The 72,089-nt window shown below is 42.8% G+C and overlaps 1 protein-coding gene across 1 annotated transcript; it reads left to right on the top strand.

Annotated features, from left to right (window-relative positions):
- Positions 1-24,957: 24,957 nt before the first annotated feature.
- On the top strand, positions 24,958-68,334 carry TMEM192 (transmembrane protein 192). The gene is made up of 6 exons (XM_075258069.1): positions 24,958-25,130; positions 38,577-38,720; positions 39,426-39,684; positions 52,040-52,171; positions 65,975-66,077; positions 67,982-68,334. Exons 1-6 carry the CDS (start codon positions 25,101-25,103, stop codon positions 68,097-68,099), a joined length of 786 nt encoding a protein of 261 aa, XP_075114170.1. The 5' UTR covers positions 24,958-25,100; the 3' UTR covers positions 68,100-68,334.
- The last annotated feature ends 3,755 nt before the right edge of the window (positions 68,335-72,089 follow it).

Genomic DNA, 72,089 nt, shown 5'->3' with positions numbered 1-72,089 from the left:
CATTTGGAATCCAAGCACTGGAATCAGTGGCAGGCAGCAACGGCAGGACAAAGGCCGCCTGCCGTTCACGCCACTGCCACTGCCTCTGCCACTGCCTCTGCCTCTGCCACTGCCACTGCTGACTGTGCTGGCGATGCACTCCAGAGGACGAGCCAGGACACCACTTCATCTGCCTCCGCCACTTTGTTGACTTCTACCTCATCCTCCCCTGGTCCTGTCTTATCTCCTTCTCCTGCACCATCAAAGGCACCATCAGGCGTTTCTTTACAACAACCCACCATCTCTCAGACATTGGAGCGGCGGCAGAAATACACTGCTAACCACCCACACGCGCAAGCCTTGAACGCCAACATCGCTAAACTGCTGGCCCAGGAGATGTTGGCGTTCCGGCTTGTTGAAACTCCCGCCTTCCTGGACCTGATGGCAACTGCGGCACCTCGCTATGCCGTCCCTAGCCGTCACTACTTCTCCCGGTGTGCCGTCCCCGCCTTGCACCAGCACGTGTCACTCAACATCAGGCGGGCCCTTAGTTCCGCGCTTTGCACAAAGGTCCACTTGACCACCGACGCGTGGACAAGTGCATGCGGACAGGGACGCTACATTTCACTGACGGCACACTGGGTGAATGTAGTTGAGGCTGGGACTGCTTCCCAAACTGGCCCGGTGTACCTCGTCTCCCCGCCTAACATTCCTGGCAGGGACACGAGAAGAACACCCCCCTCCTCCTCCTCCTCTACCGCCTCCTCCTCCGCCACCGCCTCCTCCTCCGCTGTTAGATTGACCCCAGCTACGAGTTGGAAACGTTGCAGCACTGGCGTTGGTAGACGTCAGCAGGCTGTGCTGAAGCTGATCAGCTTGGGGGACAGACAGCACACTGCCTCCGAGGTGAGGGATGCCCTCCTCGATGAGACGGCAATATGGTTTGAGCCGCTGCACCTGGGCCCAGGCATGGTCGTTTGTGATAACGGCCGGAACCTGGTAGCAGCTCTGGAGCTTGCCGGACTCCAACATGTTCCATGCCTGGCCCACGTCTTCAACCTAGTGGTGCAACGTTTCCTAAAGAGCTACCCCAATGTTCCAGAGCTACTGGTGAAAGTGCGGCGCATGTGCGCCCACTTTCGCAAGTCGACAGTAGCCGCTGCTAGCTTAAAATCTCTCCAGCAACGCCTGCATGTGCCACAACACCGGCTTTTGTGCGACGTCCCCACACGCTGGAACTCAACGTTTCAGATGTTGAATAGAGTGGTTGAGCAGCAGAGACCTTTGATGGAATACCAGCTACAAAACCCTAGGGTGCCACAAAGTCAGCTGCCTCAGTTTCACATCCATGAGTGGCCATGGATGAGAGACCTTTGTGACATCCTACGGGTCTTTGAGGAGTCCACAAGGAGGGTGAGCTCTGAGGATGCGATGGTGAGCCTTACAATCCCGCTCTTGTGTGTTCTGAGAGAATCCCTGATTGACATCAGGGATAACTCAGATCACACAGAGGAGTTAGGGATAGCATCCGATCCGTCACAGCTGGAGAGTAGGTCCACACATCTGTCCGCTTCACTGCGTTTAATGGAGGAGGAGGAGGAGGAGGAGGAAGAAGAGTTGTCCGATGATGTGATGGTGATACAGGAGGCTTCCGGGCAACTTCGAATCGTCCCATTGTTGCAGCGCGGATGGGTAGACATGGAGGATGAGGAGGAAATGGAGATTGAACTTTCCGGTGGGGCCAGAGGAGTCATGCCAACTAACACTGTGGCAGACATGGCTGAGTTCATGTTGGGGTGCTTTACAACCGACAAGCGTATTGTCAAAATCATGGAGGACAACCAGTACTGGATCTTTGCTATCCTTGACCCCCGGTATAAAAACAACATCTCGTCTTTTATTCCGGTAGAGGGGAGGGCCAATCGCATCAATGCTTGCCACAGGCAATTGGTGCAGAATATGATGGAGATGTTTCCAGCATGTGACGTTGGCGGCAGGGAGGGCAGTTCCTCCAGTAGGCAACCAAGTTCTCACCGGTCCACACAAACGAGGGGCACACTGTCTAAGGTCTGGGACACCTTGATGGCACCCCCTCGCCAAAGTGCCGCCACGGAGGGTCCTAGTGTCACCAGGCGTGAGAAGTATAGGCGCATGTTGCGGGAATACCTTTCCGACCACAGCCCTGTCCTCTCCGACCCCTCTGCGCCCTACACGTATTGGGTGTCGAAGTTGGACCTGTGGCTTGAACTTGCCCTATATGCCTTGGAGGTGCTGTCCTGTCCTGCCGCCAGCGTCCTATCTGAGAGGGTGTTCAGTGCAGCCGGTGGCATCATCACTGACAAGCGCACCCGTCTGTCAGCTGAGAGTGCCGACCGGCTCACTTTGATAAAAATGAACCACCACTGGGTAGAGCCGTCATTTTTGTGCCCACCTGTGTAAAGCACCCCAACATGAAACTCCATGTCTGTACTCAACCTCTCCAATTCCTCCGCATCCTCATACTCATCCACCATAAGCGTTGCACAATTCTGCTAATACTAGGCTCCCTCCACCCTGATTTCCCCCAACTCTGCTGGTTAGAGGCTCCCTCCACCCTGATTTCCACCAACTCTGCTGGTTAGAGGCTCCCTCCACCATGAATTGGTCCAAACTGGGTTTTTTAGAGGCTCCCTCCACCATGAATTGGTCCAAACTGGGGTTTTTAGAGGCTCCCTCCACCATGAATTGGTCCAAACTGGGCTGTTTAGCGGCTCCCTCCACCATTAATTGGTCCAAACTGGGCTGGTTAGAGGCTCCCTCCACCATGAATTTGCCCAAACTGGGCTGTTTAGAGGCTCCCTCCACCATGAATTTGCCCAAACTGGGCTGGTTAGAGGCTCCCTCCACCATGAATTGGTCCAAACTGGGGTTTTTAGAGGCTCCCTCCACCATGAATTGGTCCAAACTTGGCTGTTTAGAGGCTCCCTCCACCATTAATTGGTCCAAACTGGGCTGGTTAGAGGATCCCTCCACCATGAATCGGTCCAAACTGGGTTTTTTAGAGGCTCCCTCCACCATGAATTGGTCCAAACTGGGGTTTTTAGAGGCTCCCTCCACCATGAATTGGTCCAAACTGGGCTGTTTAGCGGCTCCCTCCACCATTAATTGGTCCAAACTGGGCTGGTTAGAGGCTCCCTCCACCATGAATGTGCCCAAACTGGGCTGGTTAGAGGCTCCCTCCAGCATGAATTGGTCCAAACTGGGGTTTTTAGAGGCTCCCTCCACCATGAATTGGTCCAAACTTGGCTGTTTAGAGGCTCCCTCCACCATTAATTGGTCCAAACTGGGCTGGTTAGAGGCTCCCTCCACCATGAATTGGTCCAAACTGGGTTTTTTAGAGGCTCCCTCCACCATGAATTGGTCCAAACTGGGGTTTTTAGAGGCTCCCTCCACCATGAATTGGTCCAAACTGGGCTGTTTAGCGGCTCCCTCCACCATTAATTGGTCCAAACTGGGCTGGTTAGAGGCTCCCTCCACCATGAATTTGCCTAAACTGGGCTGTTTAGAGGCTCCCTCCACCATGAATTTGCCCAAACTGGGCTGGTTAGAGGCTCCCTCCACCATGAATTGGTCCAAACTGGGGTTTTTAGAGGCTCCCTCCACCATGAATTGGTCCAAACTGGGGTTTTTAGAGGCTCCCTCCACCATGAATTGGTCCAAACTGGGCTGTTTAGCGGCTCCCTCCACCATTAATTGGTCCAAACTGGGCTGGTTAGAGGCTCCCTCCACCATGAATTTGCCCAAACTGGGCTGTTTAGAGGCTCCCTCCACCATGAATTTGCCCAAACTGGGCTGGTTAGAGGCTCCCTCCACCATGAATTGGTCCAAACTGGGGTTTTTAGAGGCTCCCTCCACCATGAATTGGTCCAAACTTGGCTGTTTAGAGGCTCCCTCCACCATTAATTGGTCCAAACTGGGCTGGTTAGAGGCTCCCTCCACCATGAATTGGTCCAAACTGGGTTTTTTAGAGGCTCCCTCCACCATGAATTTGCCCAAACTGGGCTGTTTAGCGGCTCCCTCCACCATTAATTGGTCCAAACTGGGCTGGTTAGAGGCTCCCTCCACCATGAATTTGCCCAAACTGGGCTGTTTAGAGGCTCCCTCCACCATGAATTTGCCCAAACTGGGCTGGTTAGAGGCTCCCTCCACCATGAATTTGCCCAAACTGGGCTGTTTAGAGGCTCCCTCCACCATGAATTGGTCCAAACTGGGTTTTTTAGAGGCTCCCTCCACCATGAATTGGTCCAAACTGGGCTGTTTAGAGGCTCCCTCCACCATGAATTTGCCCAAACTGGGCTGGTTAGAGGCTCCCTCCACCATGAATTGGTCCAAACTGGGCTGGTTAGAGGCTCCCTCCACCATGAATTTGCCCAAACTGGGCTGTTTAGAGGCTCCCTCCACCATGAATTGGTCCAAACTGGGTTTTTTAGAGGCTCCCTCCACCATGAATTGGTCCAAACTGGGCTGTTTAGAGGCTCCCTCCACCATGAATTTGCCCAAACTGGGCTGGTTAGAGGCTCCCTCCACCATTAATTGGTCCAAACTGGGCTGGTTAGAGGCTCCCTCCACCATGAATTTGCCCAAACTGGGCTGTTTAGAGGCTCCCTCCACCATGAATTTGCCCAAACTGGGCTGTTTAGAGGCTCCCTCCACCATGAATTTGCCCAAACTGGGCTGGTTAGAGGCTCCCTCCACCATGAATTGGTCCAAACTGGGTTTTTTAGAGGCTCCCTCCACCATGAATTTGCCCAAACTGGGCTGGTTAGAGGCTCCCTCCACCATGAATTGGTCCAAACTGGGTTTTTTAGAGGCTCCCTCCACCATGAATTTGCCCAAACTGGGCTGGTTAGAGGCTCCCTCCACCATGAATTGGTCCAAACTGGGTTTTTTAGAGGCTCCCTCCACCATGAATTTGCCCACACTGGGCTGGTTAGAGGCTCCCTCCACCATGAATTGGTCCAAACTGGGGTTTTTAGAGGCTCCCTCCACCATGAATTTGCCCAAACTGGGGTGTTTAGAGGCTCCCTCCACCATGAATTTGCCCAAACTCTGCTGGTTAGAGGCTCAATCCACCCTGATTTTCAAAACAAATGTTGGTGCCAACCTCAACTTACTACAAGGGCCAAATTCACTGCTGGTGACAAGCTCTCCTCACTGCAAGTGCCAAATACACATGTTTCAAGGTGTTTTCCTACTGTCAGAGAGGTGGTATTGAGTGTGTAAAGTGTGTAGTTGTTAGGCTGTGATGTTGGGGTAATAGAGGGTCTTTGGTGTGTTAGATGCCCCCAGACATGCTTCCCCTGCTGTCCCAGTGTCATTCCAGAGGTGTTGGCATCATTTCCTGGGGTGTCATAGTGGACTTGGTGACCCTCCAGACACGGATTTGGGTTTCCCCCTTAACGAGTATCTGTTCCCCATAGACTATAATGGGGTTCGAAACCCATTCGAACACACGAACATTGAGCGGCTGTTCGAATCGAATTTCGAACCTCGAACATTTTAGTGTTCGCTCATCTCTACTTATTACACTGAATTGTATTAGGGATTCGTGAAAACAGGCTTCCGTCACGTGCTAAACAGCTGTGAAAATTTTACTTTTTTAAAGTCTTTTTGTATGGCATTCATCAGAATGTAAACTGGGGCTTATCTCTATCAGAACTTTCTATTTTCTGTTCTATTATTAAAAAAGAAAATGGACAGTCCATCTTATGAAGGACATCAACCCTTTCCCACCTGTGACATTTTTCGATTTTCATTTTTTACTTCTCCACCTTCCAAACCCCATAACTTTTTTATTTTTCCATTCACAGAGCCATATTGCGGCTTAATGTTTGAGAGACAAAATTTTCTTCACAATGGTACCATTTATTATTCTGTACAATGTGCTGGGAAGCTGTAAAAAACATTTCTGAATTGTGTGGAATTGGAAAAAGTGCATTTGTTCAACTTTCTTACAATCTTAGTTTTTTACAGTGTTCACTCTGCAGCCAAAATTACGTGTCATTTGTATTCTGTTTCAGTATGACTCTGGGGATACCAAATTTATATAGTTTAATTTACATTGTACCCCTTAACAAAAACTCAAGACTTTTCAATAAAAATATTTTTTTCTTTAAGTCATCATATTCTGACACCCATAACTTTTTTTATATACAGGTATATGTAAGGCGTATTTTTTGTGGGTCCAGGTGAACTTTTTAGTTATACTATTTTGGGGAATGTTGGTTGCTTTGATCACTTATTACTCAAATTTTTTTGTACAAGAAAAATTTATCTTTATACCGTATTAGCCAGTTGGATATGAAATATAAAGATTGAGAGTCCTCAGTAGTTTGATATCTTTTTAATGACTAACAAAAAATGATAACATATAACGAGCTTATGGAACTGCTATAAGGTTCCTTCATCAGGCTGGTATAACACAATGTCTGAAGGCAGGCACATTTATACAGGAATAGTGTTTGATGCACAAATGATGGAAAGCAGCACAAGCAAATAAACACATAGATAAAAAAAAAAAGTCCACACTGTGAACTGACATTTTTTTGGACTGTGAGCCTGTGTGTCCATCACATGACCATGGACTGTATATCACATGGCCATGGACCATATCTGTGTGTCCATCACATGACCATGGACTGTATATCACATGGCCATGGACCATATATTATATGACTAGGGACTGATTTGTATCCACTGGAAGTAAACAGAATAAATGACATAAGACTGAGATCTAAGAAATTGGATAACCCTTTTAAAATAGGAGCATAGATTTACTTTTACATTGTTTTTTTCTTATTTTTTTTTTAATATTGTGAAGGAATATCCTTTGAACCCTTTCATCTGCAACCAATTTAAAACTTTTGCTGTTTTGTTTGTTGTTTTGGGGGGAAAAAAAATCAGTGTCTTTCCTTTGTTTATGCATGCACATAACACCATTAGCTCAAACACCTCACTAGCTTCAAACACAAAAGCACATACAACTCACTTTCAACACACTAACCAAGATGATAGCAACATAACATAGACAGAAAAAATTATAAATAATAGAACTAGATACTGAATATACCTCTAACCACCTGGTACTAGATATTAGGGCTAGTTCACACGTAAAAACCTCCTGGCTTATTTTGGTCCTGAAAAAAACCGCTTCCTAATTAGGAAGCTTTTTTTTGACATTGCCAAGCTTTTTTTGGAGCTTTTTTTTTTGTAAAAACCGCTTCCAAAAAAAGCCAGGCTGTTTTCCCCTCCCATATGAGTGAATGGGCTGAAAAAACCTCTAGCGTTTTTTTTTCCGCGCGGTTTTTTGCAAAAAACCGCGTCGCTTATTTTTGCAAAAAACCGCGTCGCTTATTTTTGCAAAAAAACGCGCGGAAAAAAAACGCGCGGTTTTTGCCTCCCATTCACTTCTATTGCTTTCTTCAGGCGGAAAACGCCTGAAGAAAGGTCATGTCGCTTCTTTTTTCTGCTAGCTGAAAAATAACTAGCAGAAAAAAAAAAGCTAGTGGAAAAAAAAAGCTAGCGGAAAAAAAAAGCTAGCTGTTCACATAGGGCTCCATTGTAAAGGGGCTGATTTTGAAGCGAAATCCGCTGTCAAAAAACTCCCCTTTGCCCACGTGTGAACTAGCCCTTATATATACCACTGACTACCAGGAACTAGATACTGAATATACCACTGACCACCTGGTGCTAGATACTGATAATACCACTGACCACCAGCAGGGGTGAGCCTGCTCCTTTCGCCGCCCGAGGCTAACTGCAGAAAGCTGCCCCCCCCCCCGCCGGGAGGAGGGGGCGGATCGGGGGCGTGGCCGGTGGATTGGGGCGTGTCCGAGTGAAGGGGCGGGGCTTAGCCCCGTTCGCCGGCAGAGAGTAGGCCCGGAGACTGCCTGCGCTCTGCCTGAGCGTGAGGGGAGGCTGCTGGAGCAGTGCTGCTCCAGTGGCCTCCCCAAACCACCGCTTGGTGATAAGCCAGTCCAGGACAGCTTGTCCTGGACTGGCTTAGGTTAGCAAAAATGCCGCCCTCCCTGAGGCCCTGGCATAGTGCCGCCTGAAGCGCTCGATTCAGGTCGCCTCATGGGAGGTGCGGCACTGACCACCAGTATACCAGTACAGTATACTGTGTGTCTGTTTTTTTTTAACCGGAAACAAAGACCTACAGGTCCGACTTTCTGTCCGGCTAAAAAAAAACGGTTTCCCCACGGACAGGCAGAAAACGCACATGGGCGGTCACTTTGCAAACCCATTCAAGTGAATGTGTTTGAAAACTTAACTCGGGTTTCTGTCCCCTGTCCAGTTTCACGGGGCAGAAGACGGAAATCAGCCGGATTGGCTAAACCGGACACCGGGCGCAGATGTGAACACACCCTGATCACTAAGTACTAGATATTGAATATACCACTGACCACCTGGTACTAGATACTGAAAATACCACTGATCACCAGTTATCACCAGTCACACTGAATATATAACTGATCGCCAGTGTTTGGGAGTATTTAAAATACAAGTAATTAAAATACTATTTAAATTACTTGTCAGGTATTTGTATTTTGTAATTAAAATACTTTTTTTTATTCAGTATTTTGTATTTGTAATTAAAATACTTTTAGGAAGTATTTTATGTATTTTAATTACTGTCTAAATTCAAAACAAATGTTGTAATTTAAATAACTCGCCTCACCGCACTTAAAAAAAAACCCAACAGTGCTACAACTAAGAGACAATTATTCAATTAAAAGTTATGTTTTAGTCATTTGAATCCAATGGTGCTGGACTACATTTTTTCTTCTGTTGAGTGTGTATTCTGTCTCAGTCTGGGCAACTGGCCCGTGCACCCATACAGTTAGGCTGTGAACTCATCTTGTTTTTTCTTGTATCAGTTAATAGGTCCCAAAAAACCTATTTAATGAGGAAAAGTCACTGAAGTGACATATTCATCTGATAGGAGCTATTATCTTGACCATCTTGGTGTTTTGTTTATCCAAATCTGTTCAGCCATTCCAAAGTTATAAACCCTTTTAGTGTTGATTCCATAGGTATAAGCCCTTTAATTGTTAATACAAATTAGGGTATATTAGCCAAGTGTGAGGTAACACTTCATAACATACAGCACACATAAGCCCCCTCCCACACACACAGATGTCAAGGCCATTAGGCAGATAAAAAAAAGGGCATCAGTTATCAGAAACGGGCCCTTGTAGTGTTGATAGGTGCTGGTATCAACAGATGGACCCACTCTAGCAGCTGATACTGCCAGATAAAGCCATGTTACAAATGTACTAATACATGGCAGCCTATAACATTGAAGTCTCCTGTCTCTAATAGAACTTTTACCAGACTTGGTTGGAACCACTCCAGTTAACAGAGTCTCACGGGTTACATATTTTTACTCTTTAACTCCTTACTGGGATCCGGTCTTTGCTGCTACATTTTCCAGGTCATGCAGAGTAATGGTTGAACAGCACAGCAGATGTAAACTAAAGAGGGTCAAAACCGGAGAAGTCCCAAAATAACCAATTGCAGAAGGCACGTGTCATCAGTCATCTGGGTGCACTCCTCATTGTGGAAGGCACGATGGATCAACACAAGTATGCATCTATCCTTGCAGACCATGTTCACCCCTACATGTGAATTGTTTTTCCTCAGGATGATGGCATCTACCAGCAGGACAATGCGACGTGTCATAAAGCTCGCAGTGTACATGCGTGGTTCGAGGAGCACCAGGATGAGTTTACTGTACTCCCTTGGACAGCAAATTCCCTGGACTTGAACCCAATCAAGAATCTGTGGGACCATCTCGATTGGGTTGTTCGCGCCATGGATGCTCAACCGCTTAACCTAGCACAGCTGGCCACGGCACTGGAGTCGGCATGGCTCAACATCCCAGTGAACATCATCACAACATCCCCTCTCTTCCTACACGTCAGCGGTCCACTCTGCCAAAGGTGCTTATTCTGGATTTTGACAGGTGGTCACATTAATGTAACTGGACGGTGTATAATACAATATCTGACAAAGAGCTGGTGATGATGAGATCACAGAGAATTTTAAATGCTCTGATTGGTTAGCTGACTGCCCCCTTTGATTGGTCGATCAGCCAGATGTTTCGATTTGTTAAACAAATGTTCCGTCAGTCTAGTCAGATAGGCAGGCTTACTGTGCATGTGCCACAACAGAGGTTCCCCAATTTTGAGGGCAACAGATGACAATGGGGAACCTTAATAGAATGGGGTGAGGAAAGTAAGTTCCTCAGCCATTCTAATGCTGGACTAATAAAGGGGATCATGAATGGTGAACCCCTCTATAACCTACAAATGCTCTAAAGCCCTGTTTAGATATCAGAAAATGAAGAGAAACTTGAGGTAGACATCGGCCTCAGATTCCTCTTCTTATTCCATCCACCAGGTCTCTGCGACTGAATTCAGAAACAGAGCATTGCCACTCAGTCACGGCTTTCTACTGCTGATGGGGCCCATATGAATATGTGGCAAGATTGAACGGAACACTTATTTTTTTCATTGACTTCATCTGATCTCTGCCTCCCTTTGAAATCCATGGAATCAGAGCAGAATTTGTTGCTGACTGAGACAGAGTTTAACAGAGCATCAGCAACAGATTCCACTGTGTGAACGGGGCCTAATACGGCATAGGGAAAGGGATTGCCTTTATAAGACAACCCTTTAATATGCACGGTCATGTACTCAGCTCCACCCTATATATTTTTATACTTAAACGGGTTTTATTAAGGATTTTTCAAAGAAAATAATACATTACAAGTAAAAAGAAGACAAGCAGAGCAAACAAACAAACACAAGACGAGAACGGAGAGACCACAAACAGAACCAGAACGGTAGGCGGAGGAAAGGAAAAGCCAAAGAGAAAAGGGAAAAGAAAACAGGCGGCCACGTTACACTCAAGCAAAGGCAGTAGAAAAAGCAGAAGATTCCCGGAACATAATCCAAGGACGCCAGCTAAGCTCAAACTTGGAATAAGCGGGAGAGTCTTCCGCTACCAAGGTCTCCATCCTATGTATAAGGAGGAGCTCCTGGAGGAACTCAAGCAGGGAGGGTGGACTGGAGCTGCGCCAGTGCCTTGGAATAACAGTCCTGGCGGCCGTAAGAAAATGTCTCAGGAGGTCCTCCTTAACAGCCGACAGTTTGCCAGGGATGACTGACAAAAGAGCCAGCTGAGGAGAAACAGTCACAGAACGCCCACTGACCGTAGAATACAATGAAAACACCGCGTCCCAGAAAGGTCGCAGAACATCACAGTCCCACCAAATATGTAGCATAGTACCCCTAGCGGAACCACAGCGCCAACATAAGTCCGAAACTGCAGGGAAAATCCTATGAAGAAGCACTGGACACCTATACCACCGGGACAGAATCTTGAAATTCCTCTCCTGAGCACTACATGGTAGGGCCATCTTATGAGAAAGCAGGAAGGATCTGTCCCAATCCGCAGAAGACAGACTTACAGGAAGGTCAGAATTCCAAGCAGCAACATAGGAGGGGAGTCCGGCCGTGGCATCCGAAAGGAGAGTGTCATACAGCAGCGAAAGAACGCGAGGGGGGGAGGTCCGTCGCCCAGCAAGGGATTCTAAAGCTAAGGCCGGAGGAGAGAGGTGAGAAGGGAGAGAGAACCGCGTCAAGAAGGATTGGAGTTGGGCATACTCCAACCACGAGAGGCGTAGGTCAGGGTGAGAGCTACACAACTGGGCAAAAGGAAGGAGCGGAGAATCACCCGCCACCTGCTGAAGACGAGTACGATTCTCTCTCTCCCAGCAGAGGAACCGATCCACTGAGCACCCAGGGGGGAACATAGGATTCTCGAAGAGGGGAGTCATAGGGCCCGGAACACGGGCCAAGCGACCAGAAGAGCAGACCAGATCCCACACCCTCAGGAAGTGCAAAGGGAAAACATAGAGGCCAGGAGGTTTAGGGCGAAAGTGCGGTGGAATCCATGGCCAAGAGGAAAGCGACGATGATATCAGGTCAAATTCGATGGACACCCACTGCTTATCTTGGCGACGGAATTGCCAGTCAAACAGACGAAGCAAAACCGAGGCGCGATAATAAAGGCGCACATCCGGGAGGCCAACACCTCCCCTGGACTTACGCCGGACAAGAGTACTAAACCCAAGTCTGCTCCGAGAGGAGCCCCATACAAACTTCCCAAACAAGGATTGTACCCTAGCCAAAAAAGTGCGTGGGAGAGGGATGGGAAGGGCCTGAAACAAATACAAAAACCGGGGAGGACATCCATTTTAAGGGCATGGATTCGGCTGAACCAAGAAGGAAGACGAACACCATAAGAGCGTAGGTCCGAAGCAATGGCATCCAAAAGTGGGAGGTAATTAAGGTGGAACAGGGAAGCAGGATCAGGGGAGATATGGATCCCCAAGTATTTGAAGGAGGAAGGTTGCCACCTGAAAGGAAAAGTCTGCGCCAGAAATTCAACCTCGGAAGGCGGAAGCGAGACATTAAGGGCCTCACTCTTAGATAGATTAACCTTGAAATTACTGAGGGCACCAAAACGGGAGAATTCACGCTGAATAGCTGGAAACGACACCCGCGGCTCGGAAACATAAAGCAGAAGGTCATCAGCATATAACGCCGCTTTGACCACACGAGACCCCAGAGGTATACCGTGCACATCCGGACAGCGGCGCAACGCCACCGCCAGATGCTCCATCACCAAAGCAAAGAGCAACGGGGAGAGGGGGCAACCCTGGCGGGTACCGTTACGAACAGAAAAAGGATCCGAAATCACTCCGTTCGCCCGGACACGCGCAGACGCATTCCCGTAGAGAGCCAGAATCTTGCCCAAAAATCCGGAACCTATACCGATCTGCACCAGGGTCTCCCGAAGAAACCCCCAGTGTATGCGATCAAACGCCTTTTCGGCATCAATTGAAAGCAAGCAAAGAGGGACCCCAGAGGAGCGGGCAACGGAGATGGCAAGAACAGTTTTGCAAATATTATCCCGCGCCTCCCGACCCGGAATAAAGCCGACCTGATCACTGTGAACCAAAGCAGGCATGAAAGGAGAAAGGCGATTCGCCAACAATTTCGCATACAGTTTTACATCGATATTGATTAGGCAAATAGGCCGGTAACTCGCCGGGCACACAGGATCCTTACCAGGATTAGGAATCACAGTGATCAGAGCCGACAAAGATTGCGTAGCAAACGGAGACGACTCCCCTACACTATTAAACACCCGCGCCAGATCCGGGGAGAGTAGGGAACTGAAGCATTTATAAAAACGAGCTGTGAACCCGTCTGGGCCCGGCGCCTTACCCGCGGGCGTTGCCTGAATCGCCGCCACGACTTCTTCCAACGAGAAAGGTGTCTCAAGGGCCTCCGCGTCAGAACCAGAAAGGGAGGGGAGGGCAGTCTCCGTGACATAACGACGGATCTTATCCCCGAGCGCCGACGGATCTAGGTCCGCATAGTGACCGCGAATGTTATATAAGTTGGAATAAAACGAGCGGAATTCCGCGGCAATGTCAGTAGGATTATGAACCAAACCGCCCGAACCCTTACGCAAGCGCGGAACGTACGCGGGGGAGTCACGCGGATGGAGACGACGAGCCAACGAACGACCACATTTATCAGCGAACTCGTAATAATGTTTTTTAACACGATCCCTGAAGTGTAGGTACTTCCCGTCCAAAAGGGTACGGAGTTCCTCCCTCACATTGATAAGTTCCGTGAAGGTCGTACGGGAGCCAGTCTGTTTGTGGGACATCTCCAAATCGTGGATCCGCCCCAGAAGGGCAGTAACCCCAACAGCCCGCTCCTTCTTGAGACGAGCGCCATGCTGAATGAGGATCCCCCTCACTACGCACTTCATAGCCTCCCATTGTAGCGGGAGGGGAGTAGGGTCATGGGTATGATCAAGCCAAAAGTTCCGAATAGCCTCCCCGACAGCTTCCCTACAGGAAATGTCCTTCAAAAGGCCCTCGTTTAAGCGCCAGTTAAATGGACGACGCGACAAACCAGGGATGACCAGGGACAAATGAACCGGAGCATGGTCCGACCAAAGGACCGAGGCGATACGGACTTCCGGCGACCAAGAGAGGGCATGGTGGCTGGTCAGGAAAAAGTCAATGCGACTGTAAGAGTTATGGGCCGGGGAGTAATATGTATAATCCTTATCCTGAGGGTGTAAAATACGCCAGACATCCACCAATTGGGAGTTATGAAGGGCAGACAACAAACGGCGCAATTGCGAGGGAGCGTGGGGGGACGCGGGGGGGGAGGAGTCAACGAGGGGGTCTAGGACAAAATTGAAATCACCACCCAAAATTACTACCCCCTCACTGAAGTCTGCCAATCTGCGGATAAGGGACCTACAATATGCTAATTGACCCTGATTCGGAAGGTAGCAGCCGGCCACGGTAAGAACCGTGCCTTCCGTACGCAATTTCAAAAAGAGAAACATACCCTCAGGGTCGATACAGGTGTCCAGAACCTCATGCTGCAAGGAACGGTGGATAGCAATCGAGACTCCCTTGGACTTAGCAACTGGGTTGACGCTGTGGAACCACTTAGGGAAGTAACGACTGCGAATGTCCGGGACGCGGTCCTTCTTAAAATGGGTTTCCTGTAAAATAAGGATATGTGAGCGCTGTTTATGCAACTGATACAAAATCTGATTACGTTTTTGAGGGACATTTAAACCCCTAGCATTGAGGGTGCAAAAGTTAACAGAGGACATGGCCAAGTGAGAAGGAAAGGGACGAGACAACAAAGAGACAGACAAAGAACGACAAAGGAAAACAAGAAAAGGAGGGAAAAGAAAAGAGGAAACAACTAGACAAAGAAAAGACCAAACAAAACACAGAGGACAAGAGACAAAGAAAGACAAAACCAACTAAGTGGGGTGGAGAGAGAAACTCCACACAGAGAGGTGGGGAAGCGGCAAAGAAAGGGATTGCCAAAGACCATGCACAAAGAAAGCGTGGAGACCCCGGTGGGCTTTTCCAAATATAGCAGCCGGTGCCCCATCCCGGGACCCCAGGCGAAAACACCGAAACAATAAATCTTCTAACAGAGTATTAAATGCTGACCAACAAAATAGAACAACAAGAACATAACAATCAAAGGAAGCAAGCTACCCGAAGGAGCCAGCTGGTGGAGAGGATGGAAAGACCGCAGTGAGAGATAAGCGACACACATCCCCATCCCCCCAACACATATTACAGGGACGCAAAAGGGGTCCAATCTAAACAACTAGTAAAGTCCGTCCAAACAAACAGAGCCATCAGGTAGAAGTGCCAGAAACAGCCTGCGACGCATTCGCCTCCACCGGGGAGCGAGTCTTACGGCGCCTCCCAGAGCGCCTCTGAGGACGGGCAGGAGGGGCCGACAGGAGATCACCAGGAAACGGAGGCCAAGAGAGGGCAGGAACAGACTGGAGGCCCAAGGCAGAGGCGAAATGGAAAAGTTCATCCGGATGAGACATGGAGACAACACGACCGCCATGACGGACCTGCAAGCGGAAAGGGAAGCCCCATGTGTAAGGCACTTGATGCTGGGTGAGAACCTCCAGAAGAGGCTTCAACGCTCTCCGCTTAGCAAGGGTGAGGCGTGACAAGTCCGGAAGTAACTGGAGCTCAGAGTCCTGAAATAAGACCTTCGGCACCTCCCGAACTTTACGCATAATCGCCTCCTTCAACTGGTATCTGTGCACCCTGCAAATAACATCACAGGGCCTATTGTCATCAGGAGGGCGCGCACCCAAGGAGCGGTGCGCGCGGTCAAGTTCGATGGGTGAGTCCAGGGGGGCCCCCAAAATCGAATTGAAGATGGTGCGCAAGGTGGCGTCCAGGTGCTGAGACTCAACAGATTCAGGCAGTCCTCTCACCCTTATGTTATTACGTCGATTGCGATTCTCCAGGTCATCCAACATATCAGATAAGAACCGCAGCTGCCGAGTGTGAGAGGCAATGGTCGCCTCCTGGTTAGAAAGCTGGGAATCATGGGAGGCAGAGGACGCTTCGAGGGAATCCACTCTGGTCTCTAGTTGTTGTACAGAGGAACGGACCGCAGACAGCTCCGATTTGTAAGACTGCTCAAGTCGAATCACATACTCCTCCATATCAGACTTAGTGGGAACCGCCGCCAGATGAGCGCTAAGGCGACGTAGTTCAACCAGGGTATCAGAAACAGAAGCAGATGAAACAACAGTTCCAGCAGAATCAAAAGCAACACACAGACGTGGTCCACCAACCGCAGCAGCAGTAGGAGAGTCCAGGGGGATTGGCAGGGAGGTAGCAGCAGCCTGATGACCTTGGGGAGGCCGGGAGGGAGCAGCAGAGGGGGGGGCAGACCCCGAGGGGGAGGCAGAAGATGGGGCAGAAAGTCCATGGGCCGCATGGATGGCACAGTCAGGAGCCAGGGGGCTCGGGGGGCACAGACAGCACACTGAGTCTCATGTACAGGGCATGAGGGAGACGTTGGAGCCACTCTAGGGGAAGAGGGCTCAGGGGAGTACCAGCCATGTCCTCCCTCCCCCCAAGCAACAGACCCAGAGGAGGCATTCATGGGCTCCAGGGAGGGGGACATCAGTGGGGCAGCAGGAGAAGGCGGCAGGGATGGCCACTCACCATCCAACCCAGGAGCAGGTAGTAGAGAGGGCGAGGCAGAGTCACGGCCTACCTGCCCATCATCCATCAGGCCGGAGGAGATAAGGGGGGGCCGCCGGAGGTATGCGTCGGCGGACGGACATCCCCGGCATGCAGCTTGTCTGGACCGCCGGAGGAGGGAGAGCACGGCCGCGTGTCCTCAGGATCCCCAGTACCGTGGAGGGCAGCAGATGAGAGGCGCACGTCGCTGGAGGCAGCCGGGGAGAGCACCGCAGCTGCAGCAGGCCGGCCGCGTGGAGCGGCCACAGGAACAGGCGCCATCTTAGAACCGGCCGGAGTAGAGGAGTCCCCACAGCGCGGCACCCGGAGGAAGCAGGAGATAGAAGACGAGCCAGAAGTCCCCGGAGGAGTTGAAGAGGACCGCTGAGAGGGTCTGCGATTCTTCCCCATCACCAGGCAGGTAAGTTCAAACGTGGTCAGCCGTATAAGGTGTTTCTACCAGGAGCCAGGGACGGAGCAGAGACAGCACACAACCTCACTCCGCCATGGCCAAGCCACGCCCCCCCTATATATTTTTAGTAACCCAATCTAAAAAGTTAAGCTTCTCTGATGAATCATTTCTGATGAAGTCTTGTATCGTGCAAGTACTATAAGCAGATGCTTGAAATTTTTCTAGACTGTGTGCCCACGTACGCAATTATTATTTCAGTCAGCAAAAGAAAAAAAAAAAAACTGAAACCTTGATATACTCCCACATGTTAATGTGTCTTAGAAGATACTTTTATTAACTTCTTTCCTTAGCTTTATATTGGGGTAAGAGAATGTATTCTAGCAAATAATCTTTATATGGATGGATTTATTTTCAGACGTCTCTACTACAAGTAGCAAATAAGTAAAATAAATGTAAAGGAAATGGACCAAAAGGCTATTCATCTTTTATCCTGAAGAATATCTGGCTTAAAGGGAACCTGTCAGTTCGATTTGAGACACTAAGGGTAAGTTCACACTGGGTTTTTTGGACCGGAACCTGAGGCGGAGTGTCTTCAGGCTGAATCGCGAGCCAAAATGGCCTAAAGAATGAGCATCTTGCTTCTTATACCGGGAGCTGGAACAAGCTGGGTCCCGGAAAAAACACCTGATCGGCTCCCATTGATTTCTGTGTGAACTTACCCTAAACCATCCAAAGGTCCTTATAGACCAGGGGATTAATATCCCAAATCACCCTGTTTTAAATCCATTTGTGACCGTATTTTAAACAAAATAAACATTTAGTTCACACAGAGTTTTTGGGTCAGGAATCTGCCTGAGGGTAAGCTCTCAGGTTCTAGTCCAAAGTACGGGTAGCTGCGACTGGATGCCGGTGTCCACTCGCGCACTCCACTCTTGATTAGGCCCAAAAAACCCCGTGTGAACTTACCCTTAAAATCAGTCTCCAAATAGAACTCTTTTGGGAGGCTTTTTTTGGAGGCTGATTTTGAGGCGGATTCCTGACCAAAAAACTCAGTGTAGACTCAATCTTATACTTACCTATAGATGAGTCTGATGAGTGTCTTGGGGCTCACCTCTTGTGCTCCCATCACCTGTGCAGTTCTTCAGTGAAGCCAAGAACGTACACCCAAGCCTCACTACTTAAAGGGGTTGGCCACTTTCAGACCAATATTGACAAACAAATGTACAATAAAAAGATATACACTTTTCCAAAATACTTTCTGTATCAATTCCTCACGGTTTTCTAGATCTCGGCTTGCTGTCATTCAGTTACTTCTAGAGGATAAAAGTCTGACCATGGTCATGTGATTTACAGTCCATGGTCATGTGATTTACAGTCCATGGTCATGTGATTTACAGTCCATGGTCATGTGATTTACAGTCCATGGTCATGTGATGAGTACACAGGTGTCGCTCATTATAGTCACAGCACAATATTCAGACATCTGCCTGGTAATCAGCTGTGCACCTGTGGGTTTTGGTCACTTCATTGTTGACACTTGGTCCACACCTGCGCCTGATTTGCTTAAAAAATGGTTACCTGCGAAAAATGTGGAGAGAAAAGTCCATAAATAGATATGTAAACATACATGTACATTTGTGCTGCCCTACATCTTCTTGCAGGACTTTTCTCTCTGCATTTTTCAAGCAGATTTAGGTACATAATACCCAAATGTGAAGCAGGCACAGGTGTGAACATATCCGGAGATTGTCATGGGTACCAGGAGTTGAACTTCCACCAATCAAAATGGTATTGCTTATCCTAACAATATACCATACTATTATAGCAGGGAGTACCCTTGTAAAGCGTGAAATAAGTAGCACAAGAAGAATCCATTTCTGTGTATTCATGTAATTTTAGACTCTTTAATTCTAGAGAGTATGTTCTAATTTTCCAAAGCAGATGGTTTCCTACGTTCAGTGATAGGGCATAAATTTATGCAAAGTAACTGGAATCTTTAATAACATTTGTTACTTATTCCACAGAATGCCTTGCTAGGTAGGTGGATTGTGTTGTTTGCAGTTCTGGTTCACATGGGTGGCTCTGCTGGCAGTAACTTTTCTGCCAACCCATATTAAGTATTGCTGGCAGAACACACTGGTTTTAAGAAAAATCCAAAATAAATGCAAGTAAGCCATTTGCATGAAGTAATAGAAAGCATAATGCAAAATTTTATCTTGTCTTAAAGGGAGTCTGTCAGGTGCTATCTGCTCATTAAAGCAATAACGGAATAATGTAGGGACATAAATAGATATGGAAACATACATGTACACATGTACATTTGTGCTGCCCTACATCTGATGACAGATCAGGCTTAAAGTTACCTAAGCTAAATAGGATAAGGATAATGTCTGTTCCGTACATGTGAGTAAGACTGTTTCTGAAGCATGTGCATGGATTTCTGAAAACCCTCATTCAGATAAATGGAACAGCCATAGAAATTTTTGCATTGAACCTGCCACCTGCTCTATGTGAACACATTTGGGGGAATTTAATAATCTAAGTACAACAGTTTTCTGGCTTAAAGGGCTTGTTCCAACTCAAGGATTCTATCTATATTGGTAGCTTATGTAAATTGAAGAATTTTTCTAAATATATTGCTTTAGAAATTCTGCTCTGTTCTCCTGCTATGTGACCTTATTCCTCCCATTGTTTACACTGTGTTGCTATAACCACAGACCTGGGAGATAGGACAAGTGACATCACTTACTCAGTGTCGGCAGGGCAATCCATTCAGATAATTGCAGTTTGCTGATAAAACCAAGTCTGTTATCTCTCTAAGTAAATACACAGATAACACTAAGGTTGTTCTGTACAAGAATCTGCAGATTATCTGACCTGCTTATGTGTTCTGTGTCCCATTAAGCAGGAGGAAGGGGGAGGGAGAGAAATACAGAAAGTGAGAAGCAGACTGGCTGAAAGACTGAGATGGAAGAACCCCTTTAAAAGTGGTGCATAATTGGCGCATGGCTGTTTGCACAAAGAAATGCGCCACATTCTCAATTTTCCAACCAGCTCACTACTTTAGAGTATACCAGGGATCAATGTGGGACTGTCTTAACCATAGGGCAAATGGTGCAACTGCTTCAGACCCTATTGTATAAGGGGCTATCTCATCTGATCTGGATTCAGCAGGACAGTCCTGCATTTTGGGTGCTGTACCACTGTTTTAGGCAGCCGGTAACAGTTTTAACTCCATTGGCATCCGTAGAAAACAAATAAAGTTGAATACAATGATGAACTACTTTGCGACAAAGTGCTCCACCTTTCAGACTTCGACAGATGATCTCTGTGACAGGAGCACCAACTCGGAGACATCACTACAGCCAGAGCCTCCAGGTATCTCCACTGCAATGTTAAGTGTGCATAACCTAATATATTTATTAAAAGGTCATTGAGGAGGGCAGAAATGTGTGTGTTTGGGGTAGGGCACCTATGAAATCTTTGAACAGGCCCACCGTCATGTAAAAATGGCCCTGGATGCCTCAGCCCAGAATACTTATAGTAACTCAGGCCAGAAAACTGTTGGCACATCTGCCGTCAGAGCTCACATCATGAAGACTTATTAGACTAACACTGCAAAAAATTCACCTGTTATTAGTGGAAGGATCTATGAAAGATGAAAATACAAATCTAGAGTATTTTTTCTTCGCCTCCTCTTCTTAGCTTTTTTCTACTTATGCTTGCTTTGTTCACAACTGAAAAAAGTGTTATAAGAAGCTGGCATAGAGATCTGCTATTTGTGAATTAATGTTGCTAGTTGCATTTTTGTTCACATTAGTTTTCACACTAATTCTGACTTTTAAAAACATGTCAAATTCATCACGGGAAACACCTCAAATTTGCTTCCCAATGACAGCTTGAGTCAGGGACAGACACTTTTTAATAGTTTGCTAAAAACAGAAGCATCCTGCCCCATATTGTTGCTGTTTCAGTTCCAAAAACAGCACTGAAACCATGGAGGACGGTCACACACTGATTTGTTGAATGGGGATAAACAGAATGTCAATCTGATGCAGAAACAATGCTGCCAAATAAATGTACTTTAAAGAGGACCATTCATGGATTTGGGCACATGCAGTGTTATATACTGCTGGAAAGCCGACAGTGCGTTGAATTCAGCGCACTGTCGGCTTTCCCGATCTGTACCCCAGGTAAAGAGCTAGCGGTCCCGGTACCGTAGCTCTTTACAGTCAGAAGGGCGTTCCTGACAGTCTGTCAGGTACGTCTTTCTCCACAGCAGCACCTATAGTGCTGTACTGTGTGAGCGGGGAGGAACGCCTCCTCCCCTCCTGATAGTACTTGTCTATGGACGAGCACTGTGAGCAGAGCTTTCCAGCAGTATATAGAACTGCCTGTGCCCAAATCCATGAAAAGTCCTCTTTAAATGCTTTTTGGGAAAACACTGCATTTTTTATTATTATTAAACCAAAGCTGGAGGTTGGTCCAGTAGGAAGAAGTATAGGTTCTTTTATCAATAAATAAGTACTAAACTGTAGCTCACCGTATATCTGTGATCAGAGTCCTGGGGGTGCATGACTTTGTTTCCTCTGGACTTATGAGGCGTGTTTCTTAGATTGAAAAAAGCAAAAAATAGAGCTAGTCCGCACTGCTCCAGGGCTATTTAAAATTTAAAGGGATTCTACCACTAAAACACATTTTTTTCTAGTTAACACGTTGGAATAGCCTTTAAAAAGGCTATTCGTCTCCAACCTTTGGAAGTGATCTCCGCTGCGCCGTTCGTTCAAAATACCGGTTTGTACCGGTATGCTAATTAGATCTCTCGCAGCGATGGGGGCGTCCCCATCGCAGGAGCGGCAATGGGGGCGTCCTCCTTGCAGCTCGAAAACCGACCGCAGCGCCGCCTCTATGGTCTTTGGTATCCTCCCCTTCCTTCTTCAGCGTCCTGTCAGACGCCTGCGCAGTAGGCTGTGTTCGGCGAAGATTGCCGAACGTACTGCGCATGCGCGAAATTGCGGTCCCAGCCATAGTGCGGGCACCACAATTTCGCGCATGCGCAGTACGTTCGGCAATCTTGCTGTGGGTTTTTTTTTTTGAGCCAAAGTTAGGAATGGATATGACAGAAGGGAAACACCTGCTCTCCGTTTGGGGATTACATCACCGAATCTTGAAAAATGCAAGCAGGACTTTTCTCTCCGCATTTCTCAAGCAGAAACTAGGAGTCAGCACTCCAGCTGCAGTGAAACTACAACTCCCAACATTCACTTCTATGGGAGTTCCAAGAACAGCAGAGCAAGTATGCATGCTGGGAGTTGTAGTTTTACAACAGCTGGAGTGCCAAAGGTTTCCTACCCCTGGTCTATGGGGTCTGCAGGTTTCCGTTTCTCAGGTCCACAAGTGAAGATGAGGAATGGAAAGCCGAACGCTATTGTTAACCTAGCATAACAGTTTCCGTTATATTTTTCATTCCTTTTTTTTTTTTTTGGCTAGATGATTCTAAAAGCCATACTGATGAAACTAACACAGAACCCAAATAAAGTAATGTCAGTGCTGTCTCATTCACACATTTTTCATCCTTTTTTTCAGCTAAATTCAGTAAGGGCTAGTTCACACGTGAACTGCCCGCGCGGGTTTTGACACAGAGAGAGACGCGGCGAGCCGCGTCTCTCTCTTGTCAAAACCCGCCCGCCGCGACCATCGCTGTCGCGGCTTAACCCTCTGCTGTCGGCTCAAATGAATGAGCCGACATAGGAGGGAGCTGCGGGGGGCGGAAGCCGCGCGACTGAGACAGCGCGGCTTCCGCCTGAAGAAAGGACATGTCCTTTCTTTTCTCCGCTAGCAGCAGCTCGCCACTAGCAGAGAACAGAAGCCCGGCGGTCTCCATAGACCACCATTATAAGGGGAGGTTTTGGACGCGAAATCCGCTGTCAAAAACCTCCCCTTATACTCACGTGTGAACTAGCCCTAACGGATTCAACTACGAGAAGTGTAAATCTTCCCATTATATATTTTTAGCACAAACACATAAGAGAAATATCAGCTGAGCTAAGGCTGGGCGAGTAATCAAAAAACAACCAAGACCTAACATCAACCTGGATAATAGATGTGACGTTGTTCACGCTGGTTATTTCACTTCACTTATAATATTTGCAGTTTCCAAACACGTCTGCACCTAAACTGCTAATATTATACTCTGGGTATAGACCAAATTTATAAAGTTTTTTTTTCACATTCTAACCCCTTAAAAAATCCAAAACAGTCTGATTGGCCCATGGAAATAATAACCAATCAGAAGCCTCAGGAAAGGGAGATGGGACGTCACAGTGCGGCAGAGACTTCTGCTAGAAGAAAACACTGGAGCAGCAGGATCAGACCGCTCTAGGAGACACCGGAGCACTAGGGACAGGGGACCATGTTTTTTTTTTCTTCACCTTCTACAGCTTCATATTAAAAAAGTGGTTATCTCAGACAACCCCAGGGGCGTAACTGCCGGGGTAGCAGCAGTAGCGGCTGCCACAGGGCCCAGGACATCAGGGGGCCCGGCGTCAGCCGCTACCGCTGCATTTTTTTTTTTAATAGGGAGTTACTTGCCCCATTTACTTACCTCTCCTGGCAGACTCCAGACCTACTTGTGTGACACCCCTGATGTCACATGACCTGAGCTGCGTCCTTATTTGTCGTGAAGCAGGCCTGGGTTATGTGATGTCCCATACGTCATTGAATATGGCCGACATCAGCAGAGAGTGCAGTGGAGCCAAGGATAGGTAAGTAACAGTGTTTTTTTATGGTTGTATTTCCCCCCGGGTCTCCGAATATTACACTTTGGGGTCTCAAAAGACTCCAAAGTACAATAATTGTTCATGGATGTCCACAATGGGGCATCATACTGTATGTTCAGGGGCCACTATGGGGCATAACACTGTGTGTAGGAGTCACTATGGGGCATAATACTGTGTGTAGGAGCCACTATGGGGCATAACACTGTGTGTAGGAGCCACTATGGGGCATACCACTGTGTGTAGGAGCCACTATGGGGCATAATACTGCGTGTAGGGGCCACTATGGAGCATAATACTGTGTGCAGGGGCTACTATGGGACATAATACTGTGTGCAGGGGCCACTATGGGGCATAATACTGTTTGCAGGGGCCACTGTGGAGCATAATACTGTTTGCAGGGGCCACTATGGGGCATAATACTGTGTGTAGGAGCCACTATGGGGGATAATACTGTGTGTAGGAGCCACTATGGGGCATAACACTGTGTGTAGGAGCCACTATGGGGCATAATACTGTGTGTAGGGGTCACTATGGGGCATAATACTGTGTGCAGGGGCCACTATGGGGGATAATACTGTGTGCAGGGGCCACTATGGGGCATAATACTATGTGCAGGGGCCACTACGGGGTATAATATGGTGTGCAGGGGCCACTATGAGGCATTATACTCTGTGCAGGGCCACTATGGGGCATAATACTGTGTGTAGGAGCCACTATGGGACATAATACTGTGTGCAGGGGCCACTATGGGCATAATAGTGTGTGCAGGAAATTGGGGGGTAAGGTGTCAGTTGGTCGGGGTCTTTGAATTGGTGGTGGGGGGGGGGGTGTCAAAAGATCACCACTGGACAACCCTTTTAAATTCTGCTCCAATTGATATAAATACTACTGCTATACTGCAGATTTTCCCATGCATATCCCCTTAGGCTAAGGCTCCACACTGCTTTTCCAGAACGTGGGGTTTTAGCAGTGCTAATTGTGGTAGTACACCTGCTATAGACCTCACAGAAACCCATCTCCACCCACACTGTGCACTGGCCCTCAAGTCCCTGCCTATCCTCAGCCAGCAGGGGGCGCTACACTTCAGTCCCGGCTGCTCTATGATAGCGCCTCTCACTATCTTGTGGGTCTAGAACGGAGCAACTGCCGGCGACAGGAAATGTGAACGCAAGAAGGAAGGGGAGGGCTGCGACATCGCCAACACATTATAGAGCCCCGCTGACCGCTCAATGAACTCCAACGTGACCGCAGCAGGAAGATGGCCAGGCACGGCAGGCTGCGGCAGGATGTAGGTAGACTGTGGTGCGGCCCAGCCGCTTATGGAATAAGGCTGCACCCCCCTCTGGTGCACTCCTCATACTGACATGTGTATTGTACTCTGCACTGAGCTCCGTGTACGGTACATTGTGTCACACGGCACTGCGCCTCTCCGTCATGTGATTGGCCTGTCACGTGACCGCAGCTCTGGGATTCTCCCTGTGTTTACAGCGTTCTGTTCCTTCGCTTTGGTCACGTGTTGTGTCGCCTATAGCTCCTGTGTTACATGCTGTATGTACTGTACTATAGGGTGCTTTATAGTCATGTGTCACTAGTATAATGGGCTTAATTTACCAGTAGCTTTCCTGACAGGGTCATAGTAACCTGGTAATGTGGCTCCTATTCGTGCCTCTGCTTAGGATATATGACAGTTCCTGTTCTCTGGCTCATTTCATGGCCGATCTGCACCGTTTGTGGGAATAAGGCTACGTTCACATCTGGCCCTCCAGAACAACTGAAAGACAGACACAGGTGTGAACTTAGCCTGAAAGCATAGTAAACAGGAAAGCTACGACACCGCTGAGCCTATAGCTGCAGAAATGTTGCATTGTATCTATTTAGATGAAAAAAAATCCACTGGTTTCATGTAATGAAGTGTCAGGGGTGCGGTGTTCATTATGTACCTTATTAGGGTATGTTCACACAGTGGAATCTGCCCCAAAATCCGCGTCAGATTCCAGCCTGATTCTGCTTCACTTCACCACTTGCCAAAAGCAAAAATAAATCAACTATTTTCATCTGTGCAAAGATCTAGTATATACAAATATAAAATATAACTTTTTTTTTTTTTTTTTTTAATGGGTCCCTATAAATTCAAACTCTTACCTCTTAAATAACAAATCCATTGCCTTCTGACACGTTTTGTTGCTATTTTGGCATCTTCAGAGTTAAGTGAGGCTTAATATATTATGTTTGATACAATATTACAACTGCACTACCTTTCCTATGAGACTTTAAGGCTAAGGCCCCACATTGAAGAAACACAACTTTTTTTTGTGTCTCAGATTTTGCTTTTTTTTTTTTTTTTTTTTAATAGCAAAAACCAGGTGTGGATTGAGCAGAAGGTAATAGTATAAGTACTTTCTATGTATTTCCTGTTCCTTTTGTTGCCACTCTTGACTTTGTCTTTAAAAAAAAAAAAAAAAAAAAAAACTGCAGCAAAATCGGCAAAAAGCTGTGACTGCCGTTTTCCCAGATCTTATACTGCCCTCACCTCGTTTGCTTTTTGTTGGGAAAAGGGGGCACGGCCTAAAAGGAGATCCTTTTCATACTGGATATATGACTTGTGTCATTTGGGAAAAAAAAAGTGCAAATGCACTCCAGTATATTGTCAGCATAAAAAGGTAATCAGTTAAGAGTATTTAAAAGGGGCCGTTGTGCCTTTTTTTTTTTTTTTTTAAAAAAAAAAAAGAGGACCTTTCATGGGTTTGGGCACATGCAGTGTTATTTACCGCTGGAAAGCCGACAGTGCGCTGAATTCAGCACACTGTTGGGGGGGGCTCAAGACCCCCCTGGGTTATGTTTGTTGTAGTTCTCATTGCAAAAAGAGGAAGTTACGAGCGCTCGGGTGACACACACAACAGACACAGTTGTCAGTTATTCAAGTGCCACACTTTATTGTTCAGCAGCACAGGTTTATAAAGGAAGCACAAATGCATACAGGTCACATGACCCGACATCTAAATATGGTCTCATGGATCCGGTAGCACGTAGCATATATTGTCACATACATATATATATATCTTCAACTGAACATCTGCCAACTTATGTGACAGTTAGCAGAACATCCTAGATAAGCACAAAATGTTACATATACCACGGCACTGAGCATCAACGGTCACTTACACCACAACTTCCCGTATCTACAGTTTTTTAGAATGATAACAGACTATGTCTAACCACTGGCATGCAGCTATCTATAGATCAGCAGAATGAGTCTAACTGCTAACGTGCAGTCTGAGACTTGTGGTTTTGCTGTCCAACTGACTTTGTCTCTTAATAAAAGAGCAAGTTTATTTTAACCCTTACAATTCCCCCATTTTTAGACATTATTCTCCTATCAGATGAGTACATTCACCTACAATGTAGATGCCACGCCCATTGGATTCCCCATCTGATATTCCTATAATGTCTACCATTTATGTCTAGCTTTATCAGAACATCGATTAAAACACATCAAAATTAACTTGAGAAAGCATGAAGCAAGTAATGTCCATCTCTTCATTCCTGCCGTGGTTCAGGAACTTTTTTACAATGGGAAGCGTGTATCCAGGTAGATTTTCCCTCCAATTTGACTGAAGTGACAGTTATCAGCAGCACTTGGAGGGACCGTCATATCTGGGTTCAAGAGACTTCCTGGTATGTCTTTTCACGACCACCCAATCACTGGGCTGCAAGCTATGTGTTCCTGGAAAATCAAAAGAGTCTGGAATAGAAGAAAACACCTGTTTATATGTTACTTTCAATCTTTGACACAGGCTCTGGACATAGCTGGCAGTGCTATCATAATTGAGTTGTAAATTCTGGGGAAAATACAACGCTAGTCTAGGCACACTTCCAAAAAGCACCTCAAATGGTGACAGACCCGTCTTTCTATTAGGATTGGTCCTCACCGAATATAATGCTAGAGACAGGCACTCTGGCCAGGGCCTTCCTGTCTCTGCCATGGCTTTCTGGATTTTTAACTTGAGTGTGCCATTCAACCTTTCCACTTAGCCTGAACTTTGGGATGGTAGGGTGTGTGGAAAGCTTGCTCAATCCCTAATACAGACATTATTTCCTTCATTATTTCACCTGTGAATTGTGTACCTCTATCAGATTCTATCACCTCAGGTATCCCCAATCTACACACAAGCTCAGACATCAATTTCTTGGCAGTTATCTGTGCGGTTGTCCGGCTCACAGGATAGGCCTCGGCCCAACCACACAAACCAATACGTACTCGTACATTCCAGACTTAGGCAACTGTATGTAATCTACTTGTATTCTCTGAAATGGATACAGGGGTATTGGTGTGCATGCGGTGTTTTAACTACCTGTCCTGGATTGTGTAGAGCACATATGTGACATGCATTTACGTGATTACCTGCAACCCTTCCAAAACCTAGGGCAAACCATAGTTTACCCACTAGTGACTCCATGGCATTTTGAGAGGCATGCACCTTACTGTGGGCCAAACCAACCATTTGGGGATATGCTGCTGCGAGCAGACAGTCTTTCCCCCATTTTCCACATTCCTTCACATTCTCTGGCACCAGTCACCTTAGAGTACAGACCCTTGGGGTCTGCTAGGTCAATGTCTCACCTGGTTGAGACCCTTCCATGGTAGTAGCACCGCTGCTCAATCACCCTTTTCATTTCCAATACTCTCAGGGTCTCTTCCCCTTGTGTGAGCTCTGACTTTCACAACTGCTTAGGGAGCAATATGGCCTCCATCAACTGACTTACTAAGTTTCCATTCTTAATTGGCTTACCCTGTGCCGTCAGGAAGTTCCTGGACCTCCAAATTGGACCATAACCATGTGCAATGCCATACGCATACCTGGAGTCAGTGTAAATGTTTGCTGTGCTATCCTTAGCTACTTTGCAGACTTCTATTATTCAGCCTCTTGTGCTGACATGTGTGGTGGAAGGGCTTCTTGTACTATGGTGTCATGTGTAGTGACTACAGCATACCCTGTAACAAATTTGCCTTTTTCTGTTAGGTACCTGGAACTATCCACAAACATCTCATAGTCAGGATTCTCCAATGGGGCATCAGTAACATGACTGAAGCCGCCTCTTCTGAGAGGGAGTTTAAAAATATCTCATCATCTACTCCCCCCTTTGAATCATGAACTCCTACTGGTAAGAGTTGCAGGATTCAAAAGTCAAACAACGCTGAAATGGGATGTTGGAGGAGGATTGTAGAGCAAATTCCATCTTGCTCTGTCTTGCCAAAGACAAATGACGTCTGTCTACCTGTGTGAGGATTGCATGAATGTCATGTGGTGTGTATACCACCAGGGGGTGATCTAGGACAATGTCAGAGCTTTTTTTTCACGCAGGGCCTGTACTGAGAGTACAACCCTTACATGAGGGCATTCCCCATGCGACAGCATCCAAATGTACACTATAATATGCCACAGGACGCTTCATATCTCAATGTTATTGTGTGAGAATTGCAGTAGCATGTCCCATCATCTCAGTGACATAGATTTGAAAGGGCTTCTGATAGGCAGACTGAGACAGTCATACAAAGGCTGCATGGTCAGAGATGCAGATCTGATCCACGGCCTACAGTATGACACCAAACCCAAAAAGGTACGTAACTGAGCATGGGAGGTTGGCACCTGCATTCCTCTTACCACTTTGGTCCGTTCATCTGAAAGATGTTTGGTACCTTGGCTCAGACAATGACCTAAAAACACCACCTTTTGCTTACAAAATTGCAGCTTGTCTTTACTGGACTTACAACCGTTATGGTAGAGGAAACACAGCAGGTTTATGGTAGCGGCTTCACATGTCTGTTTATCTGGGGCACAAAGAAGAAACATTATCAACATATTGCAACAATACAACAGCATCAGAGGCAGGGTCCCAGGCATTCATGATCAGTGTGAGACACCTTGTGAACTGATTTGGACTATTTTGCACTCCTTGTGGCAGGATTGTCCACGTGTATTGTTTACCTCTGAAGGTGAAAGCAAACCGCTACTGGCAACACTACCGGGGTCTCTAGCAAAGTTACTTTGTTCAATTCTCTTGGGTCATGGACCATGCGGTAAGTATCTGGTTTGCCCTTTTAGCCCATCTTTTTGACAGGGAACAGTGGTGTCTTGGCCACTGACATACATTCTTTTAACAATTCTACAATAGTTGTGGCTATAGCATTTTCTTGGGCGCGTGTCAATGGGTACCGTTTGATTCTAGGTGGCTTTGCTCCTGGTTTCAAGTTTACCATAACAGGAGAAACATCTAATTTGACTACATATCCCAGCAGACTTATTTATATAATCCCAAGTAAATTCAGTTCTCTACAACTTCTAAACACTCCAGAATTACAAACAATTCATTGAGGTAAGTAGAAGCTCAAAATATATCAGCAGAGAAGGCAGAAGCCTTAAATAAGGGATCAAATCTATCCCCTGATCACCATAACAAAAATTTGTACACAAAAAAAAACATTGCAGGGCAGATATGTGAGCGACTTCTGATTTACTTAGACAGCTATCTAGCACCTTGTAACAAACAATGCCCCAGAAACACCACTTTAGTTGTTCAGAACTGCAATTTCTCTTTACCTGCGTATACATGTTTAGGGGAGTTCTGTGCCCTTTGTGTTAAGATAGTTCACATGTATTACCTACCCCTATGGGGCCTAATCCCATATCAGAAGGATCATCCGAATAACAATGACCAATAACAATGTACATGTACAAGGTAAAACTTTTTCACACAATAAATACCGATTGTTAACATTCATAGATTTATAGTATAAACCCATAACCAATATTTATATTACTTAAATAAGTCTAAAGCCCATGTGATATATTTGATACACACAAGCACCAATAAACACTGAGTACATAGTACATGTACATGTTATATCAAGTACATCTCATATTCACCAAAACACACATATATGCATTCAACATTGGAAAGAACTTTATGCCTCCCTTTTCATATCTACTTGTCACCACCCTTTGGGGTTATCAGCTCAATATCTTTATCTGCTCGCTGTGGAGACTGAAAATGTAACAATACAGACATGAACAAACAGAACATGTACACATGGCAGACACATGTAACTTGTACATATAACTCACACACATATGGGCCCATTCACTTCTCTGAACCTTCTATACAAACATGTAAACTTCACACTGGAGCTCCAGACAACACACATCCATTAAATCATAAAGAACTTGTCTGCACTAAAATCAAAATTTCTTATATATATATATTTTATACTGTGATATCACTTATTATCTCAGGATGGCCACATCTTAGTCTTCTTTTCCTACAAATAATCACAGAGTTAGTTATAATCCCAGCACAGCTAAATATTGAGGAGAAAACAAAACATATAAGTAGATACCTTCATATTCTCACCAATTTGTATATTACCGGTAAAATAAACATAATAATGATGATCTCAAATTTATGTCATTAGTTCAATCTCACAGACATTACCATGAAGAGAAATCTCAAACTGGGACAACCTTTCCTGAATAAAGGACACTATAGACATTCTAGAAATTCCTTAATTCTTATTGTTCTGACCCCTGATCAGGGACAGGCAGGCAGCTTCTAGACTGTCATTTGTTATTATCACTTTGCTTAGGACACCAGCAATCTCTGGCCAAGTGTCCTTGTTTTCCACAATTAAAACACTTACGAATTTCCCTCTATCCCTGTATTTGTCCTGCATAATCTAATCTCTATTGGTCCCAAAATTTACTATCTCCCCTGCTCTCTTAAGAATTTTTTTTTTTTTTTTTTTACTTGGGCGGCAACTTCTCTCTCTCCCATCCCTATTAGTTCATATGGGGTGTACCCTATCTCAGAGGATCCCTTCCCCATACTGGCTGGTAGCTAATCAGCCGTGAGCTTCCCACTCCTCTAGGGCAATTAAGACAATAGAGGGTCACTTTGACTTCTCCTAGTGGGAACTCCCAAACAGTCACTCTGTTATCCTTGAACTAATCTCTAATGTGCAAGTCTCTGGCTTAGTGTCCCTTTACCGAGACACCCCTGAATCTTTGCACTTTTACTTGCGCAGATTCTACTCAGTCCTTAGTGAAACAAGGACTTTTCAATCACTCAGTACTTCTACTCTAGGGATTAAAGATGGAGAATAACTTTCCCTTCTGTGCCGCCTTATACACTTTATAACAGATATAAATGGTGAACAGAATCAAACTTAAATAAACCGAAGAAAATGTACAAGGTCTCCCTATACAACTACAGCAAACATACCCTCTCGGTTCTTCCGCACTATATAATTGGCATCGATTCGATTATTAAGACATACAAGAACTCACCTCACTTATCAACACACAGGATCCGGGACACGTAGGAACTCAGATTAATTATTTGGTAAGATAAAAGCTTACCTTTTACAGCGCTGTTTTATTCATCTGAGGTCCTCCGGGCCCGCCTCCAAATCGGTTGGTAAGTGGATCAGTACACTATCGGCTGCATATCAAACGATCATCGATGCCCCACGTTGGGCGCCAGGTTCTGTTGGGGGGGGGGGGGCTCAAGACCCCCCTGGGTTATGTTTGTTGTTCTCATTGCAAAAAGAGGAAGTTACGAGCGCTTGGGTGACACACACAACAGACACAGTTGTCAGTTATTCAAGTGCCACACTTTATTGTTCAGCAGCACAGGTTTATAAAGGAAGCACAAATGCATACAGGTCACATGACCCGACATCTAAATATGGTCTCATGGATCCGGTAGCACGTAGCATATATTGTCACATACATATATATATATATCTTCAACTGAACATCTGCCAACTTATGTGACAGTTAGCAGAACATCCTAGATAAGCACAAAATGTTACATATACCACGGCACTGAGCATCAACGGTCACTTACACCACAACTTCCCGTATCTACAGTTTTTTAGAATGATAACAGACTATGTCTAACCACTGGCATGCAGCTATCTATAGATCAGCAGAATGAGTCTAACTGCTAACGTGCAGTCTGAGACTTGTGGTTTTGCTGTCCAACTGACTTTGTCTCTTAATAAAAGAGCAAGTTTATTTTAACCCTTACAACACTGTCGACTTTCCTGATCTGTGCCCCGGTTGAAGATCTATCGGTCCCGGTACAGTAGTTCTTCATATTCAGAAGGGCATTTCTGACACTCTGTCAGGAACGTCTTTCTGCACAGCAGCGCCTATAGCGCTGTTGTGTTGTGTGAGCGGGGAGGAACGCCCCCTCCCTCTGCTCACAGTGCTCGTCTATAGATGAGTATTATCAGGAGGGGAAGGGGCATTCCTCCCCGCTCACACAGTACAGTGCGATAAGTGATGCTGTGCAGAAGGACGTTCCTAACAGAGTGTCAGAAACGCCCTTCTGACTGTGAAGAGATACGATACCGATAGCTCTTCATTCATTCTGACTAGGAGTAAGGGATAGGTTTGGTCCTGAAACATGTCAGCCATTAGTGATTTTTTTTTTTTTTTTTTTTTTTTTTTTATCACTTTTGTATGTAATTTTTCTATAAATTTTTAAAATAATGGATTAAAAGCTACATTTTATAAAGAAGAAATTCAGAGTGCGGACCCCTTTTTCTTTTTGGGTGAAAATTATTGCCAAAAAAGGGGCAAACGATAAATAACCTCCACTGTCTATGAATAGGTCATATTTATATGGCTGATATTTTGATGGACTGTCAAAATATAGGTTATGCTTTATTCTTGTATGTTTTTATGGTTTCCTCTATACACTTAGGGCGGGTGCACACTTGTGCCCGGTCTCCACTTTCAGGTTTCCGTCTTCTGCCTGGGAAACTGGGCAGGAGACAGAAACCGGCAGTCAGATTTCAAACCCAGTCATTTTAATGGGTTTGCAAAGTGATCGATAGTGGTTTTTCCGCTAGCTGAAAAAAGAATGATCATGTCCATTCTTCAGGCGGATTCTGCCACAGGAAATCATTACAGGTCAATGGGAGGAAATACTGTGCAAGTGGCCATTTTCTTGTGGCCGGCGGGTATGCGCAGTTGGCTTTACCCGAGGCCTAGAAGTTTGAAGCCAACTCCTGGAAGAAGATGCGTCAAGACCCCGTTCCTGAAGAAGATGAACGCGGTGCTGGAGAGTTCTCTCGCAGCATTGGGGAGGCCCCCAGTGCCGTTTGAGCGTGGAGCCCGCCCCCAGTGCTGTGAGAGAACTCTTTTGCATACCGGCGAAAACTGGTATTTCAAGCGAACGGTGGCCCGGAGAAGACGTCTAAAGGTAGGAGACTAATAGCCTTTCTTAAGGCTATTCCTATGTGTCAACCAGAAAAAAAATGTGTTTAAATGATAGGATCCCTTTAAGGCGTTTCTTGTATGGCCTTGATTTTATTAGGATGTTTTCAGGCACCATATCTCATTAGAGAGAACCTATTTTAAAAACTAAACACCTGAAGGAAGTCAACTACAAGTGTTTTGACCATTTTGTCATATGCAGAAATTGCAAAACTTTTTTTTTTTTTCTAATAACACACCCAAAAAGGGGGTAGTATAAGAAACCACTCCCATCTGTTACACATTTTCTCCTGAATTGAGTATAATGTGTGATAAGTGGTTTCATGGCCACACATCAGGACCCTGAATGGAAGGGGCATAATCTAGCTTCTGTAGCACTGACTTTTGTTGGAATAGCTTTAGGGTGCCAAATTGCATTTGCAGAGACCCTAAAGTACCATGTCCGTGTTATGAAGTTTCAATCACCACACAAATGTGTGTGACCATAAAGGGAGACACCGCTTCCACACTCCCCTCTCACATTGACCTGCAAAGGAGTGAAGCAACACCAAATCTACCATCTGCCACTTATGGTAGTCAAGACACAGATATACCTAGACCACTCACATCTGTACCCTCTAGCACTCACTGGCAAACAAAAAGTTAACTAGTCTTAGGCCTCTTGCACACTAGTGTGGGAGCCACTGGCTGTGACTGAATGGAGGCCAGGGAAGCATGGCTGCAAAAGTGGAAAGGAATAGGACCTATCTGAGTTTTGTGTCCAGGACTGATGGCCTGCACATGGATCTGTGTTATATACGGTCATATGCATGGGCCGACAGAAATGAATTGGTCAGTGTACATTCTGGGAAAAAGCTGGATAGCACACTGACCTACCACATGGCTAAGTGCATTGGCCCTTATGCTAGTTTCACATTAGGGTCTGTTATTCTGGTCCATCAGAGGACCATAATAACAGATAAGAGGACTGCTAAAGTAGAAGTAACACAGGGAGCCAGGAAGACACCCCCCCCCCCCCCCCCATTATTGTTTCAAAACTGAAACTGGCGGGTGATAAAGTTCTGCGTGCAGGAATTTGCTTTGTGACAGTTTCCACAGAGAGTCCTGATCATCATCCTTTTTGGAGTACTTCTTACCCTGCCCATTTCAGAGCCGCCTACCTGTGACTGGGGCTGGTAACTAAATGTGTCTAATATGGAGAGAGATTTCATAATTTGTGTATATTCCATTGAAGATTAAATTATCTATTCTTCTGCAGATACATAATTTAGGAGGATTCATAATGTTGAAGATCCAGATGCTTGACACCACTGACTGTTGACCTGGCCTTGTTTTGGTACATGGATGGTTATAAAACATGAATTATGGCATCCATGCTTTTGAAGTATTGTGTGTGTGTTTATTTTATTTTTTTGTTCCATATCACAATTTTGGACTAGCCTGCTTCCACATTGAGCAGGTAGTCTGGTCTACAATCCGAAAACAAATGCCCTGATTGTTTTTAATTAACATTTTGCTTTAATTGATTACCTACATCCCTGTGTAATGGAATTGAAACGCATACACATGAGGCCGGGTTCACATGGGGTATTTTAAACCTGAGGCGGAGGCTGTGACTGGATGCCGGAGCAGTGCATCAGCTCATGATTAGGCCCAAAGAATGGGCCTAGTCGGGAGGAGGGAGTGTCTTCAGGCGGATTCGCCTTTCTGATAGTAGAGAGATTAACGGCACTGATATCTCCAGCAACAGGGCACATGCTGGGAAAGCAGACAGTGCGGTGAATACAGTCGACTTTCTAGTGGTTTATATAATACCGCATATCGTTGAGGATGTCAAAGGTCCTTTTTTAAAGCATCATAGATATCTAAATAAACAAGTAGGCTATAATAGTAAAAGTGCTTTATTTCTCTTGCAGCTTATTGTGTTGTGCTGTTTCTGAAATACATAATGGGACGAAGCTACAGGCTTAACAGCCATAAAACTCTTAAGAACACGTCTTTAACATGGTGCAACATGAATCGATGCACGTAAAAGTAATTTTTGGTTAGTGCCAGCTTGTTACAATCGTTTAGCGATTAACTACAAAAGCAATGGATACGAAGGAAATGCCGGTAACTCTTTCCCATGTGAAAATGCAAATAGTCTTACTGCTCCTTTTCACATTCACAGTGGTACAAGTATCTGAGGTGTAGGATTAAAAAGATGATGACGACATTAATCCCTAACAGGTCTTTTTTTTTTTTTTTTTTTTTTTTTTTTTCTTCGTTCAAAACTGTGTGTGTGTGTGGGGGGGGGGGGGTTAAAGGGGCTGTCCTGTAACAAGGATCCTATCTATACTGCTAGTTTATGTGGATTTAAGACTTTCCCTAAATATATTGCTTTATCAAAACTGCTTTGTTTGGCAGCTATCTTAATTTATTCACTTCATTGTTGACACTGCGTTTCTATGGCCACTGGGCTTATCTGCTCAAGTGACCTATCTGCCTGATCTCAGGGGGGGGGGGGGGGAGGGGCAGAGTGCTGCTTATGTTTGACAAGTAATGGAGCTCCTCAGATAGGGGAGGGGGGAGGTGAGATGCTCTGGGATTTCTTAACTCTATCTTCAGTTCTTCCTCTTATCAGCCGTTTTAATAGAATTTGGTTGATAAGGGCTCAGATCGGGAGTCCCGTACCTCTGTATGTAATGAAAGCTGACTCAAAACTAGCTTTGCTACATCAGCCTCTACATCAGCTTCATACTGTGTTAATGCATTTACAACCAATCCCTCATTACTGACTGCAAACATAGCAGATAGAAGAGCAAGTGAAACCCCGCCCACCAATGTGCCCAGAAAACCTGGAAGTAAAGAGAGCACAGAGCCTGAAGGTTTGTGAACAAGTTTTATAGGAATACCCCATTAAGGAGCCATGAAGAGCGCTAGGATCCGCATTAGAGCACAGGGCGCACCAGAATATAATTGTAGTTCCAATTTGGACATGTTCAAACTGAAAGAAACTGCTGGGTGAACCTCGAAATAAAAATTCATCCAAACTCTCTTTTATAGGGGCATGGCTGAAATAATCGCATTAATTATCATCCAGGTAAAATGCCGGTTAATTGCCATTTTGGTTTAGGTCCTAGTTGCCGAGCTCTTGGAGATTAGTACAATGCAATACAGTGTTCTTGACATTGGCTCTGTACAGTGGCACAATACAAGTTAATATATTACCTTGTTTTAGAATACATTGGAAATCTAATGTCTTTTGGGTTACCTGATGAGATTGCGTTTTCTGAAAACTAGTTTAAGCGGTTCGCTCTGGATTTAGCAAACTCATTTGAGGTCTGTAAAGGTCTCTGCAGTGCCAAAGGAACATTCTAGAGTCAGAATACATTATCCTCGGCGATCTAATCTGTACAAATGTTATCAGATGCATAACCGAAATAGGGTGACATTTTCTAAGTGTGTCTTGAATTGCTATTGCTTTATTCTTTGTCTCTTATTTTATTGCTCACATCCAGGGTTGCTGTGAATCATATACATGGATTATTTTTTTTCTCTGTCTCGGATGTGTAATTTTATACAATAAAAATGACTCCTTGTGGGTGAGGAGCTTGTTACTCTTGTGTTCACAGGTTACAGATGTGATACATTGCTGACACATTTGTATAGTTGAGCATTTTATTTTTTTATGTCTTGCATGTATATAACATGGTGGTTATGTCTTGTCATGTGTGTGTGTTTTGTTTTGTTTTTTGTTTTTTTTTTTTGCTCCTCCCTCCTTATTCTTAGAAGTGAAGTATTCTTTGCAAATATACAAATCAGGGAATTTATTAAATCCTAAAGGGGTTCACTTGTTAAGATTTTTGGCTTATCCTCATGATAGATCATCAACATTAGATCTCCGGGAGTCCAACATGGGGAAACAGGTTTTTTTTTTTTTGTTGTTTTTTGGGGTTTTTTTTTAATTGGACAAAAAGTCCTGCAGGTCCGACTTTGTGTCTGGCTAAAAGAAATGGTTTCCCCACGTACAGGCAGAAAACGCACATGGGTGGTCACCTTTGTAAACCCATTCAAGTGAATGGGTTTGAAAATAGACAGCCGGGTTTCTGTCTCCTGTCCAGTTTCTCAGGGTAGAAAATGGAAACTGGACGGATTGCCTAATCGGAGACTGGGGGTGGTGTGTATTCACCCACAACTGACTCAAAGGGTCAGTGTGTTTTTTTTTGTTGTTCTTGTTTGTTTTTTTAAAAACCGGCACCCATTGACTAATCCATCTAAAACAACAGATTCGGGTATCCACTGTCTAACCGTTTGGAATCCTTTTTTGTACCAAACTGGTTTTCTTTTAAAACTGTTTGCAATCGAATGGTCAAAAGATGGAGATGTGAACCAGCCTAAGAGGAGCATGTCACTGGCAGGTGGATACAGTCTGTTTTTGGTAATAATTTAATCCTTCTCTTGTGATGCAGAGTGGAGAGTTGACCCAGAGCGCCGATGATGACACTTTACTGGATGCCCCTCTTCTACCTTCAGAGAAGCCTCAAGCTGAGGTCCGGCCAAGGTTCCACCCTGTCTGTACAGTCAGCATTAGCATTATCCTTCTAATAATACAGGTAGATGATTACGGAGATACCAACTTTATATAGCTTTATCGCTTATGTTTTAACTAGTGATGATGAGCAATTAATCAAAATCGAGAGTTTATTGATCTAATCAATGTGAGCAACTTCATATCAATTATTTTGCATCCATGTAATTTTATCACGGTCAGTGTTTACACTGCCATTGGCTAAAAAAAATATGGCATGAACTGTACAGTATCCACAGGATTACTAATGTATGAATAACTGAAACCAAAGTTCAGTGGTATATAAATAAGGGTGTCTCATGTCTAAATTAGGTCATAATCACCCAGCCCTAGATTTGCATGGCATGTGGAATTATTTTTTATTTTCTCATGGACACATTACCTTTATTCGCCCACTAAAGGCAAACTTTACGGAAGGGGCAGGAATGGGTTTCGGCGCAGGATTTCACAGAAAGAAGCCAAAATCTGTTAGTGCATTACAATATATATTGTCACAAATGCGGCCCAAATATTATAAGTTGTTGACATTTGTCACTACACATTTTCATAGACTGGTATAGATGCCATCTTCTGGCTAAAGAGAGGTACTACAGGCAGTTAGTAAACTTAGAGAGCTTTTATCCAATCTATACACAAAGATATTCAGTATCACAATTTCCTCCTGGTTTGTGATAAGCTTTACCATTCTGAAGAATATTCCCCTTGTAAATGTTCTCTGTTCTCTTTTCAGGTGGTTTTTGTATCCCTGACGGGTGTAGCTGCGTTTTTCTGTGTGTTTAATGATCAAGAAGAAATCTGTGCGCAGTACATAGCGCCATTCAGTCTGATCAGTACTGTGGTCATTGCGAAAGTCATTCTGTGGTTGCTTCATGTGCTCTGTGAGCTCTTCATTCAACACCAGCAAAGCAAAGTGAGAAGCCGGGGCTACCTTAAATTGTACCATTCTACAAGACACCTCAAGTCTCTTCCCCTGATTACACATTCCACAGGTACTGTGCATAAACAATGAGTTAATAATGGGTTTTTATTTTTTTACTGTAGCTTGTGAGCCCCATATAGGGATCACAATGTACTTTTTTTTTTTTTTGTCCTATCAGTATGTCTTTGTACAGTCATGGCCAAAAGTTTTGAGAATGACACAAATCTTATATTTTCACATGATCTGCTGCCCTCTGTTTTTTATGTGTGTTTGTCAGATGTTTTTATCACATACAGAAATATAATTGCAATCATATTATGAGTAACAAAAGCTTATATTGACAGAATGAGTTAATGCAGCAAGTCAATATTTGTAGTGTTGACCCTTCTTCAGGACCTCTGCAATTCTCTCTGGCATGCTCTCAATCAACTTCTGGACCAAATCCTGCCTGATAGCAGTCCATTCTTGCACAATCAATGCTTGCATTTTGTCAGAATTTGTAGGTTTTTGTTTGTCCACCCATCTCTTGATGATTGACCACAAGTTCTCAATGGGATTAAGATCTGGGGAGTTTCCAGGCCATGGACCCAAAATCTCTGTTTTGTTCCCTGAGCCATTTAGTTATCACCTTTGCTTTATGGCAAGGTGCTCCATCATGCTGGAAAAGGCATTGTTGATCGCCAAACTGCTCTTGGACGGTTGGGAGAAGTTGATCTTGGAGGACATTCTGGTACCATTATTTATTCATGGGTGTGTTTCTAGGCAAGACTGTCAGAGAGCCGATTCTCTTGGCTGAGAAGCAACCCGACACATGAATGGTTTCAGGATGCTTTACAGTTGGCATGAGACAAGACTGGTGGTAGCGCTCACCTCGTCTTCTCCGAATAAGCTGTTTTCCAGATGTCCCAAACAATCGAAAAGGGGATTCATCAGAGAAAATGACTTTACCCCAGTCCTCAGCAGTCCACTCCCTGTACTTTTTGCAGAATATCAGCCTGTCCCTGATGTTTTTTCTGGAGAGAAGTGGCTTCTTTGCTGCCCTCCTTGAGACCAGGCCTTGCTCCAAGAGTCTCCGCCTCACAGTGCGTGCAGATGCACTCACACCTGCCTGCTGCCATTCCTCAGCAAGCTCTGCACTGCTGGTAGCCCGATCCCGCAGCTGAAACACTTTTAAGAGACGGTCCTGGAGCTTGCTGGTCTTTCTTGGGTGCCCTGGAGCCTTTTTGCCAACAATGGAACCTCTCTCCTTGAAGTTCTTGATGATGTGATAGATTGTTGACTGAGGTGCAATCTTTTTAGCTGCGATACTCTTCCCTGTTAGGCCATTTTTGTGCAGTGCAATGATGACTGCACGTGTTTCTTTAGAGATAACCATGGTTAACAGAAGAGAAACAATGATGTCAAGCACCAGCCTCCTTTTAAAGTGTCCAGTGGTGTCATTCTTACTTAATCATGACAGATTGATCTCCAGCCCTGTCCTCATCAACACCCACACCTGTGTTAATGGAGCAATCACTGAAACGATGTTAGCTGGTCCTTTTAAGGCAGGGCTGCAATGATGTTGAAATGTGTTTTGGGGGATAAAGTTCATTTTCTAGGCAAATATTGACTTTGCAAGTAATTGCTGTTAAGCTGATTACTCTTTATAACATTCTGGAGTATATGCAAATTGCCATTAGAAAAACTGAAGCAGTAGACTTTGTAAAAATTAAATTTTGTATCATTCTCAAAACTTTTGGCCATGACTGTAGACTAGGAGGAAATCCACGCAAACATGGAGAACATACAAACTCCTTGCAGATGTTGTTCCTGATGTTATTTAAAACTGTCTTTACCTGACCGTGTCTGGGTGTTCCTGTTCCTCAGACCTAACTTTGGAAGAGGAGAAGTCTTGATAATTCTTAGCCTAAGGCGCGGCCCCCCCTCCACCCCAGTGTCCTACAGCACAACACATCGCAGTTTTTACCCACAGTGCTTATCAGAGAAAGTTTGCAGAGATATTCCTCAGTTGACTTTCTGCTTCAATTCTGCCTATAGGGAAACTGCAAAAACCATATCTGTAAATATAATTGACATGCTATGATTTTTTTCAAAACCGCACCGCTTTTGGAAATTTTATTTTACCGCAGTGTGGGAACTGGATTCAGTAGAATCCCATCAACTATACAGTAACTGTAAGCCGCTGCAATTTTTTTTTTTTTTATGCCTTGGGCAATTTGTGGTGTTTATTCCATGTGGGACCCACACTTCAAACACTGTCCATCCAGCGCGTTATGGTCCTTCTGCTCAATGGGTTTCTTCCAGAGCTCCATTAAAGCTTCTAATTGGAGAGATCCAGGATAAGCCACCGGAGCAGAAGACCTGGGACGTGCCAGGAGGACACCAGAGCATCCGGGACAGGTGAGGTGTTTTTTTTTTTTTTTCTCTCACTGCTTACAGCTGATTTAAAAGTTAAAGGGGTTATCCAATTTTGCCTGGACAACCCCTTTAAAATTACAACTTAAGTGAAAAAGGAACAAGATTTACTCAACTTATAGCCTAAACTTTTGGAATTCAAAACGGCTAACCAGTCCTCATCCTTTTAGATACTTAGAAAAATGTATTAGGAATGTTAAATTACAGCTAGACTCTGCTTTAAGGTCCGTGCACACTGAGTTTTTTTGCCGAGGATTTTGATGCTTAATCCGCCTCAAAATCAGCCTCTATGTGCACTGACCCTTAATGAACCTCAACTCTCACTAATTCCCCTCCTGAGATTGCTTCCTCCTTCTGCTCCTTGCATCTCCCCTCTATCTCTTCCTCCAAGGTGACTTCTCCTTAGTGATGTTGTTATTTAAGGCTATTAGATGCTACCATTAATTTAAAAATGGAAAGGCCCCGGGACCTGATGGCTTTTCCTCACTCTTTCGTAAAAAATTGAAAAATATCCCCTCACCTCCTTTTAATATTCAAACACTTCCTCCAAGGAATGACGTTCCCCCCAGGACATGCTTAGTGCCTCTATCACAGTTATCCCCAAACCTGGGAAAGATTTCACCACCCCGGCTAATTATAGACAGATTTCACTCCAAAACTTAGATATACAATTATTCTCCACTATTCTCACCACATGTTTGAACAGCCTTCTACGGTCCCTAATTCATTCTGACCAGGTAGCCTCAACATGAGAAAGCTTTGGAATATTGTCCAATGGGCCAACTGCCACTGCAATCCCATATCACTACTGGCCTTAGGCATTGAGAAGGCCTATGATAGTCTCTATCTTGCTCACGTTCTAAAATTTATGGGAATGACTGGCCACTTTCTGAGGGTCCTTCGTGCTCGCTACCGTGATCACATTTTGTATCAAAAACTTCCTATTAATTCTTCAAAACCTGTCCGAATTCAATGTGGTACTTGACAGGGTTGCCTCCTGTCTCCCGCCCAGTTGGCCCTTGCTATAGAGCCATTGGCAATCGCTATATTCAGTCTCCCTCTGGTATTAAGGGGGTACGAATAGGTGATCGAGAATATAAAACTAACCTCTTTGCGGACGATATGCTACTATCACAAACCCACATATTACCTCCTTAACTTAACACCTTATCTCGATTTGCACAGTTATCAAGCCTTGATTATTCTAAATTGAAAATTCTTCATTTCAGTGTTCCTCCGGCCACCACTAAATTGATTACCTTGAATTTTGGCTTTCAAACTATAAATATTTGCCCATTATAGGTGTTCATAATATATGTTATTCATATTATCTATCTAGGTTTTAATCTCTGTATCTAGAGGCCCATTACAAATGGAACTATGCCACACTGATTCTGAAAATTATAAAAGGCCTCATAACGTGGCATTGTCCCACTCTTTCCTGGATAGTAAGAGTCAATTTGGACAAAATGGTCACCCTACCCTGCATTGCATATTTCTGTACTTTACCAACCCCAGGGACCTCTGCATCCTTAGAATCCCTTCAGAAAGCAATCTTTTGATTTTATTTGGACCTGTAAGTGACCACATATATCTAATATAAAGAAAATGTTTCATTGTACCGTGTTAGCCAGTGGGTAGGAAATATAAAAAAAACAAAAAAACTTGAGTCTTCAGTAGTTGATACCTTTTTTTAATGGCTAACTAATAATGATGGTAGATTACAACGTTTCGAAACTCCCGGCTTCTTCAGGTATATCTAAAAACAATTTCTGAAGGATGCATATTTATGTACGAGAGGGACACATAGGAATAGAATTCTAGGAGGGAGGGTAGAACAAGGTTACTGGGTATACAACGAAACAATTCATCAGCTTGTAATGTTCTTATTAGTTCAGAGTGTCTTTACGGCTGGCTGTCTCAGTTCAGTGATTTCTGTAGGATGCCATGAAGCCATGTGAGAGATTCATCCCTTTTTGAGAGTGTCAAACAAGGTCATAAACTTGTGCTCATAAATCCATTTTTTTCCTGGATTTAAAATTCACTCTTAAAACCAAAATTTTAATTCACATCGCCATACAATTAGAGAACAAAGAATGGACCTTCCTGTGTCAAAACATTTCAGCAGTAGGGATCATAATATCACCAATAATGTAAAAATGTTGCTGCACACACTGGATTTGCTAAGGGTATGGTAGGTTTATTTACATAAATTAATCGTTGTGCCATGGACATGTAGCAAAAAGGAAAACAATAGCTCAAATTAATGTTTCGGTCGTTGGACCTTCTACACCCCCTGCTTCCTGTACATAGGTCATATCTGATGAAGGTCCAACGACCGAAACGTTAATTTGATCTATTGTTTTCCTTTTTGCTTATTGCTACATGTCCATGGCACAACGATTGTTTAATTTATGTAAATAAACTTGCCATACTCAGCAAATCCAGTGTGTGCAGCAGCAGTTTTACATTATTTGCTTTTGGATCGAAGAATCCTTTCTGCTAGCACCACGCTATATATTATCCCTGAGTGTGCGGCACCATTGCTTTCTATGCATAATATCACCAATGACATGAAAATTTTGGTTTTGGTGATCACACCACTCTGTGTTGGTATTAGTTCTTTTCTCAGCAAAAGAATATGTACTGACATACTATTTAACCCCTGTGTCTTAATAAAAAGTATCAGAGAAAGGAAATGATATAACAACAATGTAAGTTTTCATTTTCATTCCTTATTGGTATGATACATCTCAATCAAACAGAAAAAGTTTAAGCAGTGCCATATATAGCCAGCTACTCCCAATCCTGCGTGGTGACCTTGGGGCGCTATCTTGTGGCAGCAACCCAAGCATTTGTTTATCTTGCACCTGTCGTAGATGCAGGCGCCATCTTATCATATAACATTATACCAGTTTCAGGCATAAGCAACTATATCTAGCATTCAACTTTTAAGGATAATTGTTTTTTTTTTTTTTCCATACAGTACATAATTATAAACTTCACAGTACCACTTATAAAGTCTGATCTCAACTTTTAGTGCTATTTCTTAATCCTCTTTTTCCTCCTGTTTGGTGGAGATGCTCTGTTTCGCTATGTTTTGCATCAAGCAATACTTTTGCTTTTACATATTCCTCACCCCCTTTGGAGGCATTCCGCACTGTACAGGTCTTTCATTTTCTACATTCCCTCACCCTGCTAAATCTGATGATCTCCCTAACCAGCTTCAAAAGACTTAAAGGGGTATTCCCACCTCACATACTCATCAGTCTTTACTGTTGTAAAATCTTCTTTCTTCCTGGTTTCTTGCATCATTTGGTGGGCGGGGTTTCACATGCAACCTGCCGTTTAGCTCCGCCCCCAAATTCATGTGTAGCTCTGCCCACCCATATTGGACTATGAAGTACAGGCAGCAGCAACTCCATTCTGTGTTACATACAGAGACTGCCTGTCTCTGCCATGAACACAAATGAGTTAACTAGCCTGATAACTGGGAGAACAGAAGAAATGAAAGCGGCTCCTCTCCCCTATCTGAGTGCAGGACCTGGGTCACGTGGTGTAGACACAGGAATAGCTAGAAACACAGGCTCGCTCCCCTCCACTTAGCCCCTACTCCCTCCCCCCTGAGAGCAGTAGATGCATCACTTGACTCATGAGCAGCTAAGTCAGGGCTGTGACCACAAAAAATTGAATAAAGTAAGATAGTGGACAAACAAAGCAGTTTTGCTGAAGCAGTGTATTTAGGAAAAATCCTAAATCCACATTAACAAGCAGTATAGATAGGATCCTTGTGATGGGACAACCCCTTTAATGCCCCTCTTCCTGATATCAAGCTTGACTTTATGGCAGCGTGAGAGAGAAATCTTGCATCTACCCTGACTCCTGCTCAGTGGATCGAATGTACTGCAAATCTATCAAAGGCAGCAGGCAGGTCGCCAACATGGAATCTTCTTTGAAAGTCCTTCATAGGACTTACCTAGTACCACAGAGAATGCATAGTTTTTTTTTTTTTTTTTTTCCCCTAGTTTCACCCCTGTGTTTGGGGTTATAACACCTTAGGCACCACATTCCATGTCTGGTGGACGCACCGTCGTGCCCGCCACTTTTGTATGTTATGTTTACTGTCTGCAACATTTCAATAAATAATTTTGCGACTGAAAAATGCAGCTTGCCAAAAAGAGCCCTCATATGGCTGTCGGTAGAACACTTTTATACATTTATAGCTATTGAAAAGTGATGCTGAGAAAAGTTGCTAGAACGTTTAAAGGCCTTAAAAAGCCTTGTCACTGGGGGTTAATCTTCCAGTGAGAGAACCCTAGACACTAGAGCCCTTTATCCACTGCATAGTGACTGCATCACCTTTTTACTTCCTGTAACATTTGTTACAAAGTTACATGTCAAAGCACTGTTACGTAAAGATGATCTGAACCAAGGCCATGTGGAAATTTGAAGAGAAAAAGTGGTTTAATACTCTACACAGACTAATTTTATAAAGATGCACTTTTCTAATTTTCCACTAGATGGCAGACAAGCTACACTGTAAGAGCTCATTTCTGCAACTCCTGCATCATAGGTTACACATGATATATGAGTAGATGAGCGAAAAAGACTCAAAAAAATGACGATTGCAAGATTTTAAGGCTATCAGGCATGGTATAACACAATATCTGAAGAATTACCTATTTTTATACAATCGGATATAAGAATTGACTTGTAAATGAGACAAGTGTTGTACAGCAGATGTCATTATATTAATCAGCCAAGCAGTAAGTATACGTTCAGCAGAACCAGTGTATGACCCCACTTCCATACCCAGCCACTTTTCAGTTTTGATCTTTATTTTTGACTCTCCACCTTCCAACACCATAACTCCCCCCTGTGACAAATTCTACTTCGTGACGCTACCATTTAATGTTTCATATGATTCACTGAGAAGCAAGAAAAATGTGTGAAAAACTGCGTTTGTGCAGCTGTCGTACAGGCTTTTATTTATTTAAAATTTTAATCCTATAAAAAATCCGAATCTTATTAGACACAATTTTTTTTTTCTTTTTTTAAATATATATTTCAGTCTATGGAGATGCATAACGCAGTTTGCGGGTCCAGATGTACTTTTTATTTATACCAATTTGGGGAATGTCTACTACTTTGATCGCTTTTTATGGAAGGCAAAATGGCGAAGAAAAAGACTATTTGGCTCTTTTGGTCTCCAATCCCCCCTCCCCCTTCCCGCTACAATGTTCATTGTATGAGAAATATATTTTACTGTTAACCGGGCCGAATTTGGACACAGGGATACATAATATGTATATATATTGTGTGTTTTTTGTTTTGTTTTTTGTTGTTGGTGGTGTGTGTTTTTATGTATACATTTTCTTTTTTCTGTAATATTTAGAACTTAGGGGTCTTGCTCCCCAGGGGATCTGATCGCTAATGCAATGTATTATAAAATTGGAGAATTTCTATTACAGATGGCATGGGAGTCTCTAAGGGCTCGTTCACATCTGCGCCCAGTCTCCGTTCATGCAGGTTTCCGTTTCCTGCACAAAACTGAGCAGGAGACAGAAACCTGCAGGACTCTCAAACCCATACATTTGAATGGGTTTGAAAGATGTCCAGCCGTGAGCGCCGGTGAGCTTTTTATGCTCTCCGCCGCGAAACCATTATTTTATTTTATTTTTTTTATTTTTTTATTTTTTTTTTTTAAATTGGACACAGTCGGACATGCAGTACTCTGTGTCCGGTTTTGAAAAAACAAACAAAAAAAAAACGGTTTTGTGGCGGAGAGCATAAAACGCTCACCGGCGCTCACGGCCAGACCCGGTCTGACAGTTTTCCGTCTTCTGCATGCAGAAGACGGAAAGCTGAGGACGGACTCCGGGCGCGAGTGTGAACCTAGCGTAATAGTACTGTTACGTCAGATATTATAAAGGGGTTATCAGTAAAAATACAAACTTAAATCTGGTTTCAAATTGAAAAACCCAGTTTGGATCAATGTGGCCATAATTCTCATTTCCATGAATATTGGTGAAGTTTGCTCCTCCCCCAAATTAATTTCGGGTGCTATTATACTTTAGGGCAGGGGTCGGCAACCCCTGGACAGAAAAACCTACATGTCGGGTTTTGCTGTACGCTTGAAAAGTCGGACATCTTTGTGAACGGACACTTAAGGACACCCACAAACAGTAAACGAACGCACCCGATGTCCATTTAAATCAATGCAAAATGTCACAGACACAGCTAGTGTCCGATACTAATATCCGCACAAGATTTTGAACGGACATTAGCAGCGGACACTAGCTGTCGGACACAGACGGTAGTGTGAACGCTCCCTTACAGAAAACTGAAGTTACTAACGGCCAAGGACTGGATGGAGCATACAGGTACATTGTGTGTCAGCTCTTTACAGGCATGACCTTACTCTGCTCCCAGTCACATACATTACCACTAATTGTGGGTTACGCATGTACTTGCATTGCTTCTAAAGGAAAAGAACATGTGTATCCAGGCAAATAGTGGTAAGCGCATGTGGCTGGGAGTGCAGTATGACAGCACCCCTGTGCTATATGACTTTAGTGTAGGTGTCGTCGGCTTTACAATTATTGCCCGGCACTCCGTGGACCTCATCTTTGATTTTTTTAATTTAAATCGGCACGCCGAACAGAAAAGGTTGCCTACCCCTGCTTTAGGGTCTCCTCAGAATATAAGTGGAGGCGAAAATGACAAACCGTTTCCACCCATGGTCAGTGACTGGAGATATACCCACTCACTGTATACCAGTTCTGGGGGTCATTCTTTCATCTTATACACTGTCCACACACTTGACCCAGATGCAATCATAAAAGTGACTACCTACTGAGGTGATATCCTGTGGATAGGCTATCTGTATCAAAAATCAGTTTGCGGCTGGAAAACTCCTTTAGCTAAGGCCCCACGGAATGGTCCACGGTGGGAACGCATGGCGGTTCTTCCCGCAGCGCTTTAAACAAAGTTCACAGAGTTTTCCTCCGAGGACTTTACCATTATATCTATGGGGAAGCCGCCGTAGTTTCCGTAGATATAATTGATATGCTCAGCATGTCCACGCTGCAATTTTAAACGCAAGGTGGGCATGGGATTTGCATGAATCCCATCCACTTTGCAGTTACCGTAAAAACGCCACAACTCAAATCGTGCATTTTCGGCCTTAAAATAGGGATTTAATTATATACTTTTTTGCCCCCAGTAATAACAACCCCCTTTTTGCTCATATGCAATACAAATGACCAGCTTTGTATCGCCTTATGAGTTATTTTACTGCCTCCTTATAAATCAATCCCCCTTACTAATAATAGTTCCTTCTTATAATTAATACTGCCCACCCCCCTTTATCAGTAATAGTTCCTTCTTATAAATAAGTTACCTAGCCTCATTAATAATAGTCCTTCCTTATCAAAAGGATTATGTCATTAGAATCCTTTAACTAAGTACACGTAGGAATAACATTAAGAAACGATATTCTTCTATTACCTTTCATTATTCTGATCCATGCCACTGTTCCTGAGAAATTTCTTCTTCTATATGTAAATAAGTTTTCAGACAGCACTGGGGGGTGTCCGAAAACTCTCCAGTGACGCCTCGGTGGTCTTTTCCGCCTCTTCTCTCGCACTCCCATCACGTCTTCTTCCAAAAGCACCGACTGCTCATGTTTGTCAGACATTTTCCTGTCACCTCTCCCATTTGACCACAGGAAAATGGCCGACAGACATGCGCTATCAGCAATTTTGGTCGAAGACATTATCTTTTTGAGTCAGATTGAGATTCTTTGTAATGTTTACGTGTTATAGTTTTCTGGATAAGTGGGTTATACAAAAAATTGATTAAAAAAAAAAATCCTGGGATTGGTCCTACATTTATATTTTTACTGTGGGTCTGAGTACTGAAAGGAATGTTACTTTTACGATTTCTTGCAATGTGTCTAAACTTCCATTTAGCTGCAGTGTTTTATGATGCAGTATCTTGCTGTATTGGATATCTTATCTGTCAATGATGTCCTCAAGTCCAATCTAGTGAATCTATACGGCAGATCTTTAACAGTATATTGGAATTGCTTTTGGGTGTTTGTTTCTGGGCAAGTTAAAACATTTGATAAATCTTTAGATCTGGAAAGACTAGATAAAGTTAATGCATATCAGTGTCGTCTTTATATAGTTAAAAGGGTTTTCCCGTTGAACATAAACTAATTACAATTGAACCCCTTCCTGCTGGTCACACTTCTCGACTTTCATTTTGACTCCCTGCCTTCCAAACCTTTTTTTTTTTTTTTTTTTTTTCCATTCCCATGAACATAATCATATCTATATTTGTAGTTAAAAGTTAATAATTTTTGCAAATATAAGTATTTAAAAATTCTGCAGTGTTTTAAAGATTTTCTCTAAGCATCTTAGTGGTGACCTCTGTTGTCTTGATTGGTTGCCAATGGATACGACCACAAATGCAGAAATTTTCTCTGGTTTTGGACTAGTCAGGTACCCAGCTATGATTTCCTTTTATTATAGCAGAGACACTACATGTATCTGAAGATATCCCGGCCACAATAAAGAAACCATGGCTGATTTTCTGACCTTAGAAAGGTCCTGCATTCATCGTGTCCACTGATAACAATTTGCAACCACAAGATATTTAGAGAAAATGTTTAAATTTCTGCAAAATGTTTCATTACTTCTCAGGAGAAAAGAACAAAAACAGGAGGGCACTCACCACATGGCAAAATATCTTCTTAAAAACACAATCCTTTATTTCAAGTGCATTAAAAACCTCTCCTGGAAGGGAGCGATCGCATCGTAGTCAAAGAGGTAACAGCCATTTTGCGCTTTCTCAAGCCTTGTGTGCAATACAACGTGCATGAGGTTACAGGTTTAAATGCAACAGGTCTTAATCAGGTTTAATTTGATAGCTATGGTGCAAAACTACTCATAACCAATCAGAATTAGCAGTATTAGCCTCATTCAGATTGGTTATGTGGTGAGTGCCCTTCCGTTTTTTTTTTTTTTTCTTCCTGCTATGTTTCCTTATACTTTGGGTTACTGAGCACCACCACACTAGTGGCAAAGACAATTGTCAAGTCCCATATTAAGGTTTGATATATTAGAGATAATGGTGAACTTTTGGTTCGGGAATTAGCAGAGCCACCTTTTTCTACTTTTTTTTGCACTTTTTGTCGTTTAATTACTTCTATTTACAAAAATGTTTAACTTTTTTTATCTACAAATTTTATAAATTCTGTTTGTAGGAATACCCCTTTAATGTTTGCAGGACAAATTGTTCTTCATAATCGTACCATTTATTAGTCTGTAGAATGTGCTAGAAAAAAAAAATCTGGGTGGAATTGGAGAAGTGCATTTGTTTGACTTTCTTACAGGCTTTATTTTTCTATAGTGTTTACTCTGCAGCTAAAATATGTCAAAATTTAAAACCTTGCAAAAAATTTTTTTCTTAAAAGTCGCTGTATTCTGACCCCCCATATTTTTCTTTTACTTCCATTCAATGTAATGCTTATGATCAGAGTGAACTCTGATCGTTTGCATTAGCTCCAGGTCTCCACTGTACGGTACATCTGTAAAGACCGTGTACTATTACTATTTTTGCAAATATAACTAATAAAAAAAATTTAAAGATCCAATTTAAAGATTATCTTGAATAAAATTCATAATATATTGCAGAATTTCTGTAGAATCTATAGTTCCAACACATCTGCTTTGTTGTATTCCAGACATACTACTCAGATGTACTTTGCAATACTCCACATGCTGGGTGGAATAACGTTTTTAAGTCTTGAACAAGGACCACATGCTATGATATATGCTAGAAGCATCCTATACATAAGGAAAACCTATAACATATTCTAAATGGACTGGCTCACCAACTGTGAATGAAAAGATGACTTCTGTTTTTTGCATTCAATGAAGCGGTGTTTCTATTTTGTCTTTTTCCCTATAAGCATTGTACTTATCTTTATACCTTTCTCTTAGGCAATGCGGCTATACTTCTGATAATCTCTGCTATGGATACCTTTGGTTACAAGCATTTCTATTTCTATCTCATCCTGGGTGTTCTTATACTGGAGTTGATCCTATCTGTGATATTCCTCCTGCTATATACAGGTGAGCATGTCCGCTACAAACAATCTGTTAAAGTCCTCTTTATTGCAGCTGCATAACCTTACACGTTAAAAAAACGCGTTGTAGACCAACTCCAAAGTGATCTTACTCTGACATCTGCTCTTTTCTCTTGTTGAGACTACATTTTTGTGAAAAGAAATTTTTGGGGAAAAGGGAAACAGGAAATGTTAACTATTGAAAGTAGATCATTAAGGCTTCCATGTTTGCTTGGAACTCCAAATATCTAAAAGCGGGCAGGGAAGGAATGCAGGAGGAATTTGCATCCACTGGAGGCATTTATGAGGCTGGACCCTATAGTTTGAGAGATGACTGCAGATGGTGGAACTGATCAAACGCACTTTTTTTGTATATTCAACTTTGAGATATTTTAACCTTTTATTTTGACCGCTGGTCTCGTTTTACCCAGAGACTTTATCTATTCGACAGGGCCTCGGCCTTTTTCACTATTTCAGGAATGAGAAGTGTTTCCCCCCTCCTGATCAGTGTTTCTTTGATGTAGGTTTATGTCCTCTCAGGGCTGTTATCTGTAGAGATGAAGATTTCTTCTATTACCTGCTAAGTGTGTGTCCCTCAGGCTTATTTAAATGGGCCAGAAGCAAGCTCTGCGCAAAGTTGTTGACAGATCCAGTGCCATGCTTCTATAGTACACCGAATCCCTCACCCTCTGATTTACAGTCCCGACTCCCATTAACTAGTTACTTAATATAGACTTGCTAAAATTAAAGTGTATGAATTCTTTTGATTAATCTCCTAAAATTTGTAGATTAGTAATCTACTTCAAAAGGTCACTATTGGGTAGGGAGTAATTTAATATTGTTGCCTACAGTAAAAGGCAAAGTTCTCGGCATACTGCACTTACAGAGCACTGATAAAAAGCATCCCACAAGTAACCTGTAATAGTCCTTCATCATCCAATACTATTTTAAGTGACAGGCCTAAATCTGTATCCTTGTTGTTGTATATGTTTGGCACCTGTTTTTTTATTATACATGGTAGTGATAATCCTACGTGCATAATATTTGCGGAAAAGGTCCTTTTTCTGTTTGAAGCTGCCAAGTGATGGACAGGTCAGTGTTCTCCGCAGTCATATTCAGTCTCTGTCTATTCGCTGTATTTGCTAATTTATTTTTTTTCCAGCTATTTGAGCAATTAACAAGATCAAAGGATATTTTCTCAGTCTAGATCAAACACTTTGGTTGGGGAATGTAATGTCTAGTGGGAATATAGCCAGGACTCGGATATACTATTCCATTTTTTTTTTTTATATATATTTAATTTACAGTGTTGACCAAAAGTATTGGCACCCCTGCAATTCTGTCAGATAATACTCAGTGTCTTCCAGAAAATGATTGCAAGCACAAACTCTTTGGTATTAATATCTTTATTTATTTTGCTTGCAATGAAAAAACACAAAAGAGAATGAAAAATAAGTCAAATCATTGATCATTTTACACAAAACTCCAAAAATGGGCCGGACAAAAGTATTGGCACCCTCAGCCTAATACTTGGTAGCACAACCTTTAGACAAAATAACTGCGAGCAACCGCTTCCGGTAACCATCAATGAGTTTCTTACAATGCTCTGCTGGAATTTTAGACCATTCTTCTTTGGCAAACTGCTCCAGGTCCCTGAGATGTGAAGGGGGCCTTCTCCAAACTGCCATCAAGAGATCTCTCCACAGGTGTTCTATGGGATTCAGGTCTGGACTCATTGCTGGCCACTTTAGAAGTCTCCAGAGCTTTCTCTCAAACCATTTTCTAGTGCTTTTTGAAGTGTGTTTTGGGTCATTGTCCTGCTGGAAGACCCATGACCTCTGAGGGAGACCCAGCTTTCTAACACTGGGCCCTACATTATGCTGCAAAATTTGTTGGTAGTCTTCAGACTTCATAATGCCATGCACACGGTCAAGCAGTCCAGTGCCAGAGGCAGCAAAGCAACCCGAAAACATCAGGGAACCTCTGCCATGTTTGACTGTAGGGACTGTGTTCTTTTCTTTGAAGGCCTCCTTTTTTTTTTTCTTTTTTTTTTTCTTCCCCCCTGTAAACTCTATGTTGATGCCTTTTACCAAAAAGCTCTACTTTTGTCTCATCTGACCAGAGAACATTCTTCCAAAACGTTTTTGACTTTCTCACATACTACATTAATTGAGTTTATTATGGATCATATTCATTGGTTTAGGTAGGTCATATTTATTTTTTTATTGTATTAGCACTTTATGATTATTTATAGCGTTTATTGACCTTTTTTTAATGTTTAGAAAAAGAAAACTTACAAAATATATATATTTTTTATTGCATTTAATGGCACCTATTTAGAATATGGAAGAACAAAAGGACGGCGCTCTCAGGTCCAAAGGAATTTATTCTTTTTGAATAAATTCCTTTGGACCTGAGAGCGCCGTCCTTTTGTTCTTCCATTGGTGCATCCTCCTGGTTTTTGACCAGTGTTATAGAGACGTGCTGCCACTCTCACTCTGACGAAGCCTAATATTGCTGAAAACGGAGTTGTGAACGGAGTCACAACCCGATCAGGTGAGAGGCCACCAGGTCCTGAGTTCTTTTCATAAACACCAGATAATTCATCTATATATTTATAATAGACCATCTACACTATGTGTGCTCGGTGTCTCTCTATTCTCTATTTAGAATATGGTCTTAACAGCAAATTTGATGTTGCTTATGTATTTACCTCCCTAAAATATTAATTTGTAATGTGTATTAACCTACCATACAGTTTCTTATGAGGCACGTTCAGGAATGCTGTAACGGCCCTAACTCCAGAGCTGCTTGGGTTAGCGCAGTGATCTTGGATCAGCAATGTTGGCTTTAAAATAAGACTAGGATCATGTTTGCAGCCCACATAGATTTAGAGATATTGTTGGTTAAAGCAGAGCTGCATATATAATGGCACTTTCATTTTAATCAGTGTAAAGGGAAACATGTGAAGCTGCAGAGAGGAGAAAATGATTTTATTATTCTCCTGTCCCTTCAGATAACCCCAGGGCAGAGGGTGTTCTATGGACTCTTGTTCATGATAGCATTCTCCCCCCCCCCCCCCCCCCATTATCAATCAAAAGCATATCTGCCATTTAAACCCTTACATGCTGCGGTTAATGCTGGGTCCAGTGGAGATCAGAGTACAGTGCACAGTCAGTTGCAAAGAAGTAAATCGAGCAGTGGCAAATATCAAATCAAAGTCACAAATGGATAACAGTGGTTGAGAGCTGAGACCTGGTTTGAAACCTTCCTGGACACCTGATGTATCGGTATGCCAAATTTGAAGATTGGTTCAGTTGTTTTTTCGCACATAAAGAACAGACAGTCAGACAGAAACACATTTTTATATATAGAAGATAAGAGATGTAGGTAATTATTAGAAGGTTTTTATATGGTTTAAACAGGACTGTCTCTCAATAAGGCCTTGCTATCTAATCTCTGTATCATCCTCTTGACCTGGCAATTCTCAAACAAGGCCTCAACCAAGGACTCCTAAAGATGGTTGGGCAAGGCGATCCGAGAGTCATCAGAGGGCCTTCTGTGAGGCATGCACTTCTACAGGAGATTCTGATTTGTTCTGTTTCAATGACACTGATCAGGGTAGGACTTGCTCTATAATCATTGGAATGGAGCATTAGTTCTTCCCTCCCTTTTCTTGTTCTTGCCCACTACTAGCCCTTCCCAACCTACTCAGCCCGACGCCATTATACTTGCCTCTCTTCCTTCCATGCTTCCTCCTGCAGAGCTGACCCTTGTTCTTTTCTGATTCTGCTGGCGCGTGCTATTGTCCCAGTGTTACTCTATGCTCTGCAGCCGATGATCCACCTCTACTGCACAGGCATGGTAGCTGCTCGCAACCCTGCACAATAGAGGTGGATGATCGGCAGCAGAGAACAGAGCAGCTCTGGGTCTATAGTGCATGCCAGCAGTCAGGAAAAAGGGAGGAGTAGTCCTGCAGGAGAATACCTGAAAGGAAGAGAGGAAAGTATGATGGATTGGAAGGGAGGGGGGTGGCAGTAGCAACAGCATCTTTCCGGAAACAGGGAAACGGATAGTCCCCAGGTAATCAGCAAATGTCTCTGGGGTGGTCACATGACTGACCTAGGATTATGGGAAAATAAACATTTTTGATAAATTATGTTATTTAGAAAGTAGGCGGGGGGAGGGTGTTTTAGAGTGGTGTAGGGAATGGTTTTTATCCTGGACAAACCTGGCAGGATCTAATGTGTACGGGGCCTTTTGACTGTCCATGACTCTCAACCTTATTGCAGGCATTGGGACAGAAGAGTTAGGCTGTTGGAATTGAACATGCCCACCCTTAATTCCTAAGGAGATGAGCTGCTACCAGAGTTGTCTGGTCGTGCCCCCCACCCCACCATAGTCAGAACACATGCATGTTCAGCAGGTACGTAGGTCTGTTGATATGGCTATTTGCCAAACAAGCCTCTAAATTGTATGTTCAGCTCAAAGGGAGTATACTACCTCCCCAAAGCATAGGCACTTGTCACCACCGAATTAGCCATATTACAATGACAAACATATCTCTGTTATGCATGCCACTATTGTAGATTTAGAGAGAAGAAGCTTTGATTTAGGGCTGGGTCTAAATCAAACCTCGATTGATCAGGCATCCCTCGGAAAACTGTTAGTGTAGGCCGCAGATCCATGGCTTATACTGACAATATTGTAACCTCTGGCCCGACGCAGACGCCTGCTCCTGGGAGTACAGGAGCATGTTATACTGTCTGGGGGCCACTGTGAAGCCCGTTGTACTGTCTGAGAGCCCCTTCACTATTTATATCACACAGTATCTGTTTTATAGTAGATGTGATATTAGTACAGGATGTAATAACATTGCACGGTCACTATAAAACTGATCCTGCACGATGTAAATAGTGAACATTAATTATTCAAAATACCAAATGTAGAGACTATTACCTTTCAGTGCAAAGTTGTTTTTATCATTGAAAGCTCTATAAAGCCTCATTCACAAACCGTATTTTGCGGGTCTGTAATAGGGTTGAGCCAATCTTGAAATTTCAGAATCGTTTTTAAAATCCCATTTCCGATCATTTTCCATTTGATCCCGATCCCAATACAAATCAATGGGATTTTTTAAATAATCGGAGATCGGACTGTAAAAACGATCCTATTCACCACACAGCATGTATTCCAAAGATGTATTCCATCTTTGGACCACACGCTGTGTAGTAATTAACCCCCCCCCCCCCCAGTTTCCACTTACCTGCACAGCTGCAGCTCCCAGTTCTTCTTCGTCTGGTCCGGTCCTCTGTCCTACACATGTCTTCAGAGCGCCAGTAGCCAAGCATTGTGGGAAATGAGCCCCGATCTCGATCCCGCCCAAAAAGATCGGAATTCTGATCGCGATCGTGAAATTTTCTCGATCACCAATCGGAATCTGATCTTTTCTGATCCCGATCGCTCAACCCTAGTCTGCATGGTATTAAAGTTAAATGTTTTTAATTTGTGATAAATTAGTGGGTTTTGGGTTGCAGTTGGCATCCTGTCTCTAAAAGGTTCACAATTACTGCTGTAAGTTCTGAAGTGATTCCAGAATATAATAGCAGTTTTGACTCAGACGTGTTCAATCTGAACAAAACTGCAGGTAGAAACTTGCAAGTATTGGATCCCTTCCATCTGCTACTTGTGCAGTTGATCCCTCCTACTACTATATTGCCCATCCTACTTGAGCAGCAAGAGCTGAAGGTCCACCCTCAGTGCGCCGGCGATCTCCTTTGTATAAGACTTCAAAGATTCTAATTCTACAAAAGTGATCTGCATAAGTTACATTGTTTCTCACTGTATTGTGGTAGTAGCAGTAGATGAATATGCTTGGGGGAAGTGGTAGACAACCTTTAATATTGTTCCTAATAAAATATTCTACAAAACTGCAGTAGCAGGACATCACTTCTTGACAGCTAAGGTTTGTGGTACTTCGGTGTTCTTTCTCGGATCTTTCCTGTAATGTAAGACGATTACCTCTTATCTGTCTTGTGTTCTTTGTCCCTATTGTCTTATATAATATTGTTTGTTTGTTTTTGCTTAAATTCTCCTTGAAACCCAGCACTTTACTTTGATGATCTCTTTTTACTTTGAGTGCAATCAGTTTTTGAACTTTGAAGGTTGTATTTTGTTTTGCAAGTGAAAACCCATCCAAGGCAAAGACGACAGGTTTTGATTTCTATACAATCCTGAACTTCAAAGGCTCAATACTTTTTTTTTTTTTTTTTCCCCCATTCTTACATCCCTGTTGTTCAAAGTGATCATCCTTTTTCTGACCAGTGTCCTTTACCATTTAATTGGAAAAGCGTTTCACTAAATAGCCAGCTTTTGTCATTTAAGGTAATTGAAGTTGAGACTTGTTCCCCAGTCTTTGCTGTGCTTGAATGAAATAAGCTTTTAAAATTGGGGTTTTTGCACCTGCTTGAAAACAAGGCACCCTATTTTATGTTCTTATTAGTCTAATGTATGTAAAGTTGAGCAGTACAGCAAACAAGATTAAAAGCTGAGTGATGGGAAGAAAAAAACGAGAACACCAACATAGTGTTTTATTACATATAGCATCCTACATAGCATTAGTTTTATGCTAGGAGTTTGTTTTTAGGATTGTATAGGTGGGCTCATTAGATGCTTTGGAACATCCTGTGTTTTGTAGACTTGTCCTGTCTTGGCCTTGACTCTTAATTGTGTGTATGGTGGTGTTTTTTTTTTTTTTTTTTTTTTTTTTTTTTTTATGCACTTATTCAACCCAGAACCATCTCTTTTGAAGTTATTGCCCTTTTTCTGATTTTCCCTAATAATCCTGTTGCCAATATCCTGATTGATCTACTGTTGTTTTCAGATAGACCTGTCTGTCAGGTCATAATGGTGACTTTTTTTTTTTTTTTTTGCAAGAGCTGGACTGCGTATTTGCCATAGTACTGTCATACAGTGCCTGATGTCTTTTAATCTGTTTGCTATTGTGTTAGGTGAGCTTTTATTCTCCTGCCTGGGAATATGAAGTGGAGAGGAGGCAATGCAAAGCCATTGGCGGTGAAAGTGTTTTGTGCCTAAAGATAATGGTTATATTCTAATCAAAATATATACAGTTGCCTATACACACACACACACACACACACACACACACACACACACACACACACACACACACACACACACACACACACACACACACACACACACACACACACACACACACACACACACACTACAGACCAAAAGTTCGGACACACCTTCTCATTCAAAGAGTTTTCTGTATTTTCATGATTATAAAAAATTGTAGATTCACACTGAAGGCATCAAAACTATGAATTAACACATGTGGAATTATATGCCTAACAGAGTGGGAAACAACTGAAAATCTGTCTTATATTCTAGGTTCTTCAAAGTAGCCACCTTTTGCTTTGATTCCTGCTTTGCACACTCTTGGCATTCTCTTGATGAGCTTCAAGAGATAGCCACAGGAAATGGTTTTCACTTCACAGTTGTGCCCTGTCAGGTTTAATAAGTGGGATTTCTTGCCTTATAAATGGGGTTGGGCCCATCAGTTGTGTTGTGCAGAAGTCAGGTGGATACACAGCTGATAGTCCTACTGAATAGACTGTTAGCTGCTGTTTTCTTGCCATAATACAAATTCTAAGTAAAGAAAAACAAGTGGCCATCATTACTTTAAGAAATGAAGGTCAGTCAGTCTGAAAAATTGGGAAAACTTTGAAAGTGTCCCCAAGTGCTTCGGATTAGTAGGTACACATTTAGTTTATCCTATTCGTGGATTGTGAGTTATGTCCCCAAGTGCAGTTGCAACAAACCATTAAGTGCTACAAAGAAACTGGCTCACATGAGGACCGCCCCAGGAAAGGAAGACCAAGAGTCACCTCTGCTGCGGAGGATAAGTTCATCCGAGTCACCAGCCTCAGAAATCACAAGTTAGCAGCTCAGATTAGAGACCAGGTCAATGCCACACAGAGTTCTAGCAGCAGACACATCTCTACAACAACTGTTAAGAGGAGACTTTGTGCATCAGGCCTTCATGGTGAAATAGCTGCTAGAAAACCACTGCTAAGGACAGGCAACAAGCAGAAGAGACTTGTTTGGGCTAAAGAAAACAAGGAATGGACATTAGACCAGTGTAAATCTGTGCTTTGGTCTGATGAGTCCAAATTTGAGATCTTTGCTTCCAACCACCATGTCTTTGTGCGATGCAGAAAAGGTGAACGGATGGACTCTACATGCCTGGTTCCCACCGTGAAGCATGGAGGAGGAGGTGTGATGGTGTGGGGGTGCTATGCTGGTGACACTGTTGGGGATTTATTCAAAATTGAAGGCATACTGAACCAGCATGGCTACCACAGCATCTTGCAGCGGCATGCTAGTCTATCCGGTTTGCGTTTAGTTGGACCATCATTTATTTTTCAACAGGACAATGACCCCAAACACACTTCCAGGCTGTGTAAGGGCTATTTGACCAAGAAGGAGAGTGATGGGGTGCTACGCCAGATGACCTGGCCTCCACAGTCACCAGACCTGAACCCAATCGAGATGGTTTGGGGTGAGCTGGACTGCAGAGTCAAGACAAAAGGGCCAACAAATGCTAAGCATCTCTGGGAACTCCTGTTGGAAGACCATTTCTGGTGACTACCTCTTGAAGCTAATCAAAAGAATGCCAACCGTGTGCAAAGCAGTAATCAAAGCAAAAGGTGGCTACTTTGAAGATCCTAGAATATATATGTACATTTTCCTTTGTGAAAAGCTGTTAACACATTCTCTCTATAGAACAACTAAGCATGTTATTACACAGTAATGGGAGTAGAGGGGTAGTTCACATGCGCTACCGCTGCTCTATTCATTTCTGCTTGTGGCCAGTGGAGATCCCTTTGGTGCGACCCCATAGCATGGAATGCATTTTGATTCGAAGACGACCCTTTTAATTTTGAATTCTGATTTGAATTTTTGTCTTCATTTCAGTTTGACATTCTCCTCTGGAGCATTGGTTTCCTGGATTTGTTGATGCTTGGTACAATCTGTTCTTGCTGTGTATGTAACACTAGTTTAGTACATTTTGTTGTGGACAGCCTTGAAATTCCATGAATGAACTGTTTGTACAGATGTGAATGTGGAATGAGCATTAGATGTCAGAATTACACTGCTGTAAACTGGCTGTTCTAGGAGTTTACCAGTTTTGTGTACATAAACCTAAATCATTGTACAATGTTGTTAAACTGTCTTGATCTGTTAGTTCCTCACTATGACCAAGTTATCTGTTTGCTTTCATAGTAAAATCAGTCATAAAGTTGAGTAAAAAAAAAACCCCACCAGCCATCAAATTCTACTGTGGTGATCCAGAGGAAGGTAAAACAAAAAAAATCTATGGCCGTCACCAAATTTGTAATCTAGAGAGGGACACTGTTACAGAGAAACACAGATGTAACACTGTTACATTCTGACTCCCCTCAGACTATTTTCTACAGGTGTCTTTTTAGACAATTTACACTGGGTTCACACCAGCGTCTGATTTCCATTTCCGTCTTCTGCCGAAAGAAGACTGAAACTTGGCAGACCGTGTCCGGCCGTGAACGCCGGTGAGCATTTTGTGTTCTCCGCGGCGAAACTTTTTTTTTTTTTTTTTTAAACCGGACACAAAGTCGGACATGTAGAACTTTGTGCCTGGATAAAAAAAAAAAAAAAATGTTTTGCCGCGGAGAGCACAAAACGCTCACCGGCGCTCACGACCGGACACTTTTCAAACCCATTCAAATGAATGGGTTTGTAAAATGACTGCAGGTTTCCATCTTCTGTCCATTTTCGGGCAGGAAACTGAAACCTGCATTACGGAGACCAGGGTGCAGATGTGAACGAGCCCTTAGTCTCATTAAATAGTGCAAGTGAATGTAGATCAAAATGTAATGCACTTTATTTAAAAACGTTGCTGTTTTCTGCCTGAAAAATTTCTTTATGCTAAGGCCCCACGGGACGTCCTGCAGCCAAAAAGCGCTGTGGGAAAAAACGAGGTGGCAACGCATTGCGGTTCTTCCCACAGCTCTTTAAATAGAAAGTTAGTGGACTTTTCCTCCGCAGATTTTGTTACAATTATATCTATGGGGAAACCGCTGGTGTTTCTGTAGATATAATTGACTTGTTGCGATTTCCAAAACCACGCCGGTTTTGGAAATCACTTTGTGTGCAGCGTGGTTTTTACCACAAAGTGGGCATCGGATTTGGTAGAATCCCATCCACTTTGTGCTTACTTTAAAATGCCGCTATTTTTCCCACAGTGTTTCCAAACCGTGGGGGCCCGGCCTTAAAGTTCCTGCAACTAGGTGTCTCCCTTTTTAGCTAATTTACCGTTCATTCCCTGTTAGTAGGTAACTTCTGTCTCTAGAAACCAACAGGCTGAAGGCAAAGAATATAGGGGGGGGGAGGTTTCTCTTCTGTGCCTCTGAATATTTGCACACTGCTCTCTGCTCCCTCTCTGTAGCTGTTCAGAGAGAAGCTTGCAGCTTGTCACCATTCCAGAAGCTCTGTTGTAAGTGAGTGGAAGGAGAGGAGCTGTACTTCTGGCAATACAATTGTCTGACTAGTAGGTTGTCTGTCTGTCAAGGTTGATGCTGTAATTGACAGCAAGGGGTTTTCTTCATTGTGCTCAGATTTTTTTTCTCTGTCAGTTACTGTTTGTAGCTGCAATATAACCTGTATTTGGAGTCCAGAGTCCATGAATCTCCTATACTATGTTCTCTTAGACTTTTCTTAGCTTTTTGTAATCTTCTTTTGTACAGTTACTTCTGGTTGAGAGTATTGTATGTGACATCAGAGAATCTACAGGTTTCTGTGTGCAAGGACTGATTTATCGTAATTATGTAACGGGAGCTGCAAAGCCTTATGGGAAGTATGGAATAGTAACCTACCGGCAGGTTTCTTTATAATGTGCACCCCCTGCCTCAGACATAAATGTGTTATAACCACTAATAAAGGCTAGAAGCACCTAGCAAGACCCTTCAGATCTTCTGATAAAAACCCAGGTACCCTTTAAGAGTATATGTATGTATATACTGTATGTATATATGTGTGTGTATATATATATATATATATATATATATATATATATATATATATATATATATATATATATATATATATATATATGTTGCAGAATTCACCCTGTAAATGGCAGAGGCTAAAATGGCAGTGAAAATCTGTAATATAACCTAACATAGGGAAACTACACTGCAGGTCAATTCTAAATGTGGATTTTACAGCATGTGGCTGAGATCTGTAAAATCTAATTCATTCTGCTTACTGTAATACTTGGCAAATTACAAGTGTAAATAGAAATGTAGCAGTATTAGACCCCAAGCTATGAGAAGTAGAAAAGTCTGCCGGACCTGTGGGATCGGCCACTGATCTTATGGATATGGTGACCTGCTGTCTCCCGATAGCAGATATGAGGGGGGAGAAAAGAGTTCAAGGGCCTATCTTACTGATGTTTACACCCCAGAAGAATATTTGTTTTCATAGCAAAATCTACATGTTACTTTTTTTTTGGGGGGGAAGAACTTTAAGGTTAGTAGATAATTTAAAAAAAATAAAAAATTCTGCAGCTTTTACCCTGCTGCATTGTGAGCAGTTTTATGGCGGCCTTTCTGTTGGTTTTCATTTTCTTTCATTATGGCATTCAAGGGATCGGACACTTAGGCTCTAAAATGTAATGTACAATGGAGGAGGTGGGAAGAGACCACCAGCAACTAACTCAATGGTGGCCTGTTTGATTACTTTACAACCTGCTGTTTGATATTCGTGTGCTTCTGTGCGAGAGTCATTGTAAGGCAGGCTGTTCCAGTCATATACTTGGCTTCCAAACAAGCAGGTGGTCTAGAGGGACAATGGTGGAAGCCAGTGCTACTATTACAAAGGAAGACAAAGGAGGTTTAATGGGACATCCTATGTGGGATCATATATTGGGGAAGTGCTCTGTTCAGACCGTTAACAATAAGCTTGTACAATGGACGTGTGTTAGTATTTTAGTGAAAAACAAAGAGAAAAATTACAATTTCACAGCTTTGCCTTTTAAATTGCTTGACTTTCTCACAACAATTTTAGGAATGTTATTTGCTTTCGCAAAAGTTTATTCTTTTATGCAGTAACTGGGAAATTTTCTTGCACAAAATTTATTTCTAGGATTTTTCATAGTGTGATATTCATAAACTGTGTTTGATAGATAAGAGTATTTATTATAATGCTCATCAATTACAAGTCTAACATAACTGTTACTATAACGTTGTGAAGTGGGTTATGGACGCTAGTTATGTCTCTCTATACAGCAAGTAGGATAATCTTCGGTCATGTAGTGTGGTGGCGTGTAACAAATCAGACTGTCCATGGGGGAAAAGGGGCTGTCCATGGGGGGGAAAAGGGGTTTACCAAGGCTGCATGACACTCTAGTATCAATAAAGGCAGGTTTTGCCATGAGTTGCATGTATGGATTCTGCACATGCATGCCTATGTAGTTCAACGGTTTTGGAAGTATGAGGAACAGGCTCATATATTTCTTGGCACTCTTTTATTGTTCCAAACTTTGTATGAAGTCCTAATACTGCCATGTACATGAATCCTAATAATACTATATATTGATTCTTTCATTTACATTCGAGGAATAAATAGGTGACTCCATTGCCACTTTCAGTGGTCGATATACCTGCTGTCAGGGAATTGGCAGACCATCTGACCATCTAATAGTGGTCTGCCAATGTGTTTACCAAGGGCAAAAATTATAGCACTAGTGCCAGAACTTGCTCAATTGTGCAGACCCTGCAGTAGGTCTCAGAAGCCACTTTTCCACTGAATAGTACCAGATTGACTTTGTTCAGTTCATCTCATTTCTGGTACCATGTCGTTTTTCCATTGCAGAAAGTATCTGCTTTATGTAGCTGGTTGTCCTGTAAGTGACAACGTCGACTAAGCAGTGTTTGGACACAAAACATTCTAGGATCGCTTTGCTTTAGGCTAGGTGCTTTGTGAGTCGGGTCCTTTAAAGTAACTGGTACCAGATACTTTTACTGTACACTTTTTACAGTAGAAAAACTAAATCTGTTCCAAAGCAAGCTGAAGAAATATGGTACAATACAGTGGAAAAGGGCTAAATATATCTCATCCAAAATTTGCCCTGCTCTCAGAAGTGTCCCTTACTGCATTAATAATTTACGAGTACATAGTACAATTATAGAGCTAGATCTCTTTCCATTATCCTACAAGTCCCACGCTCTCTCAGTATGCGTATAATAGAAGGCAATGGCAACAGATCGGCCATTTTCTTGCCTTTTTACCCATTTTTCTAATCTTGAAATGAAACTACCTTTCGATAGGATGCAGAACCTTACATTAGGGTGAGCGTAATATTACAATAAGATGCACATGTCTGTTATGGAAAACCAATGCACCTTTTTCTCCACTGCCTATGAAAATGCTCCAGATGTCAGAAAAAGTGGTGAAGAGTCTCTATTAAGTATTGTGTTCATGCGAAACTAGAATAACAACCATGTGTGGCCATTCTCTTCCTGGGTATCCTCCTTTGTAACGAACATATGACTAAGACTTATAGAAATGTACAGTCTCTCCTCATATATAAATTTCCTCTCTACCAGGCGTCTTTCCCTTAGGGCCTCCTTTAAGCATTTCTCTATAGGTAAATCTGTCCCAGAATGCATTATTTAGGATATAAAAAGTTTCATTGTATGATCACTACAAGATTTGCATAATATATCATCTTGCTTTTCAGTGCGAATATACAAGTTCAACAGAAATAAATCTAGACCAGACATCCTTGAAGAAGAGCATATACATATATTTAAAAGATGCCTCAAACCAGGAATTGGATTCAGGTAACAGGTTATATTTATTTCTGGTATCTCCATATTCCACAGTGGTGTGCAGAGATTGTCACACTTCACATCAGTTCCTTTTGCTAAGCCTTAGCTTTCTTCCAAGGAAGATCTTCAGATGTTTGTGGTTACAAAGCACCACTCTTTTCCATTGGTTGAGTAAGGTACTGACACTCTGCTCCATTTTCTTCAGCTGCAATACCATATACAACTCATGGAAAGCGATGTGTTTTAAATGTTAGAAACATCTGATTTTTAGTTGCGGGTTTTTAGCTGTCACTGATAATACACTTTTTGTATCGCTCTATACACAACCTGATCTTCTATGACAGTGAGTGATGGTCATCAGAGCACAGAGATTACCAAATTTCCACATAGAGGTCAATGAGTCACAATGCGTTGTAACTTCTCCTTCAGTATCCCTGGTTTATGTTCTACTTGAAGATGGTATGGAAGAATCCTAAGCATTTGGTACATATGAACAAGCCAAAAGCTGTTCACACACAATCCTTGCAACAAGAACATGACACTAAAATGTTGAGAACTACGCATGGATTAAAATAAAATAAAACAAGATGACTACAATGATCTGTCTGCCGGTAGGACAACCTGTTAGGCAATGACCATGTTGAAATGGCTATAGGAACGCTCAACCACCAGCTGACTGCTACCTTGCCTGACCCTCCTATTTACATCTGGATCAACTGAGCCAAGCAGTATATGAATATTGAATAGGAGATCAAGCTGCTTCTAGGAATGTCTGGGAGTATCTTGTATCTCTCGTGGACAAATAATCGAGCGGTTGAGTCTGTCTTCATCTTCTCCCATGACATGCCATGGGAGGACACCATACCCATTAGATGATTAACTATACTCATACATGATTGGCAGGCCAATCTGCAGCTAATGTGTATGGACAGATTTAGCCTCAGAGCCAAGTGTAATGTGCAGCGTGTGTGTGTGTGTGTGTATATAATATAACATTGAACTTTGTTATACTGGTTTGCAACTGTGTGGACTTTTATCAGTATTTTTTTTTTTTTTTTTTTTGGTGGTTCTTCACCTGTCACACATTTAATCTGTCGTGACTTCTATGCAATTTTTGTTGATGCTGGCAATAAATGTAGCAAATGTGCCAAATATGCAGTAAACCTTAGGGTAAGTTCACACGGGGGAGTGTGTGAGTGGATTTTGGCACTGAGATCTGGGGCCAAAACCGGCCTGCCACGACTGTCGCGGCTTCCCCCTCCGGAGTAAGCTCAAATGAATGGGCCGACTCCGAAGGTTGCGCCTGAAGAAATGGCAGCCTGCTTCTTTTTTCCATGAGCGGCATGTTGCCGGCGGTCTGCATAGACCACCATTGTGAGGGGGCTGATTATGACATGGATTACGCATCATAATCCGCCCCCTCTGTGCCCGTGTGAACTAGCCCTTTTTTTTTTTTTTTTTTTTTTTTTTTAAGATGCTAGAGTCTGAGTATTATTTTGGGCTCTGAGACTAATATTTTGTGACTAACCCTACAATTCTTTCTCTGGTGGAAAATTGGGCATCATCTACTTTCAGAGCCTGAAGTTTGCAGACACCACAGGTCGCTTGGTAGCTACTGTTTGTGGTTTGTACTGAATTCAACTATGGATAAGATGGTTTGTATAGTGTAGTGGACAATCATAACTATCGTATAATACAAACATCTTAAAAGGTGCACAGTTAAGGCCCTTTCACGCAATAAAATTAATAAATTTGTTTTGTTTTTTTGTTTTTACATGGTGAGGACAGTTACCAGACATGTAAATCCAAGATCATCTGACATTGTTTATGGGACAGAAATTTGTCAATTTTATCACTAGAATCTGTTTTTGTGTTTCTCTTTTTTAAAATTTTATTTTTCTTTCTCTTCTTTCTAGTGAGTTATCAAGCTTAGAAGATGTGGTTGAAAAACAGGGTCACACAATAGATTACCTCCAGCGTCACAATGCAGCGCTAAGTCAACAGATTCTGGTTCTGACAAACGAGCGATCCTAGCAACAATGCCAAATAATAAAAACCCAGGCCTGTGACACCGATAAAGGCTAATGGTTCTTGATTACAATTTAGTGGATTATTATTGGCCATGAAAAAAATGGACTTTTCAAGACTTATCACAACTGATCTTTAACTTCAGGTCTAGACATCAACTGTTTAGAATTTTAGAAGGACTTTATCTTCTTTCCAAAAAGATTATAATTACTTGGTTATATGCTAGTTACTTACAGTTTATGTCCACCTTTGCAACTTTTTTTTTTTTTTTTACTTCTCCAGTACTTCTGATTTAAAAATTGAAGTACCCTTTTGCAAATAGTATTGATTAGAAACTCACTGCATTGTTTGTAACGTCTGTGTGTCATCATGTCTCCATGGTTATAGACTACAAATAAACCCTGCATTACTGATTCGTTGTCGTCCTACAATCACCTGCCCCCTTGGTTGGGCTCTAGTGGGGAAAAATGGAAATCCATAGGTGCTGTAGACACACACTGGTAAGATATGGATTATGCAATTATTTATTTTTATTCTTTTGCATAATTTCATCTTTTTAAGATGCACGGTCGGTTGCAAATGTGAACATAGTCTTTAATTTTTTTTTTTCCCATTTTTTTTTTTATTTTAAAATTGTACACTTTTGCATCAATAAGAATGTAACAGGAAATCCATTTCTACTCAAGATTGTGCTAATTTGATTAGATATTGAATAGATTTTTTTTTTTCACTTTGAAGCAGAACACAAATGGTATCACTTCACAAGAAAAGTCTGCAGTAAAAATCTAAAATGTTTTCTTAAATTGGGTGCAAATCTTTATGGTTACATATGGAAATATACATTTATGCAGTTCTTGAATTTTCTAGAACAGAGGAAACTGGATTATTCAGGATTCTAGAACTGATGTTTATTAGGTTAGAGCCAAATCAAATGCACTCGCAAGAGATTTCTATTACACTTTTGAAGGAATAAAATTCAGCTTCTTATTGAGTTTCCAGCAAGATGATCGACCTCCCCCCCCCCCCCCCCTACAAGTAGTCTTTATGTGGGTTTATGGTGATTTGTCATATAATCATAATCAAATTTCACATATATCTTATGCCCTAATATATTTTTATTTATTTTTTGCAGTTTAGCCTGTGTTTTGCATTTTTGTTTTTTGGCCTGTGCCTTGGCATTATTTTTGTACTGTGAATCACATTTCAGTTTTACTCTATTTTACTTTATTTAATTATAATTTTACTTTTTTGCTATTTTACCTTTTTTTGTTTAAAGTTCTACTATCCATATAATGGAAACTATATTCATTTTTGCAAGGAATACGTATTGGCATTTACTTATGGCTTTTACCATTAATTTCAGTGAGCAAACTGACCTCCTTCTGGGTGCGGTACAAATTGAGGTTCCATTCACATTAGCGTTGAGCTTCTATTGTTCTGTACCTTTACAGGCAACAGATATTTAAAATGGCAGTCAACAATTGAACCCAAAAGATCATGTTGTCTATAATTGGGTACGTTGGGCTTCTGTTCCGGTGTCCATCAATTTGCCGGAAGTCCTGAATGGAATCTGTTGTGGAGGCTATTAATGGACCTCTGCCGCATATGTGAACTTAGTGTTAGTCTTTGTCAATACATGCTTCAATATGTGTAATGGAATCTTTGAGAAGGATATTATTGTAATCACTGTGATCACTAAACAAGGAACATGCTTAAAGGGAGTCCATCATTGCTCACAGCTTCTTAAAACCATTACCATAGTGCTGTAGATGCTGTTAGCAGAATTAAAACCATACCTTTCTTTTGTTTCATAGTCCCAAGGGATACAGAGAAAAGGCACCTTTATTCAAATGAGGATTTTGGCGCACAGGGGATGTTTTCTTCTATTACTGAGCACTGGTGCATTATAACTTATCACACACATCCTGCATTCAGCTCCTCTCCCTGGCCAGTGTGAGGATCAACTGACACTGGGAAGATCAAATCACACTGCCCAGGGGAAGCGCCAAATGCAGGTGGTGCATGTCTGTTCAGTAATAGAACACACCCCCTGTGCTTGAAGATCCTCATTTGAATAAAAAAAATATGCTGGGGCTCTGAAACATAAGAAAGGTATAGGTTTTTATTCCGCTAACCGCATCTACAGCACTATGGAAACAGTTTAAAGTAACTAAGGGCAATTGTAGACTCCCTTTAATAATAGTCGATATGCAGACAAGACTTGATAGATGTTGATCTGCCTGCTGATTGAACAGAAGAACTAATCATAGTTTGGCCTACTTACAGGAGGTGCTATGGGAATGTCACACTTTTTGTAAGACCAGCGTTCTTATTTGACCTTTCTTGTATTTTTTTTTTTTTATTGGTACAATGTCTGCAGTCCAGAAGATACATGAGAAATGTAAAAAAAAAAATTGCTTGCCAGCTATTTTTTCTTTGAATAATAACTAAATGTTCCATATTTGATCAGACATTGGTACTTATATTGGGGTTACGTATGATGTTCTTCTTAAAGTCCATCAAGATAACATATATGCATTCTTGTAATTGTATGTTTTCCTTTAGCTCATGAAGATGTGTACATCATTATGTATTGGTGTGACACTTCTCTAGTCTCAATGAGCCAATGTTAGAGCGAGATGTTGGATGTATATATCCTTTGAAGTATTTAATTGGCGTACATGAATGCATGTTATATAGATGGTTGGATCCATGGTGGTAAATCAGTTGCTTGGATTTCTGTGCACTAAAACCATGCAGGGATATTGGACTTTCCATTGTACTGTATTTTAATAATATTCAAGAACCTAGTTTTCCAGACTCCTGTACATGCTGCATCTTTCTGTTCACTGAATTACTCATTACATTGTAATCCTGTTTGTGTGTTGTCCTTTATGCTAAAATTACTGAAGCAATGTTAAATAAGTAGAAGTTTTGTGCATCTTATTGTATTGTGAATTGTCCTTTTTTACCACATTTGATCAGTTACACTTTGTTATTAGGGGGTGTCCAGTTATAAATAAACCAACATAGTGTTATACTTAAAGGGGTTTTACATGATTAGAAAAACAATGTCTGTTTTCCACTAGGAATCATCATGCCACACCTGTCTCTGTTATCCTTGGTATTGCAGCTCAGCTCTATAGATGTGAATAGGGACTAAACACACAACCTCTGGACAGAAGCAACAGTTTTTTGGAAGAACGCAACCATGCTTTCTAATCCTAGACCACCCTTGTGTACACATGTTGTTCAGTGTCATGAACCACTTGTGAATTAAAATGCTGGATTTTGAGGTTCCCTGGACTGTATTTGCAGTTGCATGGTTAACTAATACATCTCATTTTAACTTTTTCCACACTTCCTGAGGCCTCCTAGTCCACACCCTGTACTTGGTCAGTTTCATGAATGTAGTATGAGAATATATTCACAGACTATACAGTACACTGCAACAAAATTAAAGTTTACAAACCACAACCACGCGTTTCTGAATGATCAAAAGTGGACTTCAGGCCTCATCCTCTTTTCTTATGTGGAAGCTCCTTAGAAATGCCACAGATTTTAGCCATTGTATTAAAATGAGGGAAATCCACATTAAAATCCACACTATTATCTTGCATATTTTGTCACACATTTAGAACATTGTTATCTGCAGAAATTATGAAGGAACACTATGTAGAAATGCGTTTCCTTGCCTGTCTCTGCTAGACACTGTGAAGGAGTTGCATATTTATGGGTACTGTGAAACCATTAGTGATGATAAATTTAAAAAAGAAATAAAAAAATTTCAGGGGAATATTAGTGCTCTCGTCCATGTCACCCTGTCTTGCACTTATATGTATATGTGATTGAGACCTGGAATCTCCAAAGATTATTTACAGATTTTATATTTGAGCATAACTGGACATCCCTTTTTAAAGTAGATAGGATTGTTTCCTGTACAAAATAATTTTATACCCATATTCTAGAAACATGAACTGATGATTCAGAGACTAT

Source organism: Leptodactylus fuscus, chromosome 1 (assembly GCF_031893055.1).
Source record: "Leptodactylus fuscus isolate aLepFus1 chromosome 1, aLepFus1.hap2, whole genome shotgun sequence".
Classification (NCBI taxonomy): domain Eukaryota; kingdom Metazoa; phylum Chordata; class Amphibia; order Anura; family Leptodactylidae; genus Leptodactylus; species Leptodactylus fuscus.
This window is presented reverse-complemented; position numbering and strand designations above follow the sequence as displayed.

Coding starts and splice junctions, on each gene's coding strand:
- TMEM192 (XM_075258069.1), top strand. CDS start 25,101: ATGGCCAGGCACGGCAGGCTGCGGCAGGAT. Junction 39,685..52,039: donor CCTGATTACACATTCCACAG/GTACTGTGCATA, acceptor CCTTTCTCTTAG/GCAATGCGGCTATACTTCTG. Junction 66,078..67,981: donor AAACCAGGAATTGGATTCAG/GTAACAGGTTAT, acceptor TCTTCTTTCTAG/TGAGTTATCAAGCTTAGAAG.